This window comes from Jatropha curcas, chromosome 5, assembly GCF_041381405.1.
Source record: "Jatropha curcas cultivar XTBG-Jc1 chromosome 5, XTBG_Jcur_1.0, whole genome shotgun sequence".
Taxonomy (NCBI): Eukaryota; Viridiplantae; Streptophyta; class Magnoliopsida; order Malpighiales; family Euphorbiaceae; genus Jatropha; species Jatropha curcas.
Window position 1 is genome coordinate 9395577 of NC_143155.1, and position 72089 is coordinate 9467665.

Here is a 72089-nt window from a genome sequence, read left to right on the forward strand (position 1 = left end):
CTAGTCTGCTTGCCGTTAGATATAGTAAAGAATTAATCATACTTCTAAACAACTTTTTTTTTTGACATTATACTTCTAAACAACTTGATATCCACATCCTTACCTTTTTCATCTTTTTCTAATTTCGAAGATGGACTCATTGGTGTACTATATACCTTGGCATTTTCCATTTTGAATCGTTTCAACAATTCTCTAGCATATTTTTCTTGATTAATGAAAATTCCATTCTCACATTGTTTGATTTGAAGTCCAAGGAAGAAGTTTAATTCTCCCATCATACTCATTTCGAACTCACCCTGCATAATCTTAGAAAATTCCTTACAAAGAAGATCATTAGTAGATCCAAAGATTATGTCATCAACATAAATTTGTACAACTAGAATGTCATGTGCTTTATTTTTAATAAATAGTGATGTATCAACATTTCCTCTTGAAAAACCATTTTCTAATAGGAACTTACTTAATCTTTCATACCAAGCTCTAGGAGCTTGCTTCAAACCATAAAGAGCTTTAGTAAGTTTGTAAACATGATTAGGTTTATCAAAAATTTCAAAACCAGGAGGTTGTTCTACATACACTTCTTCATTTAGAAAACCATTTAGAAAAGCACTTTTCACATCCATTTGATACAACATGAAGTTTCTAAAACAAGCAAATGCACAAAGCATTCTAATGGCCTCAAGTCTAGCAACCGATGCAAAGGTTTCATCAAAATCGATGCCTTCCTCTTGGTTGTACCCTTGAGCCACTAATCTTGCTTTATTTCTCACAACGTTACCTTGTTCATCAAGCTTATTTCTAAACACCCATTTTGTTCCAATAACAGAATGGTTTTTAGGTCTAGAAACAAGTTTCCAAACTTGGTTTGTCTCAAATTGATTCAGCGCTTCTTGCATAGCAAGAATCCAACTTTCATCATTTTGAGCATCTTCTAAATTTTTAGGTTCTAATTGAGAAATGAAAGCAACATTACCAAAATATCTTCTGAGTTGAGCTCTAGTCATCATCCTTTCTGAGGGATTATCCATAATGTCTTCTTGAGGATGATACTTATGAAATCGCCATTCTTTTGGTAATTGAGAATTTTCATTTTCTGTTTCTGGCATTTGATTTTCAACTATATTCTAATCTTCATGTTCAACTTCTGGTTCAGCCTGATTATTGATGTTCTGATCACTTTCTGGTTGTTCTAGTTGTTCTGATTGTTCATTCTGCTTTTCATGATTAGAATCTACAACATCATCATTTTCTAATGTTCTAGATGCAGAGTCAGTTTCATCAAACACAACATGAATAGATTCTTCTACAACTAGAGTCTTTTTATTAAATACTCTATATGCTTTACTATTACTAGAATATCCCAGAAAAATACCTTCATAAGATTTAGCATCAAATTTAGCAAGATGATTTTTCTTGTTATCTAGAATAAAGCATTTGCACCCGAAGATATGAAAATAACCAATATTTGGTTTTCTACCTTTGTATAGCTCATGTGGAGTCTTTTTAAGTTTAGATCTTACCAAAGCCCTGCTTAGAATATAACAGGCAGTGTTAACTGCTTCTACCCAGAAATACTTTGGTAGTTTAGAATCACTTAGCATGGTTCTAGCCATTTCTTTAAGTGTTCTATTCTTGCGTTCCACCACTCCATTTTGTTGAGGTGTTCTAGGTGCTGAGAAGTTATGGAAGATTCCTGACTCATTGCAAAAAGTATCGAATTTCTGATTTTCAAATTCTCCTCCATGATCACTTCTAATTGTCGTGATGTTGTATCCTTTCTCATTTTGTATTCTCTTGCAAAGATGAACAAACATGTCATATGACTCATCCTTATTTCTAAGGAAGAGTGTCCAAGTGAATCTTGAGTAATAATCTACAATAACAAATGCATAGAATTTTCCTCCAAGACTAGAAGGAGTAATTGGACCAAATAGATCAAGGTGTAGTAATTCTAAAGGTCTTGAAGTAGAAACCATGCCCTTGGATTTAAAAGATGTTCTGGTTTGTTTGCCCATTTGACAAGCATCACAGATGTGATCTTTTTCAAATTTCAACTTTGGCAAACCTCGAACCAAATCTTTCTTAGACAGTTTAGAAATAAGGTGCATGCTTGCATGTCCAAGTCTTCTATGCCATAACCAACTAGAATTATCAATAGAAACTAAACATATATCCTGATTATGCATATCAGAGAGATCTACTATGTATATATTTCCAAACCTTTTTCCAACGAATAAGGTTTTATTATCATGCATGTTCTGAACTTCACAATGAGAAGGTTCAAAGATCACTCTTCTATTTTTATCACAAATCTGACTCACACTTAACAAGTTATAATGTAATCCTTCTACTAAGCATACATCTTCTATTGAAGGATTAGAACCTACCACACCAATACCAATGATTTTACCTTTTGCTTTGTCTCCAAAGCTTACCGTACCTCCCTTTTTCTTTTCTAATCTGGTGAGCTTCTTTCTGTCACCAGTCATATGCCTAGAGCAAGCGCTGTCCATATACCACATTTCTGTCTTCAGCTCACTCCTTAGGCACACCTGAAAAGATCAAGCAGATTTAGGTACCCAACTCAGATTGGGTCCTGGAGGGTTAGTGGTAACAGGTGCATTTAGCTTACTATGATTTTTCTTTCTGCTGAAACTTTGATATTCTAAAGTCACAACATTAGAAACAGCATTTTTCTTATTAGAAACATGATTCAATTTAGAAATGCTATCATAGCTAGAACTTGTCTTTTGTTTAGAAAATGATTCTGAAATTGATTTTAGAATTCTAATCTCAGTTTTCAAAGATTCATTTTCAGAATTCAGATTTTTACATTTTTCTTCAAGATGTGTCAGATTTTCAGAAAATCGATTATTACAACTTTTAAGATCTTTGATTTCTGTGATAAGATCTTTGCATGTAACTTCTTGATAAAAAGCATCTTTTAAATGATTACTTTCAGATTTTAACTTTCTGATATCTTTCTTTAGAACTTTATGCTTTCTAACAAGCTTTTCATACTCATTGCAAAGATTATTGTAAGTATTTAGAAGATCATTTTCTGATTCAGGTTCAGAAATACTTACAGTGCTTTCTTCACTCTTCTGGACCATTGCATTTGTTTCGTTGATTTTAGCTTTCTGTGTTGAAGTCAGAGTACTGATTTCTTTGGATTCAGAATCGATAGTAGCCATTAGACAGATATTAGCAATTTCTTCTTGATCACTATGGCTTTCAGGATTAGAATCATCTGAATCACTCCATGCAGCTACAAAAGCCTGCTTTAGCTTCTCTTTTGTTGACTTCTTTTTCAATTTAGGACAATTAGGCTTGATATGTCCAGGTTTGTTGCATTCATAACAAACCACTTCAGAAGGTTCTTTCTTTGGTAAGTTCCCATTCTTGGGTGGAAAGTTCTTTTTGTTAAACTTTTTCTGTGGCCTTCCACTCTTTCTATAGAACTTTTTAAATCTTTTAGCAACAAGTGCTAAATCATCACTATCAAGATCAGAAGAACTTTCTCCACTAGAATCTACTCTCAAAGCCAGTCCTTTCTTTTTCTTATCTTCTATAGTCAAAGAAGATTTCATTTCTTCTGAAACAAGAGCTCCTATAAGATAATCATAAGTAACGGGAGTCTCTTTGTAATTCATGACAGTTCCTATAGAATCCCATTTTCTAGGTAGAATTCTAAGGATTTTCTTAACAAGCTCATCTTCTGAAATTTTCTTACCGAGAGTTCTTAAAGGATTAACTATATTAGTAAATCTAGAATTTAACTCTGCAATAGTTTCTCCTTCTTTCATACTAAACATTTCATATTCTCTCCAAAGGATATTTATTCTAGATTCCTTAACTCTATCTGTACGCTCATAGGTGACTTTAAGTTTTTCCCATACTTCTGTCGCCGATTTACATCCAGACACTTTGTTGTATTCTGTTGCATCTAAAGCATAATGAAGAATATTAATAGCTTTTGCATTTATAGCAATGTCATTCCAATCAGCATCTGTATATTCTTCTTCTGTTTTTCTAACTATCTCATCTCCTACAACTTTCATGGGAATAGGAGGACCAGTGATAACATTCCTCCAGCAGTTTATATCAACTGATTTCATGAAGTTTTCCATTCTAGTTTTCCAATAAGAGTAATTAGAACCATTGAACAAAGGAGGTCAAGAAACAGATTGACCTTCTAAAGAAGTAAGAGGAAGTGAGGTTGCCATGGGATCTTATCTCTTAAGCTGTTAAGCTTCGGTAAGTTAAGAGCCAAGGCTCTGATACCAGATTGTGGGTCCCGTATATGTATGGCACAACCCAAGAGGGGAGATGAATTGGGTTTTCTAAAAATATAAGTGTAAAGATGAAAAGAAAAATGGGGGTAGAGAGTAAGTTTTGAGAGATAAAGGATGTGATCAATAGGCAAAAACTCTTAAAATGAAAACTCTTACTTCCTCCATGTTCTAAGAATGAAACACTCCTTTATGTAGAGAGTTTCGTGTCTCTTGTTTTTGGAAAGTGGATATTTCATTTTGAAATCAGAATATCTTCTTTCCTTATTTAGAAGATACGAAAATCTTAGTTACCAAAATTTTATCTTATCCTTTTGGTAAGAGAATAAAATACGATTTTACTTTCCTTTAAGCAAAAAGATTTTCGAAAGCACTTTTATTTGGAAAATATTTTTCGAATAAGATACTACTTACTAAAAACGAAAAGATACAATCTACCTTCGTTTTGGGTAAGAGTATAAGTTGAAATTCTTTAGATCTTCAAAAGATATTTCCGAAAGGGAAAGTGTATGATTTATTACCAAAAATCGTTTAGAAATAAAATCTCTTTAGTTTTAGGTAAATAAATCATTTTGATTTTTAAAGAATATTTTCGAAAACAAAATTTTTGACAAACGAATTTATTTTTGAAGAATCCAATTTCCGAAAAATATTTTTGATGAGAGAAAAAATAGTTTATGTGCTTATAGATGAATTTTCTCTCCATCCTACAATGTATCCTAAAAAAAAACACCTAAGCACTAAGGTCTTCGGATATCTTCACACACAATGTAGGACTTGCCTTGTACGTTTTCTTTCCATAAGAAATTCTGCATAAAATAATATTAGCACAAATATAATTCAAATTTATTTGTTTTGTTTTAATCATCAAAATTCCGAGATTAGAATTTGACCCTTGAGCCAACACAGTGGTGGTAGTTGTGGTGTTGTGGTGGTGATAGAGTGGTTGAGTGATGGTGGTGGTTGTTGTGCTCAAATGGTAGCTTTGAATGGTAAAGTTTTTATCGGGGTAACTTGATGTAATTGGTATTACATGTGCTTGATGTAATGGACAATACATGTGTTTTTTTACGTAATGAATATTACATCAAATTAAGTAATGAAGATTACACATATAATCTCAATTACATTACATTGTTCGAAAAAGTCTAACCAAACAATGTAATCAGTCATGTAATATAATTCTCATTCCATTACATGGTTGATTACATCATACCAAACATAGTCTTAGGATATATCTTTGCCTTAATATGCTACTCTCTATTGGAATGAGCATATGTTCAAGACTTTAGCATCTCTATCAATAAGTTGGAGTAGGAGTAGTGATGAGTTAATTATATTGTATGCATGGGATGCTATTATGACATTATTATTCCTTTCATTAATGAAAAAGTCACAGAGTTGTCTTTAAGGAGCCATTAGAGAGACTTGATTGTTTAAATTTTTTATATATAAACCATATGTATCTTCAATTCTTAAGTTTATCCTTATGTAATCTTTTTTTTTTTTTTTTGTTATGCTTTTGTGGTACTCGAAAATCCAGTTTAATATCTTCTAGTGATTTGTAAAAAGTTTTGTTACCTTCAAGCTTTATGTTAGTCTTTAGAGTTTGTTGGGATTTTGATAATATCAAATAAAAATTGAGTTTTTACAACTACCTCTGGACTTGAACCCTTGTTAATGCAAGTGCCAAGCTACATGTTTTCTCTTCTTTTTTGGGTGTGAGGGGATAGCAAGTTACTAATGATAGCTAGTAAAACTTTAGATTTATTTATTTTCTCATAATTGATAACATAAAGCAATTCTATTAATTAGTCTATTGCTTTATACTCTTGTAAAAATACTTCTCTCTTTATCATGATAAGAATGCATGTAGCACAATCAAATAAGCTATTCATTAGTCCAAGTTTAATGCAGTTAAATGGAATTCCTTGAAATTCAGACTTAAGCAGTCCACGATGAGCTTAAGAAGCAGCTCAACATTCAATGTTCGGACTTAAGCAGTCTTTAAAGTTCAGACTTAAGCAGTCCACGCATTCGAGCTTAAGCAGCTCACCTATTTGGACCTAAGTAGTCCACGCGTTCAAGCTTAAGCAGCTTACCTATTCGGACTTAAGCAGTCCACGCGCTCGAGCTTAAGCAGCTTACCCATTCCGACCTAAGCAATCTACGCGCTCGAGCTTAAGCAGCTCACTCATTCCGACTTAAGTAGTCAAAATAGCTCACCCATTTGGAATTAAGCAATTCAAGTAGCTCACCTCGGACTTAAAGCAGTCCACCTAAGAACTTAATCAAATTATTACATTTGTTGGACAATTCTACAATACATTCCAAGTACATAAATAACAAATAAATAGGTGATATATAATAAAATTCTTTTGGACATAAATGACCAAATAATTAAGGGGACTAATGATAATATATATATATATATATATATATATATATATATATATATATATATATATTAGAGAATAATATATTAATTAAGGTATATTATATTCCTATATAATCTCTAACTACTAGATAGTGGAGATTCTCCACTATCCTTATCTAAATCTACCTCTACCTCTACCTCTTCCTCTATAAATATTAGATTAAGATAAATGATAGACCCTTAATAAAATTCTATTGGAGAATATTAGAATGAATTACTAAATATGGGACTATAGGAGTGCATTCAATCATCAAAAAAAAAAAAAAAAAAAAAGGATTTGATTGAGCTTCAGGGAGTCAAAGAATTTAAGCCAAAATACCAAATGAAAGTGGATCGCTTTTTTTTTTTTTATTCCCGAGAAAGTGTATATATAGCTTCTAATTCTCTGAAGATTAACACTATTAAAATTTTTTTAATTAATTTTTTATATGTATATTTTTAGTATAGTATAAAATATTCTATTAGATAATAATTAAGCCAATTATAAGTATAGAATTTTAATTTTAATTTAATTACATCTATTACTAAAAATGATAAAAGTATATTAATAATTTTACATGAATCTTGGAAATATATATTAATCTAGTTTTACATGAATCTTTAATTTTATAAAATAATCTATAATTTATCTAATTAATAAAAAAATATTGTTCAATTATTATCCAATATAATTGATCTCATATTTTATTATCCAATATAAATTAATGAATACAAAGGAAATTTTCTTCAAAAAAATTGAATATTTATATAACAATTTGGTTCGGTTGGACAGTTTTAACTCTAAAATCATAAATTGAAGCAAAAGCTCGATTTTTAAAATTTTAAAATCAAACCAAATCATCAATATTTTAAAACTACAGTTTTGAATCGGTTTAGATTGGTTTCAATCGGTTGGGGTGGTCTAGGTGGTTTGATGAATATATACAATGGTAATTATTCTCATTAAGCCAATAAGTTACTGTAAATTGCTTCTTTTTTCATTATGAATCTATCTAAGGATCTTTGAATATGCAGTATATATTCAAAACGTCTACCACAACAAACTAAAATTGATCCTCAAAAGAGATTAAAGATATGTAAGGTATGGATTTTCATTTTAATGTCTAGGACTTTTTATCTATAGAAAAATTTATTGATTGTTGTGGAACTCGACATTGGAGGGAGAGAATAAGCAACTGAAAATGTTAATTACTTGAAAAAAATATTTATTATCAAATTTTGGTCCTCTCACAAAGCAGTATGAACTGTAAGTTTAAAAGATAATTCATTTGCAAAATATTCCAAATTAGTTGCCAGATTTATTTAATGATATAAAAGAGAATAACTAAATCTCTCATATCAACTGCAAATGCTCCTATTAGAATTAAAGTCCCTGGTGGATGAGCAAACATCATATTATGATTTATGGTGGAAAACAAATATATGATGTGATTTTTATCATGTTTCCATTCTTTCTTAATGAAGTATTGGGTTTCAATATAAAAAATACAAAGCGGAATAAGATAATAACAAAATAATAATTCCAACAGGGATCTGTTTAAACTATTAAAATAATAAAATTGTTTAGAAGAATACCTCTTTTGCTAATTCTTCGAAACTTTAATCCTCGCCGCCAGATTATTGCAAAGCGCAAGTCATCCAATTATTCGGTCTCTAATAGTATCCACACGAATAAATAAGCAAAAAATTCTAAAACTATTTTAGAGGGTTGAGAGAATAGAGAGTATGATAGCGCTAGCTATCTTACGTTCTATGTTTAGTTTTGTTGCTATGAACAACAATTCTCTTTAGACTGTTTCTTAAACCTTATATATGAAAACCCTCGGTCATAAATAAATAAATTTTAATTATTTATTTAAACCTTGTAAATAAATAAATTATAATTGAAATATATATTTGCCTATTTATTTATTTAAACAATTTAAATAAATAAATAATATACATATAGTAATAAGATTTTCAATTTAGTCAATTATATTTATTTATTTAACTATTTAAATAAATAAATCGTAACTAAAATTTTAGGTTTATTTAATATAAATTTACCTACCTTAAAAAAATTTAGACATAAATTAATTAAGTCAATATTCAATAACTTAGGTAAAATTGTAATTAAATATGAATTACAATTTTACTCTTAATGTCTCAAAACTTATTTGTAATCAAGTTATTTGTAATTAAGTCATAACTGATTCAATTTTTTATATCCATTTTTATGTGTGTGACTTATTAGGGTCCAAATATGTTGGCTATAAATGTAAATTAAATTAATTAATTAATATTTGAAGGTCAAGCACATTGTCTAGCAATATATCATGACTACCCAAATATTTGAAAAGTCAAAATGGTTTGACTTAATCTTTCAGTGCATAATTTATCAGTGTAACTAATATCCATTCATCATTAATATTCTGATTTAATAATTAGGCATGGAGTGTGTCTAATTTATTAAATTATGTTAGTTCTCTTAATCTTAGCCATTGATTATTTGAATGAAATTTCAAATATAATTTGTTAATTTCATTCTACCTTGCGCAAGAATTTCTTAATCAATATTTGTATAGAACAATTAAAACATTTTTCCTAATTTACATAGGGTGATGAATCCTATCTTAATTACCCAAGTATATTTCTACACAGTTCCTACTATGTCCAATTAATCATTACTTATTATTCATAAATAAATAACGTGAATGAAGAATTAAAACATAATCATCCTTATACAAGATAGCTTAGTAATTTCAAATTGAAAGATCACTTACACAACTATCACTTGAATATTCTATAGATATAGGTAACTCTCCATATGAAATTCTCATATAGGTCAATTCAGTGGACTTGTTCAAATAACAAGTACCTACATAGTAGTTCTATATATTACATATATCTCAACTTATGAGAACAACTGCTTCCTTAAGGAAATAACATAATATGTATCAGTCTCAACAGCTCTAATCATCGTTTAATAATGAGGAGAACAATGATTAGAAATATTTAGAGACATTGTTTAATGTAAAATAAAACTCATAATTATGACCACATTATAATTTACTTTGCAAAGCAATATTGTCTCTTGGACTTTATCTTTTACCGAGATTCAATAAATAGAATATAAAAGATAAATAAATTTCTTTTATTAGTAATTAAATATTTATTATATGAAATATTATATCCAAATATAGCCAATCAAATTGGCTATATGATATATAACTAACAATTTTTTTATAAGTTATTCTATTTAAAGGTAAATTAGTCTATTAATTAATGAATATTTATTGATAGAATATGTTCATAAATGAATTGAATATAATTTATCATTATCTGATTTATAAACATTATTGAGACTCCTAAAAAGATTTCTAAAAATTATAGTTTCTTCAAAGAAAGAATTTCAGATAAAAGATTTTAGAAATATAAAGTTTTATCTCGTACTGCCGATTCAACATTTCAAAGATGAAATTTTTGTCTATTTCAATAAATATAATCCAAGAAATTGAATTATTTTATATGGATAAACTTCATCCATTAATGATGCCAATAGTTGTAAGGTCACCTAGTGAAATAAAGAAACACTTTGGACTTTAATAAAATGATGATTTGGGCTTGAAGTACCATATCTTTGTACAATAATGAAAGTAATATGTCATGCATTACCATAGTAGCATACTGAGTATATATTTTCAAATCATTATAATTAATATGACATTTTCTTTAAACTTATTAGCAAGATACATTTCTTCTTGAATATGCAAATTGAGTGAAGTTGAACATATATTTAAATGAATATGAGTTCATATCATATTCATATGTCTAAATCATTTTTGATTGGCAATAAAAATACATATTGTTTATCTAATCTATATTTTTTTATTCATGGAAGAAGTCACAATTCAAAGCAGTAATCTGTCTAGTTGAAATTAATCTGTCTAGTTGAAATTAATACTTTAATATATTCAAAGTACATATAGTCTATTTGCACAAAAAAATCATTTAGATATATTGTTACATGTATTATATTCCCTGAAGGAATGACACACTAAAAGAGACAAATATATTTTTTGACAAAGTTCTTCTTGACTTATGATCTACAAAGAAACAATGATATCGATATTCAACATATCATTCAAGTGATAATATTATTGATTTGCTCATCAAAACACTTCCTACTAGCTTTAAATTGGAATGGATAAACTCATGGTTTCTAAGTAAGGGTGGTCGTTTCATGATTTTCAGAACCGGATCCGCTTGTTCAAAATCGGTGGGAACTGGAACCATGAGGAACTAGAACCGTGAGGAACTAGAACCGTGAGGAACCGGAACCAAAATCTGGGGTCCGCGGTCCGTTTCTGGTTTCAACTTTTGAGGATCTTGAATTAGCGGTCCGACCGATTTTTCCAACTGGTTAAACCGGCGGTTCCACCAATTTAAACTAGTGGTTCCACTCGGTTCCAATAGCTTTTTTATTTTTTTTCAAAGTAGTTTTTATGAAATTTTCAAATTAACCCTCCTAACAACTATAAAACATTATATAATGGCAAGTTTTAAAGGTATTTGTGGAAAGTTGATTTTTTAGATTTACTATAAATATCCCTTTTCATTTATAATCCCCTCACACAAAATTTAAAAAAAAAAAATAGTTCAAGCCCTTTAAAAAAAAAAGTTCAAACCTTTTTTTTTAAATAAATTATGTTCAAGCTTTTTTTTAATTTTTTCTTAAACTATGTTTTTTTAAATTATTTCATAGATTTTTAAATTTTAAATTTTAAACAAAAAAATGTTTCCTAATTTTTTATTTTATAATTATGCGATTCACCGAAAAATCGGTTGGAGAACCGGCCGGAACCGTTGGTTTTTTAACCATTAAGGAATCAGAACCGAAACCGTAATCTTTCGGTTCTAAACCGTAACTGGTACCATCATTTTTCGGTTCTAAATTTTTTGAAACCGGAACCGTCGGTTCCGAAACCATGTTCACCCCTATTTCTAAGTGACATTTTCAAGAGAGGAGTAAATATGCACTTTACCATTTTTTCCTTTAACTAAGATTTATTTTTTATTTTTCTTAAAGTTTTTTTTAAATTATTCCGTAGATTTTTAAATTTTAAATTTTCAACAAAAAAGTATTCCCTAATTTTTGATTTTACAATTATGCAATTCACCTGAAAATCGGTTGGAGAACCGACCGGAACCATCGGTTTTGGAATCATTAAGGAATCGGAACTAGAATCGTAACTATTTGATTCTATCTGTAAACAGAACTGTCAGTTTCCAGTTCCAAAAAATCGTCAGTTTCAGAACCGTATCATTTTTTCCTCTAAAATTTTTTCTCAATGGGGTTTCCTAGTGAAGGTTTTAATGAGACTATATATATATATATATATATATATATATATATATATATATATAATTGCGTATTTTAGAAAAGAATAATGTACTTTTTTTTTCCTTGTGATTTTTTCTTAGTAAGATTTTAATGAGACATATTCTTTATAATGGATATCCAAAGGGGGGAGTCGTGATGAATGTTATAATTATATGGATATCCATTTAATTTCTCAATAATCCCATCTAGATTCTTCATAAATCTATTTATTATCCAATTTAATATTGTGCCTTTTGGGATATATCTTGTATTTATAAATAGAGGTTTTTATCTCTATATACACTTTTCTCATGAATAATAATTACCCTCTTCATATTCTCTCTCCTCGTCTCTTTATACTTTCTCTACTGCTCATGATTTTATAATATATCCAACGAAATACATATATTCATTGACAACAAATTCTTTTATAAATAAAAGTTTACAGATTAAAATATTTGATATTTAACAGCAGAGACTAAAATTTTAACATTTTTTTGCAAAGAGAGAATATTATTATCAGAATTAAAATGGAGTAGGTACATCTAAGATAATAAATGGAGGGATAACACTCCACTCTACAAAACCAAACATAAAAACATAACTCCAACTAGAGTATGAGCTATCTGATTCACGACTGATATTCTAATAATAGTCAAACATTATTAATAAATTTCTTCTTTTTAAGGAATTAATGAATTTCATATATGAAGTAATTAAAGATTGCAATATAAATTATGCCACATATGAAAGGGCATTTTGAAATATTGGTAACATTTGCAAATAAAAAACGAAAAACATTTTACCAGCCTTGATTTTTTTTTTAAAAAAAAAGATATTTTCAGCTCTCCTTTTTTAAGGTTTGTCCTTTCCTTGTAGACTAAATAGCTTCGTTTGACCTATTGTACCAAACCTTAATAAGATGTAAAGAAAAGTTTCAGTCTAATCTAATGATGACATTGAGTAGTTGGGATCTCTCATTTTAGGTGGTTGACTTCAAATCATTATTTCCTTCTCTTTCTTAACAGGTTAGGCAGATAGTTTTGCTTATAATTCACATTCCTAACCCCATTTTCATAATTTTTACAACTTAAATAGGGCCAATATGGCATATTGGAAGGCTATTTTGATCATCTTTTGACATCACATTTCTTTACAAGTTACGAATAAAATTTGATGATTTAAAAGAGAGATCAAATTAATAATTGAATTGAATCCTCGATTTCTATGATCATCATTAATTTATTTGGTTTAGTTCATTAATTGAAGCATCAATATGAATTAAATAATTTAAATTTTATAAAAAAAATACATCAAATTGTTTATAAAATTAAATTGAATTGAGTTGATTCTATTTGATTTTCACTTTTAACTTAAAATCAAATAAATTTGATTTTTAAAATTTTCAGATTTTTCAATTTTGTATAATAAAAACCGAAGTTAATCACAAAATTTTGTTTTTTCTCCATTAAAGTCAAAACTGAATCTAATTTTTAAAAAAATCAAACTAGACCGACCAACTTGTTTTGATATTGATAGATTGGAAAAAGGTAAAATGAAAATTTTCCATAATAATATTCAATTGGAAGCTCAACTTGTCTATTAAATAAAAGACCTTGCTAGGGTGTATTCGGTAAAATTAATTGTTTTGATAACTGTTAATTATTTTAATAATGTTTAGCTGTTAGCTATTTGAGTAGCTTTTTATAAAATACTAAAAGTTAAACATTATATGAGTTAATATTTTATAAAACGTTATCTTAATATTTAAAAGATAGTTCAAATACTATATTACGGAATACTATAGAAAATAGTGTTTAGTATTAGCTATTAAAAAAATTATTGTCCAATAAAACCCTAGAACAATGACAATAGGGATCCACCACGTAAGTATTTTTCATGTTCATATTTGCTGAGTTGTAAAACTACTTTAGAATAACGCCAATTTACATATCACACCCACTTGGTTTTAAAAGAAATTGAAAAAAAAATTAAAAGAGATTAAATAAGTTAGATAGTTTGATTTTTGCTTGCATTAAAAGAAACTTTAAAGCAAGGCATTAGGCATGCATTGTATTATATAGAAAGGAGAGGAGTCTCAGTTTATGTACCTTTCCCCCCTTCTTGATGAGAAACATTGAGTTTGGAGGCAAGTTTCTTTCACCAAATTTAAGTTACTGTTGCAATTCTTTATAGCAACACGTGCTTCTACTGGGAATGGGATAGTAATAATTAACATAAAAGGATTCACAATTTGGGACCATTTTGTTCTTTGCCTGCATGTTCATACTTAGCCTGTGCATTACTTCGCCTGGCCTATATTTAAATCAACAACTGTTTTTCTTTTATTAGCCAACTATATACCAAATTTGAACGTACAAACCAAATACATGCAAACTAAATATGTATACTTCTACTTACAACATCACCACAACTTAAATAGTAATAGATTGAATATATAAATTCACTCCTGAACTTTGCAATTTAACTTTGTGACAGCCTAAGCTTTGCAGATGACCTATTGTGCACATGAACTTGTAAATTTTAGTAATATTACACACTTTTCGACACTAATATCAATAATTTTTAGGGTTTACTGCAAAATATTGACTTGATATGTAGTTAGCATAACTTTTAAAATAATAATTTTCATAAATTTCAACTTTTTAATGAGTGTTTAATTAATCTAATTTTGCAAGTTGAAGTGTTCAATAAAAATAAATTTAAAAATTAAATTATTTAATAGGTGTAATTTTATAAGTAAAAGCATTTTATGCAAAATAAAAATTATGGATGCCATAAAATTAAAGTAATAAAGTTCAAGGCAGAATTTATGTATTCGGACAAATGCTTGAACTAATATCCATAACATGATGATAAATTTATGTGGAATTTATTCCATTTATAAATGAATTTAATAAAAAAATAATCTATTTATTTATTTGATTTATACAAAGCAACTAAATGGACCACTAACATTTCAACTATACAACGAATAATTCTCTTTTTTGAATAGCATTTAATAAATTGGTGATAATTTTTATGCTGAAAATAGAGATGGAGATCAAATCATAATTTTAATTGATGAGATGGCCAAACTAAAAAATTTTTTTCAATTTTTTTAACACTAAAAATTGAAAATTTTGTATATTAGGGGACTAGCGCTCCTCTAGGCCCTATGTGCTTCTGCTCTGGCAGAAAAGGATTCAAAACTAAGATATCTTACCGGAGAAAATGAAGACAACATTAAAGTTAGCTACAGTGAGGAGTTGTATTAAAGATGGGCGGTCAGTGTGTTGAGGGCGACAATTCAAAGGTATAAATGTTATTGGAGACTGGAGACAATTAGGTTCCAAGCAACAGCCAAATACGTATCAACTAATAATTGGATCCTTAATTTTAAGACCATTTTCTACAATTGACAGCCTCCGTTATGGGTGATTACAAAATGGTAGGTACCAGTAATGGATAGTAACGTATTGTCTGGTGAAGATGGTAGATAAAGAAAATTAGATAAACCTACGATCAATTTAAAACTAATTGTTTTCTTTTGAAATAATATTAAGAAAATAACAATATTGAAATATTAATTAAAAATACTGTTTGAAATAATATAGAACAGAATGATGAATGGAATTCCAATTCTTCATTCTATTTTTCTTGATACACGGAAGGCTCAATGGACCAAATTAACGTTGTGGATTATGCAGCAGGGGGTAGCCCTTCTCTTTAAATAATATTCACTAAATTAGTGATAATCTTTATCGTGAAGAGGATTTGAACTCGAAACCTCTCGCTTCCTGTATCTTTCTTCATTCTATTGTTTATTAACACAAGTAAATAGAGGAATAGGGATAATAAGAGAATATACAAAGCAAGTCATTTCTTTGACTTACTTTGTCAGTATCAAGAGTAGTTCATTTAACTGCTCATATGAGCCTTAGTTCATTTAACTGCTCATATGAGCCTCAGAGGCTCGAGTTTGAGTTAATTTTTTTATAAAGCGCTGCCTTAATCTTGAAAGCTAGTTCATATGTTATGTTACCGAATATCATAAAAAATAGCATTTAGCGTTTTGATTGGTCAAAATACTAAAAGCTACTCAAAAAGTTGTTGCGAAATACAGTCTTAAACCGTAAAGACTTGAAGCATGTATAAATAGATGAAGACCAACTTACAAGATTAATAAGGCATTCTTTTGATATAAGACTTTGAATCATGTACAAATATATTTATGTTACGTTTCACCCTAATAAAGTGCATTAATTATAGATTGAATAAATAAATTTACTCATGAACTTTGTTACTTTAATCTTGTGGCATCCTCAAGTTTTACTTTAACCTATTAAACACTTTAACTTATAAAATTACAGATATTAAGAACTCCAACTTGCAGAATTATTTTATTGAATACTTCAATTGCAAAATTGGATCAATAAAACACTTATTATATAGTCGATAAATGTGAAAATTATAGTTCCAAAAGTTATGGTAACTACACATCAAATTAATATTATAAATATAAAAACCAAAATCGTAAAACCTATTACTATCAGTATGGAAAGGTGCACAATATTATCAAAATTTGCAAGTTTAAGTGCATAAGTAGGTCACTGATAAAGTTGAAGGTGTTACAAGATAAAATTACAAAATTAAGGGATGAATTTACCATTAATTACATTAATGTGAACTTTGAGACTTATATGTAATTTAACATTTGAAATTGTAATTTAAAAGGATTGTTTGAGCTCCAAATGTAGTTGTGCTTAATTTAGTTATCAAGTGGGTTATACTCTCTCTATCCCCAAATATAAGTTGTTTAAATTTTTGTACAAGTATTAAAGAAGCAATAGTTCTCCTAAATTCTAACAAAATCAAGGATAATGACACGGGTCAAAATGGTGTCACATCATTACTCTTATCTCACATCATTAATATTGTATCTAATGGAGTCAGAATTGGTCATGACACACGGGAACACAATTCACCTAATTCAAAGATTAAATGGGTTAAAGTTGAGTTTAAATGGATTCGTGTCATAAATGAGTGACCACTATATGACAGAGTTTAAATGGATTGTGTCACAGAGTGACTCGTCTAATTCGTTTATTTAAGGATAAAAATGTACTTTCATAGGGGTTCCAGGGATCATGCATGTCATAATTTATTACCAATATATGAACCACCTAATTAAATTTGATTGAATTTTTTGACTCATTTATGACCCATTTAATTAAATGGATTACATGTATCATGTTCGTGTCACTAGATTAATTTTCGTGTTGTCTTTGTATTGAAATATTTAACACGATTATTAAATGGATCATGTGATGTGTGTTCATATTAAACCCTACACGCCATCCCATTTTGAGACCCTTAAATATTAATAAAAGTAAAATGGAAAAAAAAAATCATTTGTTACTCTTTAAAATATTCAAAATGACTTATTATATTTTGAGATAAAACTAACATTTTAGAATGATTGATATTTTTGTGATAGACAAAATACTTACTAATGCTATGTCAAGTCTATTATTTTGCGACACATCATACTTCTACAAGTAGAGGCTTTCAATTTTTATATTACCTTGAATGCATTCATGTTATAAATTTTTTTAAAAATCGATTGTACTTATAACTCATTTAATTTGTGGATTGCAAAAGTTTATATTTAAAATTGATTTTACTCAAAGGTGTAGCCAAATTATTAAAGAGTGGGTTAACTAACGGCAGGAGCCTCCTACTTTCTACTTTTTCTTTTTCGTTTCAGCGACAATCCCCTACTTTCTACTCTTTCTTTTTGATTATCTTATTTTACTTTTAATCTTTTATTCTCTTTAATAAACTCAAATATGTTTTTCCTATAACAAATCTGTTTTTTTTTTTTTTTGTTATTATTGCTTTGTCTCCATATTTGGATTTTTTTTTTTGTCCCTTCTTTATGAGAGTTATTGCTAAATAAAATATGAGATATTTGTCTTTATTTGGTTGGAGAATTTAGATCTTGATTTGCAAGTGTAGATCTTCGTCCAATGGAGTATGGTAGTACGACGTGTTCTTTCATTGATGCTATTGACGCACTAGTGGCAGAAGTTATTATTTTATCATCCAAATCAATTAACAGACTAGTTTCTGTTATGAAGATTTATATCTTTTGTCAAGATAAACTCCAAGTGGAAAGAACTACTATTATTATTTTTCTAATTTTAGTTTCATTATTCAAAAAGATATAAATTTCTTTGTTCATTAAAAGATCAATGAAATCTATAATCTACTAGTAGTAAAATTTTATGTCTGGTCTATATGAGTATTTATAATTTTTCATAGTATTATTAATGAAAATTTATATCTTTTGTCAATATCAACTCCGAGTAGAAAGAGCTAATATTATAATTGTTTTTAGTTTTAGTTTCATTATTCAAAAGGATATGAATTTCTTTATTTCCTTAAAAGATCAGCAAAATTCATTAGCTACTAGTAGTAAAATTTTATGTTTGATCTGTATGATTATTGTAATTTTCATAGTATTATTAATGAGTTATATTTAAAAAAAAAAAACCCTGACTACAACAAAAGTGGTCATATGCCACGCCAAAGGATTAGAAATCAAGCGAAGGGCTGTCATAAACTTAATCCCCCCAAAGGAGTAGAAAAGTCAACTTAGTTAACATTAACATGATATGTAAAAGTTTTAAAAATATTCCAACTTAGAATTTCACCGCGTAAAATAAGAAAAAAGGAGAAAGTTGTCATACACGTCTAGCTAAAGTACAAAAAAGGTCTTATTAATTTATTCATTATTGAAAAAATTTTTCCTATGCTAATAATTACTCGCCTGATTGTGTTTCAAATTTTAACTATCATCAAAAAGCTTAATGTTTTTAAACTATAATGGAATATAAAGTTGAATGAGAAGGAATTTATATCGTATTGCCATATGATTTATATTATAGATGTACAAGGTACAAGGTATGTACAGAGAGGAAAAGAAATCATAATTGGATATAATAGGATCAGAATTAAATACATTATGATCAGATTTATATACACTAGGATCAAATTCAGATACTAAGATCACAATCAGATTTTATTCTAACATCCCCCTCAAACTCAAGGTAGATGACTGGAGATCAATCTGAGTTTGAAACTAGATGTTGCAACGCTAAAGCATGAAAGAATTTTGTGAAGATGTTTGCAAGCTGATCAGAAGATGAGATAGAAATCAACTGAAGAGTGCCACGAGTCATATGAGTGCGAGGAACATGACTATCAATCTCAATATATTTTGTCTGCTTATAAAAGACATCATTGTGTGTGACTTGAATAGCACTTTGAGTATCATAGTGAATAGGAGTAGGTATTATAAAGGAAACACCTATGTTCTCAAGTAGCCAATGTAACCAAATCAACTCAGTAGCAGTATTGATAATGGTTTGTTTCTTGCTTCCCCAAGATATGAGAGAATCACTTAAAAAGAAGCAAAAATCAGTAGTGAATCGTCGATCCGTAGGATCTCTACCCCAGTCAGCATGAGAGTAGGCAATCAATTGTAGTGACGAAGAAAATGAATAAAATAAACCATGGAAGATAATGTCTTTGACTTATCATAGAATTCGCAGTAAAATAGTGAAATGAGCAGTCTGAGGAGAGGTCATGAATTGACTAACACAATGCACTACATAAGCAATATCTAGTCGAGTAACTGTAAGATAGATAAGACTACCAACTAGCTAGCGATATAAAGTAGGATCACAAAGAGGTTCCCCACCAAGAGCGCTAAGTTCCCAATTTTCTTCCATTGCAGATTGAACAATGGTGTTATCTGAGAATTTTAAATTAAAATTAGAGGCATACTTAGTTTGAGAGAGATAGTAGCCATTAGAATTATAGTTCACTTCAAGTCCCAAAAAGTAGCTAAGATTTTCAAGATCCTTCATCTCAAACTTTTAACTTAGAGAGAGTATGAGATCATGAATGCTCGAAGTATCATCTCCAGTGATAACTATATCATCCACATAAAGTAACACAATGACCAATCTAGTGTTAATCTGACGATGAAAGAGGGCTGAATCATAGGTACTAGATTGAAAACCAAGCTGGCTCAAAATAGAGTTGAACTATGAAAACCAAGCTCGCGGTGCCTGTTTGAGACCATAGAGTTCTTTTTGAAGATGACACACTTGATAAGGAGAGTGTGGATATCCAAGTGGAGGTTTCATATACACCTCTTCGGTTAAGTCCCCATGAAGAAAAGTCCATCTAATAAAGAGATCATTTTCAGGTTGAGGCAACAATAATAAGAGCTCGTACAGAGGTAAGAGATCAATAGGAGCAAATATCTCATAGTCAACGTGATATTCTTCTGTGTATCCTTCGTTCAATGCTCCCATCTGCATAAGTCTTAATCTTGTACAGCCATTTGCAACCTACAACAGATTTACCTGGAGGCAGATCAACTAAGTCCTAGTGTTAGTTTTTAGTAAGTGCTTCTAATTCTGCGTTCATAGCTTTCTGCCAAAGAGGGTCAGTGGAGGCTTCTTTAAAGGTGGGAGCATGAAGTGTTGCAAGAGCAAAATAACAATGATAATCATTAAAACAAACATTAGATTTGACTACTCTACTAGAAGAAGTACAAATCTCATGAAGAATGTCAGTAGGGATAGGAGGTGCCGGAGGAGCATTGTTGGAAGAAGAAGGGTGATCGCCTGTAGGAGCAAATGGATCAACAAGATCAGGCAGAGAGTCTGAGGCAGGTGGTGTGATAAGAGGAACTATAGGACTGATAAGAGAATTATCTGTAAAATGATCAATAAATAAAGATTCAGTAGTAGGTTGAGCTTTTGTAGGAAAGTTAAGGTGTTGTCATTGAGTAAAGAGGATGTTTCCCAAAAGACAACATGACGTGAAACTCGTAACCTATTAGACATTGGATCATAACAACGATACCCTTTTGACCCATACCATACCTTAAGAAATAGCACATGCGAGACCGTGTTCCAATTTGTTTTGCTCATGCGGATGAAGTTGAACAAAACAACACAACCAAAAACACGTAAAAGATTATAATTTGGAGAAGCATTAAATAAGCATTCATAAGGTGTTTTATTACCCAGAACAGAAGAGGGGGTACAGTTGATTGTAAAAAACAGCAATTCGGATAGCTTTGCCCCAAAAAAATTCAAAAAGGGAAGTATAATGTAAATGGGCACCTACTGTTTCAATAATATGTCTATGTTTTCGCTTTGCTCGACCATTTTGTTCAGATGTTCCAGGACAAGAGGTTTGGGCAATAGTGCCACGCTTTGCCAACAAGCTAAGAAAAGGAATTGAAGTGAATTCTCCAGCATTATTAGATTTGAAAATCTTAATAGTGCGAGAAAATTGCGTATGAACCATTTGAGAGAAAGTTGAATAAATAAATAGTAACTCAGAATGATTTTTGAAAACATAAACCCTAGTAAACGGAGAGAAATCATTAACAAATATAATAAAAGAGCGAGATCCCTCCATAGTAATATTTGGAGAAGGACCCTACATATCAGAATGAATTAAATCAAAATAAGAAGACACTTAAAATCAAGATAAGCAATAGCTCTTGATTCAATATTATTAAAAGGGAGTTTAGTTTGTTTATTCAACTGATAAGGAAGACACTTAAAATCATTAAAAGACATAGATACTTGTTCTAATTGACCACTAGAGAAAAGAGGACAAAGTTTGGAGAGAGATGCAAGACCAAGACGAGAGTGCCAGAGTTCAAGTACTTTATTTAAAGAAACGAAGGTTGCAACTAATGATGTAGATGGTAGATGAAGTTGATCCATTAGAAATAAGCAACCCACCTTATGCCCTGTCCCAACAACGTTCCCCATCACATTATCCTGAATGAAACAACCAATCTTGTTAAGAAGTATATAATAACCAAGATCAATAATTTATCCAGCAAAGAGAAGATTATGTTTTAAAGATGGAAGTGAATAAGTGTCAAGAATAGAAATGGAATATGTAGAGAGAGTGCCATGTGGTTACAACATGAGTAGTATGCAAAAAGGTATCATTAGCAGTGTGAATAGGTAGAATATAAGTAGTAGGTGACTTGTGTGAGAAAGAGTCTAGATCAAATGTCATGTGGTTACAACATGCAGAGTCAAGTAACCAATGTTGGGTACCTATTGTAACAGAAAAGCAAAAGAACTATGAGATGAAGAGTTAGAAGTACCACTTCCATCACTATTTTGGGACTGATGGAGCTGAGTTATTACTACCAGTTCATCTGAAGTGAGTTGCACCTGGGTGAGAGAAGAAGACTCAGCAGAAGGAGCAATGTTCGTTACAGCAGCCATTGGGTGTGAAAAGAATTTTTATTTGTTGTGATAATGATTCTGTAGAATGCCGCATTTTGAGTGATGATAAGTAGGTGTCTTATAGTTATAGCACCACTTCTTACCAGGAACCCGAGAAGTAGAATGATGAGCAGCCAATACAGTCTGAGAAAAAGGCATTTAAGATGGCTATGGAAGACGTGAAGGCTCACAGGAGAAGAGCCGAAGCTTGCAAAAAAAGAAAAGTAATCTCCTAGAAAGGCTCTGATACCAAGTTGAATGAGAAGGAATTTGCATTATATTGCTATATGATTTACATTATACAACAACATTTATATAGGTGTACAAAGTGTAGAATATAAGTTGAGACAGAAGAGAGTTTGAAAGAGAGAGAATACTTTTCTCATTGACAGTGTATCAATATATACAACGAAAGCTAAAACTAATTACCTACAAAATCTCTAGCTCTTACAACTAAGTCTAATTCTACAATTCAAAATACAAACAATGGATACTATGAATTCAAAATACAAAGTGTACAGCTGGATGAAGAATGATCTAAAATATCTTTTCCAACATTCCCCCTCAAGATGGAGGTTGAGAAGAAACTCCAATCTTGTCTCGAAAAATTTGAAATTTTGAACCCATTAGAGACTTGGTTAAAGCATGAGCAAGTTGGTTGTGACTTGAAACATGAGAAACCCGAAGATAACCATTTTGGACAAGGTCTCTCACAAAATGAAAATCAATGGCAAGGTGTTTCATCCAAGAATGAAAAACAGGATTGGCACTTAATTGAGTTGCCCCAACATTATCACAGTAGATGACAGGATAGGTGGGCAAGGTGACGTGAAGTTCACGAAGTAAATTACAAACCCAAATTATTTCAGCTGATGTTGCCGCAACTGCCTTGTATTCCGCCTCGATAGAAGAACGAGCAGCTGTTCGTTGCTTTTTAGAGCACCATGAAATTGGATTCTTACCCAAAAATAGAACATAAGCTGTTGTAGAGGACAATCATCTCTATTGCCACCCCAATCGGCATTAGAAAAAGCATGTAATGATGATAGAGGTGATTGATTATGAAATTGAAGACCATGATCAATTGTACCTTTCAAAAAACGAAGCAACCGTTTGACCATGGACTAGTGTTCAGATGTTGGTGACTGCATATATTGAGATAATCTATTTACCGTAAAAGCCAACTCTGGTCTTGTGATTAACAAGTACTGTAGACTCCCTACCACCGTGCGATACTCTGTAGGATCTTCCAATGTGGTGCCTGAAGATTTAGTGACTGTGAAGGGTGAAGGTAAAGGTGTTTTGACTGGTTTGGAAGCAAGCATATTGGTGCATGTGAGAAGATCTTGAATGTATCGTTTTTGAGACAACAACACCCTTACTGATTTGGAACTACTTCAACACCAAGAAAATATGAAAGGAAACCCAAATCTTTGAGAGAAAACTTTTCAGAAAGAGTCTTAACAAACTGATCAACAAATATGGGATGAGAAACTGTGAGGATAATATCATCTACATAAACTAATAAATATAGGATGATATCACCCTGATGAAAAATGAAGAGAGAGGTGTCAGCAAGTGAATTGTGAAACCCATAATTAAGCAAGTATGTTCGTAGTTCATGATACCAGGCTCTTGGTGCCTGTTTTAAACTGTATATCACCTTCTTGAGTTTGCAAACATGATGAGGAAAATCTTTATCAAAGAAGCCAGTTAGTTGAGACATATATACATCCTCTATTAAAGTGCCCTGCAAAAAAGCATTGTTAATGTCTAATTGACGAAGAGTCCATTTGCTGCTTAATGCCAGACTAAGAATAATCCGAACTATAGTTGGCTTAATCACAGGACTGAAAGTATCATGGTAGTTGATGCCAGGATGTTGATTGAAGCCTTGTGCCACCAACCGTGCCTTGAACCTGGCAATAGAACCATTAGAATTTTGTTGGATTCTGAAAATCCACTTACAACTAATAATATTTTGACTAGAAGTAGCAGGAATGAGGTCCTATGTGCCATTACTGACAAGAGCATCAAATTCTGCACTAATGGCCTTACACTATTTGGGATCAGAGAGAGCTTGTTTCACCGAATTTGGTTCTAGATCAATGGTGGTTTTGGTCAACTGAGCTATGAGATTGTGTTTTTTATGGGTTTCTTAATGTTGTTTTTGGATCTTGTAGTCATGGTATGAAGGGGAGGAGGTGGTGGATTGGTTTGGACAGTGTTGGGTATTAAAAAGGTGTTGGTGGTGGTGGTTGTGTTGGAAGGGGGTGGATTCGGTGAAGAAATCATATGCACGTCTATTATGTTGTTATGATCCAAGGATGAAATGGGGATAACTATAGTGACGGAAGGAATTGTAATAACTGGTGGAGTCCAATTAGCAGAAGAGATGGATGGAGATTCTAATTGCTTCGAATGAGATATGGAAAAGGGGTACACAGACTAAACAAACTGAACATGTCTGGACACCATTATGTTGGACGTTGGAATATGGCAACACAGTTAAGCACTTTGAGTGAGAGAATATCCAAGGAAGACACGGGGTTTGGACCGAGGTTTTAGTTTGTGAGAGGCATATGGTCGAGTCCAAGGATAGCATAAACTCCCGAAAATCCTAAGTTTAGTGTAATTGGGTTTGCAGCCAAAGAGTTTTTCAAAAGGTGACACAAGGCTCAAGGTTTTTGTGGGCATCCTGTTTATGAAATAAATTGCAGTACTACAAGCATATGACCAGAATTGTAGGGGAATGGAGGCTTGATGTAAGAGGGTTAGACCAGTTTCTACAATGTGTCTATGCCTTCTTTCGGAGAAACCATTATGTTGACGCGTATGTGGTGTGGTTAGGTGAGAAATCCCATTGTTGGCCGAAAAAGATTTTAATGTAGTGAACTCTCCTCCATTATTAGAGTACAATGTTTTAATTTTGTGCTCAAAGTGATTTTAACAATTTACTTGAATCGAATAAAGACATCTTTAACTTCAGATTTTGCTTTTAATGGGCAAAAACAAATATATTTTATGTGATGGTCTATAAACACAACATAGTACTTAAAATTATCAATTGATAAAATAGGTGATGTCCAAACATTAGAAAAAATAATTTAAAGCGGTTTAGTTGTAGACAGAGACGATTGAGAAAAAGGAAGTTGATGAGCTTTATTGTAAGAACAAGCATTACAAGAAAAATTATTTCAAACATTGAACTCTAAATTATTGGTTTGAACAATATGTTGAAGAATAAAAAACGTAGGGTGACCTAAACGTTGATGCCAAGAAGAGGATGAGGCTTTGACAATTTAAAAAGCTAAAATAGGTGGGGTGGTCAGTTGATTTGAAAGAGACCATTCATAAACTCCATCCTTCATAGCTCCCTGGTGTAAAATTGTTTTTGTGCATAAATCCTTCACTTGAAAATGTTTAGGGAAAAGTTCAACAGAAACATTATTAGTGGAGCAAAATTGAGAAATGGAGATTTAGTTTTTCTTTATGGAAGGGACACAAAGAATATTATCTAATTGGAAAGTTGAGTTTGAGGTGGGTAAAGAAACAGAACCAGTGTGGCTTATAGGTAAACATGTGCCATCTCCAATCGTGACCTCATCTGATCCTTGATAAGGTGAGTGTAAAGCAAGATTGCTCAAGTCAGCAGTAGTATGGTGACTCGCTGCACTATCTAATAGCCAACTTTGATTATTGTTGGTTATAACTACTGCATTTGCTTGAGGCTTCCATGAATGTCCTTGTTTATTTTGTGATGCAGGAAGAGAGTTAACGTGGTTTGGAATCAATCGGAAAGAGAAACAACGTTTTGCAGTGTGACCTTGAATGCCACACAATTGACAGTAGCCAAGATAGGGTCTAGGGGTTCTATTGTTTCGATTGGAGTAGGATCGGTTGTTTGGATAGTTATTGATGTTGTTGGTGGATCGGTAATTGGGTTGATTGCAGTTGTTGGTGATTGTATTGGTGGCTACGTTGGCTGTTGCGGGGAAGTGAGATGATTCAGTATTCGCATTGGTGATTTCAAAGGTGAGAAGTTTTTCATGAAGTTCTTCAAAAGTGATGGATGATTCTCGAGCTTGAATGGCTCGAGCAAGTTCTCTATAAGCATCACCTAAACCTGCAAAAACAATGTTAGTAACATCTTCAATTGTGGGTCCCGTATATCTATGGCACAATCCAAGAGGGGGGGTGAATTGGGTTTTCTAAAAAAAAATAAAAATTTTAGCTTTAAAAACAAAATTCAGAATTCTAAGTGCAGCGAAAAAATTAATGAACTTGTGAAATAAGTTATAGATTAGAACTTCCTCATAATGTTCTATTCAGGAAAAATAGAAAGACTATGCAAAGTGCAGCTATTAGTTAGAACTGCTTCACAATGTCTTATCCAATATCAGAACTACTTTATGATGGAAAACTATTGTAATTAGAACTTCCTCATAAAGTTTAGCAAATCAGAAAAGACTGTGTGAGAGACAGTTATCGAAATCAAAACTGCTTCATAAAGCTTTAATCAAGTTTAGAAGATTGATTAGAAACCCAAATAGTGAAATATACTGAATATAAAAGAACTGTTTAGAACTTGGTAGCTTCACTTTAGCAGAATTCCAGAGTTCTAATGTTCAAAGAAGATAAGATTTATTTCAGTTTTAGAACATCAAGACCATTCACAACTATAGCATTTCTAGAGTATAAACAGAAGTGTGAGTAAAATAGTATCAAGCAAAACTTCACTAATTAAAAAGATCAACACAGTGATTTATAGTGGTTCTGCACTAACTCGCCTACATCCACTCCCTAAGACTCATCTTGAGATCCTCAACTATGTTATCTCTTTTCAAGGGTAAGAGACAAACCAACAGTACAAGGCAATAGATCAATACCTAGATCTACCCTTTTTCCCACTAGATTTTCCAAAGGTTCTAGTTAACCTCAACCCATTCTCTTTTTGGCAGAGTACAGAAACTCAATTCAAGACATTAGAATCTCTCTCATGGAGAAGGTTGCTTGATAACCTCTTTCACAATAGCTTCTCACCTAAGCTATTACACAAATGTTTATCAAATAAAAACGTGTATACTAAAGATTACAGAATCTAAATAGACAGACAGAAATGCAAATACAAACACAGGAAAAACAGTTTTTCAGATTAGAAAATCGTTTAGAAAACAGAACTGTGTTTCGAAAGAAGTTGTTAAAAAAAAAATTCTTTTCTCTTTTACAGATAAAAGCATAAAGTATAAAGATGAAAAAAAATAAGGGGGTAGAGAGTAAGTTTTGAGAGATAAAAGATATGATCAATAGGTAAGTGCTCTTAAAACGATAACTCTTTCTTCCACGTTTTTCAAGAATGAAAACGCCTTTTTATAGAGAGGTCTGTGATTCTCATTTTTAGAAAGTGAAAATTTCTTTTCCAAATCAGAATATTTGCTTTCCTTATTTAGAAGATACGGAAATCTTAGTTACCAAAAAGTCAATCATTTTATCCTTTTGGCAAGTAAATAAAAGACGATCTTTCTTTCCTTTAAAAATAAAGATTTTCAAAAGCAATTATTTGAAAAATGTTTTTCAAAAAGATTATACTTACTAAAACGAATTAAAATAAGATCTTTCTTCATTTTAGGTAAGAAGATAAATCAAGATTCTTAAATCTTCAAAAAGGTTTTGTTTCTGAAATTGAAATGTATTAGGTCTTTATTCGATTTATTTTTATTACGAAAATTGTTAGAAACAAGGTCTCTTTAATTTAGGTAATTCGAATATTTCGAATCTTTAAGAGAATTCGAAAAACAATTTTTAACGAAAAGATTTATTTTGAATAATCTATTTTTCGAAAAATAATTTTGATGAGAGAAATATTAGTTTTTGTCCTTATAATTGAATTTTCTCTCTATCCTACAGTAAATCCTAAAAGTCTAACCCCTAGGGTCTACGGATGTCTTCGTAAACTTTGGATTTGTAGGACTTGTCATGTTCGTTTATTACTTTCCATATGTACCCTGCATAAAAATATTATTAGCACAAATAATATACTTTAAATTTATTTGTTTTGTTTTAATCATCAAAATTCTGAGATTAGAATTTGACCCTTGAGCCAACATCAATATCCATTGGAGAACCCAATGTGGCAAGCTCATCTACTCGAGATTTAATGGTACGTAAGAAATCTTTTATTGTCATGGAGCCTTTGGTCAAGGATTATATTTGTGTCTTGAAGTGTTTGATCCGTCCTCTGGATGGTTTGGCATAGGTGGTGGCTAATATATCCTAAGCTTCTTTGGCGGTAGCCGAAATGGCGATGAAAGGTATAATGTTGGGAGAGTGGGAGCCAACTATGGCATTGAGAATTAGCTAATCTTGTCTAATCCAAGATTGGTGAGATGGGTTGGGAGTGATATCATCATTAGTTGTTGTTGTTGATGGAGGGCAAGGTTTGGATCCATTGATATAACCAAGAAGATCATATCCAATAAGAAGGGTTTGAAATTGAAGTTTCCATGAAGGATAATTGCTGCTTGTTAATTTGATTAGTGTTTATATGGCAGTGTTAATGATGATTAAATTGGTTGAGGGGTCGGTACAATTTTGCACGCCATTATTGTTGCTGCTGTTAGCCATTGTGAGCGGAAAGGGGAAAAGAGAAGAAAAAAAAAAAGGATTAGTAGCTATTGTGCTCTGATACCATGTAGAATATCAGTTGAGACAGAAGAGAGTTTGAAAGAGAGAATACTTTTCTCATTGATAGTGTATCAATATATACAGCGGAAGCTAAAACTATTTACCTACAAAATCTCTAGCTCTTACAACTAAGTCTAATTATACAATTCAAAATACAAACAATGGATACTATGAATTCAAAATACAAAGTGTACAGCAGGATGAAGAATGATTTAAAATATCTTTGCCAACACAAAGTATGTACAAAAATGAAAAGGAACCATAATGAGATATAATAGGATCAGAATTAGATATAAATTAGATACATAATTAGATATACTAAGATCATAATCAGATAAATTAGGATCAAAATTATATACACTAGGATCCGATTCAGATATTAATATCAAAATCAAATTTTATTCTAACACATAATACAGTATAAGTAAAAGTATAATTAAAAATATTTTTAGCGTAAGAAAAAAGTAAAAATATTTTTAATAATATTTTATTATAGTTCACAAGAGTAGTCTTAGTTTGCTCCCTGGATGCTAAAGTGGAATGCAATGTTAGTTTTTAACGATTTTTCACGAAATATCAATTAAGAAATACTTTTGCTAAAGTAGAAAAATTAATAAGTTATCCTAGTATTTGGACGAGGGAATTTTAGATTTTGGATATTTAGAAACTTTTAAAACTTGTTTTCAATTTTTAAATAGTTTTTATTTTTTTGGAAAGAATAATAATTTTTTATTTTGATAATTGATTAAATTTAATTTTAATTAAATCCATTAATATAATAATAATAGTAATAGTAATAATAATAATAATACAAAGAACAACAATAAAAAAATTTCTATGTTATTAAATCAACTTGAGATTATATTTTTCTACAAAAGATTTAAAAATATTATTAACAATTGTCCCCCATCACTTTCTCCCCCATCCAAACAAGTGAGTGAAAACATATATTACACCCACCTATCTTCACCTCATTTACACCCCCTCTCATTTTTTTGTTTGCCAAACAAGGTGTAAAATCCAACCTCAAAGGCAACAATAATATGCTCAACATAAAAGTAGCCGTGCAATCTAGGCTCTTAGAAGGTGACGTGTCATGATTTATTTGGCTCTCATCACCAACTGTATAATTGACCTCTGCCGTGATTTGGATAAATACTATCGGCAAACCCGCGGTTTTGCAGTTACATCTCTCTCTCTCTCTCTCTCGCTCGCTAAACCAAATCTCTGAAAAAGAACTCTCTCCCTCCTTCCTCTACTGCAATTTGCTTCTTAACTTGTTCTTTGAAATGAAGGTAAAATGAAAGAAAGAAGATGCCAAACTGAAACGTCCAACGTATTGATTAAAATTTCTCCTCTCAGTCATTCAGGTTTGGTTGATGGTCACTTACTATCTTCTATCCTTCTTTGGTTATGGGAGCATGAGCTTTTTGCATAGTTTTTGGGGCCCTCACCGGTTCATTTTCCGATAAATAACTTATCTGAGAAACATTTTTCGGATTTCCTGACGTTTACTATGCTTATGAAAATCAGTTAACAAAGGAAACTAAAACAATGTTTTCTCAAAATTTCATGACCTTAGCTTTGTCTAACAATATGCTAATTTCATTTTCTTTATCTGATCATTATTAGTTCTCCTTAAAAGAAAATAAAATATGTTCTTGCAATGGTGCTGTAAACGACTGGCCGTATCATGCATTCTGCTTGTTTTATTTACTTTAATATCCTATCTTTTCATATTTTTCTGATTGTGAATTATTTTAATGAAGCTAAAATTATACCCTGGAAATGGGGAAGAAAGGAGGTGGTTGGTTCTCATCAGTGAAGAAAGTGTTCAAGTCATCTTCTAATAATAAGGAATTACCAGAAAAAAAGGTAATTGAAATTCCAAAACTTTGTTTTATATTTGTTTATTAAATGGTTAAAAAAGTTGTTAGAGCACTAATGCTTTAGTCATTAGCAATATTCAAGAGTCCTGAACCACCGCTTGTTTGACTTTTTACACCTATTAAAGTTACACGCAATTATCATATAACTTCTTTCTGGTTGTGTATCTATCCATCAAAATTTTGTTGTGCATCAAATTCAATTTTTAATTTCCTCAAAAGGGTCTTATAGAAATCCGAATAATTTGTGAAGAATAATGAATTGTAATTGATTTCTTTAACGTATTTGTAGGCAAGTAGTTGATATGTTCTTTCATGGAGGGTCTAAAATTTTAGACGTATTGATCTGTCCAATAGGAAACAAGCATTACATCCATTCTTTTCCTTTTTTTATGTCTTCATCTTAAAAAGCATACTCCCACGGCCATAACCCCATGGACTAAATAAATGAAACTAAAAATTCTTTATAAATTATTCGGACCTCACCTTTTTTTTTTTTCCTCAGTATATAGTCAAAAATTTCTTCGTTTCAATAAAGATCGTTAATTTCATTAATTTAATATATAAATAGGGTCATGGACCCGATCCAAGTAAGTTTTTCCATATTTTATCAATTATAATAAATGCGGAATTTAAGATGAATTTACAAATTAAGCTAATGTGGAAAGAAAACATTATATTCTTACTAATTGGATTGACACGTTAGTACATTAATATTCTATCAAATCTCTTAAAATTATTATAAAAAATACAATAATATATGAATTTAATGAATTTGAATAGTAGTTCAATAATATTCAATTTGTTTTGAAAATTTCAAGTCTCCATTTAAAGGAATAGCTAATGAGTAGTAATTGAGATTTTTTAATTTTTAGTGAGGGAAAATATACTGAGTAGAGATGTTGATTTGATTTTTATGATTTATAGTTTAATTGATCTCACTGGAAATTAAGCAATTCAATTAGGAGATGTATATGCGAAGAGGGCAATTTAATTTCTCCAATGCAATCCCTGTGACTCTTTCTTGTGCAGAGGCATCCACACGTGAATCTCTTTCTTCTTTTTCCTCTTAGCTACTTCTGGTTCTTGTGATTATGAAGATCTACGTGTTGAGCTGATACGGCAACATTATTAAAGATGACCTGCCCTTTTACTCTATATATTTATTAGGACCATGAATTAAAAGAAGAGGCACTAAATTGGTCCCCCAATCAACATGACCCTCACAAAAATACACACCTTGACATATTATTATCATGCCACCGATGCTATCACATCATATTGACCAACACATGTGCTTTGCTTTTGTTAGATCCCTATCATCCCAAAATTTTCTGCCTTCTCGTTTAAAAAATAAGGCAAAACCCCAAAATTCCAAGAAAGATCACGTATTAATTATTGATATTCATTCTAGTCATTAATTAATAATTGACAATCTAATTCGTCGTTAACGTATTAATAGTATAGTGCAGCTCAATTTGTGTCGTAAGCTCCATGCCGAGAGTATGATTCGCCTAAATGAAAATTAAGTCGGTTAAAGTTAAATATTTATAGGTTCGTATCATAAATAAATGATATGTAAATAACATGAATTTAAACGAGTCGGATCAGGTTATATAACCAATAGAGTTTACAATTAATAGTTTGTGTTGTAAACTGCATAATGCATTACAGAGTTTATTTAACAGTTATCCAAGTAGAATGTAGCATTTATTTTAAGTTTATATGTAGTGTTCAATGATTTATATATTTCAGAAAGACAATGTACAAAAATGGCAACATGAGGCCCCAGAAGTTGTATCATTTGAACATTTTCCAGCAGAGAGTTCTCCAGATTTAACTAATGAAGAAAGCAGAGCATCAACTGCAGTGAGTGAAGATAGAAATCATGCGATTGCAGTTGCAGTGGCAACGGCGGCAGCAGCAGAAGCAGCGGTTGCAGCCGCACAAGCAGCAGCTAAAGTTGTTAGATTGGCTGGCTATGGACGTCACTCCAAGGAAGAGAGAGCTGCTACCCTCATACAGTCATATTATAGGGGCTATCTTGTAACTTCTCTCTCCCTCTCTCTCATATAAGTAACACACACATGCACCTATTATAACTTACCTTTTTCTCAATTTCAGTAACAGTGCCCCCACTATAATGGTATTTGCCTCCAGGGGCGGATTTAGAAAATTAAATTAATAGGAGCAACGTATAAAAGTAATAATTTAGTGGAGATAAAATGTAAAAATTCAGTGGAATAAATACAAATTAACATAATTATATCTACTAAAATGTAAAAAATTATAAACTGAACTGTAAAAAGCCAGTGGGGAAAGTGCCCCCATTACCCTTTGTAGATCCGCCCCTGTTTGCCTTGCCATGGAGGCCATTCGAACTATAAAGATTCGTTGCACATGTATCGTGCCCTTAATTAGTAGTCTCTCTTCATTTTTTTATTAATTTTTTTTATTTAATGTGAGTCTCAATAGACCAATAAAATATTGTATGCTATATATCAAGGATAGCCCTCCCTAAAGTAGTGAAAAGTCTTGTAGTTAAAAGGTCTCCAATAGAACTTAACACCTCTGATCCCACATAAATGAAAAGACCGCAGTATGACTTTATATTTCTTTCTTGATTATAAAAGGATTTCTAAAACTTATATGAGCACAATACATAAAAGGATTTTAAAAATATTATGAACGTTTTATGTTTTTTTTCACCTTCAATTATTGGTTACACATACCCTGGTTATAAATAAAAATTTACTTTTCTAGTTTGGAGTGTGAGGTAAGTCCATACACTGGTTATATGCTGTCACCCTTCTAATTTTTACACTTAGATCTTAAAATTGGGTTTTAGATTTCTAATATGGTATCAGGTGACCTTCCTTCTTTGTTATAAAATTCACCTGTAGTTGCTTATAATTGGAAAAACTACTTAAAAAGTTCCATTTTCATTAGAAATTTCTGTCATATATTTTGCAGGCCCGGCGTGCCTTGCGTGCATTGAAGGGACTAGTGAGGCTACAAGCACTAGTGAGAGGACATAATGTACGCAAGCAAGCACAGATGACTATGAGGTGCATGCAAGCACTAGTACGCGTCCAGGCAAGAGTTAGAGCACGCAGACTGCAGTTGACTCACGAGAAGCTCCAGAAGAAGGTTGATGAATATCACGAAGAGGAATATCAAGAAGACGAAGAAGAAGAAGAAGAAGAAGTAGAAGAAGAACATAGACCAAGAAGATCATCCGTGGATGAAAGAATAAATATGAAGAGCCCATTGAAGAGCTATACAGTTGAAAGCTGGGATCACAGACGTCAAAGTTCAGACAGAAATAAGGAAAATGCTTCTAGGAAGCATGATGGTGTCTTGAAGAGGGAGAGAGCCCTTGCTTATGCTTATGCCTATCAGGTCAGTACGTAAGCTATATATTATATACAAATGATAAAATTTAATTTAGTTGTGTTGAAATATATGGGAGGGATTCGGTTGGTTCAGTTTTAAACTAAATCAATAGAAATATTTTAAGATGAAAAGCAAATTGAACCTATAAATTTGGAAAAAAAATTTGCCTAGACATGGAACATGCCCTATTTATGGACCAATCAAATGAAATCAAGGATTCTCTAAAAAGTATTTTGATTTTATTTTATTTTTTTCAAAGTGTATGGTCAGAAATATCTCGTTTCAACTAGAATACTGAATTTCATTAGTTTGGTCCATAGGTAGAGATATGAATCGAGTGTAAATAAGTTTTTCTCATATATTCAGATCAAATCAAAATAATTTAATTTTATTGGTTCAATTTAAACTATAGCTATTTTTAGGCAAGTTGGGTTTATTTTTTTTGGAATTAATAAAAACTAGAAAATTATAAACATGTCTCCACATAGAATTTCAAAATTAACTCTTTCTATTTTGATTCGGGTATTCTATAATGTAGTTCAATTCAATTTAGCCAATTTTGGGCGTTGAATGGGTAGGAAAAGACACAAAAGCCCCTTAGAATTGCAGCCTCAATACCCTTGCTCCCCATTATCACAACACTCAATTTAAACTTTAGCCATTTTTAGGCAAATTGGGTTTATTTTTTCTGGGATTAATAAAAACTACCTCTTATGAATAAACCTCTGGATTTTTCTTTTTTTGTTTCTAATAAAATCAAAACCCAACAAAACCGATTTGGTTCAGTCAATTTTTAAGAATGAAATGAATATTTCCATTTGTGCCACCAAATATGAAACATAGAATACCAAATGAATTTTATAAAATTTTGTGATGAAACATAGAATACCAAATGAATTTTATAAAATTTTGTGAAATTCATTTATATAAAGAAGATTATTTGGATCACTATTGTTAATCAACAGCGACTTCAACAAAACCAACAGCTTTTGCAATCAGAACCTAGTGGTGAAGAGATGGGATTTTATGCTAACGAACGAGAGAAGAAACAATGGGGCTGGAATTGGCTAGAACGTTGGATGTCATCACAACCATACCATGCACGTCACTTGGGGCCAAACGAAATGTCGTATATGACACTAACTACCACAACCACCACAGACGACATGTCAGAGAAAACAGTAGAGATGGATGTAGTTACTCCACCAGGAGGCAACAATAGTACTACTACTAATCCATACTCAACCAAGCATCAAAGGCAATCAAGTTTAAACAGCTACATTCCTAGTTATATGGCTCCAACCCAATCTGCCAAGGCCAAGGTACGTAGTTATCAGGCCACAGTTAAGCTCCAGCAGCAACAACATGGGCTATTTGTGCCCCAGTGGAACTCATCCACAAAGAAAGGATCAGTTGGTGGTGGGTCTGGTTGTGACTCTTCAAGTTCAGGTGGAGGAGGAGCTTCTTACATGGCTCCAAGGAGTCCAAACCCAAAGAACAATGGTGGGTTGCGCCTGCAATCTAGACGTATTGGTGGATTTAGCCCAGATTCTAACAATGGTGCTAGTGAGGATTGGAGATTATCTCCCCTTGATGCTCATGGTTGGAGGCATGATTTTAGTTGATGGAGTTTTATGAATATCTATGATCATGTTTATATGCATGCATAATTGCATAATTTATATTTTCTGGATCGATGTTTGCCATTTGTGATGTCATAAATCGCACCTACATTCATTTGTTGGGTGAAACTATCTACATGAGGAGTTAATATGCTCTTATCTGTTGATGTGTTAAATTGGCACTAGCCCTACTACCATTAAGTAATTATTTGAGTTATGTGTTTGTTTTTCTTTTTTTTTTTTGGATAAAAAAGGAAGAAATATACAAATATTACGTGGTAGTAATTAGCTACTTATACACTGAGGACTTTCACAAAAAATTGTGCCTGTCAAAGGGAGAATCCCTCTAAAATGAGCCATTCAATTTGTACAGTTTAATTCCTTCCTTGTAAATATAGCACATCTAATTAAAAACTCAACCTATAAAAATATCCTGAATTTTGTGTGTTGTTGCAGTATCATTCTAAAATGATCTATGTTCCCTTGACATTCCAATTTTATAACTTAAATATATTGTCACCCTAATTTAAAATTCAACTAGGGTTTATAATATAATAATATAAAAACGAAATCCACCAAACCAATTTGAGTTAACTTAACCTAAGCTCCTAAACTTTATGGAACGCATCATTTTGATCTTGAAAAACAAAATCCCTAATTTTGTTTGCAGCTCCATCGAACTACTTTCCTATCCCTCAACAAGTTTCCTCTTCCTCATTCTCCTTCTCTCTTTGATACTGTCGTCTATCCTAAACTCACTGTAGCACATCAGCAGATGAGCTTATGAGCTTTGAGTTGCAGTAGGCCACCAGTAATTCTTCTTTGAAATTTAATTGGCTTTTTCCTTTCTCTATTTGAGCTTTTATATTTGCTGTGGCGTGCCCACTCAAGTGGGACCCATAAATTCTTTGTTGGTAGTGTCGGTACCTACTCAAGTAGGACTCACAAGCTTACCCACAAATTCTTTGGTTGGTGGTGTCGGTGCCTACTCGAGTAAGACTCACATGCTTAAATTTAAAAAAAAAAAAAAAATAGTAGAAAACGCGTTTTAAACGCGTCTACCTCTCCTATCAATAGGAGAGGATTTTCTTCATTTCAAACATACCAACAAAACGCAAGAGAAGAATTAGAGAGTTCAGTTTTAAGAAGTATTTTTAAAACTAAGGGTTTAGAAAATAATGAAGATTATTAGGGTATTTTTGGGAAACACTTGTGAGTGCCACTATTTTGTATTACTCTCTTTGTAAGCCTACTAATTTTTAATAGTGGAAGAAAAATATTCGGAGTTGGTCCCGTGGACGTAGCCCTAAACAGTTGAGGGTGAACCACGTAAATTTCTATGTGTCCCATTTCTATTTTTCCGCTGCTTAATTATTCTCGTATTTTTATTGCCGGTATCCTAACAAGTGGTATCAAAGTCTAGTTCAGCCGGTCAGATAGCGGTACCGGATCCGTGGATATATTTTGAAAATAAATATACCACAAAGACGAGAAAATTACGACGAGTACATTGGTGCAGTCCGCTCGGAAAGACGTTGCAAAATCGACTTAGTGATAAACAGTAAAATAGTAACTCGGAATAGTTACTATTGACGTTACTGTTGCTGAGCCTATTCACTTATTGTACTATTCACGCATATAGGTACTATTCACGTATAGTACTATTTATGTGTACAGTTACTATTCTCGTTTACTATTACTATTCACATATACGGTTACTATTCACTCAAAAGTCATGGAAGCTAGAACGAGCAAAATGATCAGTCTAAATGGCGCAAATTACCATATATGGAGAAATAAAATGAGAGATCTCCTTATGGTAACCAAGATGCATCTGCCCGTGTTTGGTTCAAGCAAACCGGAAGACAAGACTGATGAAGAATGGGCTTTCGAGCATGAACAAGTTTGTGGTTATATTCGACAATTTGTCGATGATAATGTATACAACCACATTTGTAATGAGACTCACGCCAGAACATTATGGGACAAGCTTGAACAGCTATATGCCTCAAAATCCGGCAACAACCAATTATTTTATTTGACGAAGCTAATGAATTTCAAATACCAAGAAGGTACTTCTGTAGCAGATCACTTGAGTGAAATGCAGGCGACTATTCACCAGTTGTCAAATGTGGGCATAAAATTTGATGATAAAATCCTCGGCCTTATGGTGCTTGCCTCCTTACCAGAGTCTTGGGAGACTTTGAAGATATCAATAACAAACTCTACACCACATAGTGGAGTTAGCTGGGAATTTGTTAAAAATGTTGTTTTGAATGAAGAAATGAGACGTAAAGCACAGAATCCTTCTTCATCTCAGTCAGACATTTTTTTAGCAGATGCTAACAAAAATAACCAGCCCAGAGGGAGAAGCCAATCTAGAAGTTCAACTACAAGAGATAAGAGCAGGGGTAAATCAAACAAATTTGCCAATATTGTATGCCATCATTGTGGGAAGAAGGGGCACATTAAAAGGTATTGCCGGAAGTTCAAAAGTGATCAGGAGAAGATCAAAGGCAAAGCAAAGAAAGAAGAAAGCACTGATGATGAAGCCAATGTTATTGCTGAGTTCCAACTTTTCATTGAAGACACTATTAATCTTGCAACCCAGGAGACCGGTTGGATAATTGATAGTGGGGCTACACTTCATGCAACATCTCGGAGAGAAAATTTTTCATCTTACACACCAGACAATCTGGGTGTGGTCAAGACAGCAAACGGCAAATTGTTGAAAGTCGTCGGTAAGGGAGATATTTGCTTGGAGACAGAAAATGGTTCGAGATTAATTCTAAAAGATGTCGTGCATGTACCAGACATGCATTCTAATTTAATCTCGATTGGCAGACTTGATTCTGAAAATTTCTGTAGCACCTTCAGAAATGGTCAGTGGAAACTCACAAAAGGTTCCATGGTGGTAGCTAATGGAAGGAAAGACCCAAAGCTGTACGTGATGCATGCGAAGCTCTCCCGAGATGCTTTTAACTTAGCAGAGGATGACAGTACAGTTGAATTGTGGCATAAACGGTTAGGCCACATGAGTGAGAAAGGAATGACAACTCTGGTAAAAAACAAAGTGCTATCTGGATTGGATAAAGTCCATTTAGAGAAATGTTCTGATTGTATGGTAGGAAAGCAGAATAGAGTAGCCTTCAAGATTTCTCAGCCTTCCAGAATGAAGAATGTGTTAGATCTGGTACATTCAGATCTATGTGGACCATTGACGATGTCATATGGTGGAAATCGATACTTCGTAACATTTATCGATGACCATTCTAGGAAGACTTGGGTATATACTTTGAAGTCTAAAGATCAAGTTTTAGATGTTTTTAAACAATTTCTAAACTTGGTTGAGAGACAGATAGGCAAAAAGCTAAGATGCATCAGAACAGATAATGGTGGAGAATACACGGGGCCATTTGATGCTTTCTGCAAAGAGCAAGGTATTCGACATCAAGCAACACCTCCCAAGATGCCACAACTGAATGGTTTGGCTGAGAGGATGAACAGAACTTTGATGGAGAGAGTCAGATGTTTACTCTCACATGCAAATTTGTCTAAAAGATTTTGGGGTGAAGCTCTTCTTACAGCAGTTCATCTTATAAATCGTTCACCTTGTGTTCCTCTTCAGTATGATACTCTAGAAAGAGTATGGTCAGGAAAGGATGTTTCCTATGATCACTTGCGGGTGTTTGGTTGCAAAGCATTTGTGCATATTCCTAAGGATGAGAGGTCTAAGCTTGATGTCAAGACTCAACAATGTGTATTCATTGGCTATGGTCAAGATCAATTTGGCTATAGATTTTTTGATCCAATCCAGAAAAAGATGATAAGAAGTAGAGATGCTGTATTTGTTGAAAATCAGACTATTGAAGATGTTGAAAAGACTCAGAAGCAAGCTGCCGATAGATCTGAAGATGATTCAATAGATGTGCAAATAGTTCCTCCAGCAACAGAACAAAGACAAGTTGGAGATGAAGAAAATGTTCCACAAGAACAAGAGCCAGAGTTAGAAAATCCAGAAGTTCCTCATCAGAATGAACTAGAAGAAGATTTTGATGGTGTTCATGTTCAGCCACCAGCACCGGAAGGTTCTCAAACATTAAGAAGGTCTAGTAGAGTCAGACAACCATCTATTAGATATTCAGCAAATGAATATGTATTGATGACTGATGGAGGAGAACCTGAATGCTTTAAAGAAGCAATGGAAAGTGAACACAAAAGGAACTGGATTGAAGCCATGCAAGATGAAATGAAATCCTTGCATGAGAATAAAACATTTGAGCTGGTAAAGTTGCCCAAAGGCAAGAAAGCTTTGAAGAACAAGTGGGTGTTCAAGATCAAGCAAGAAGAACACAACTCCCAACCACAATTCAAAGCTAGACTGGTTGTGAAAGGATTCAATCAAAGAAAGGGTATTGATTTTGATGAGATCTTTTCACCAGTTGTAAAAATGACATCCATTCGGACAGTGCTCGGAATGGCCGCCAGTTTTGATCTGGAAATCGAGCAAATGGATGTAAAGACTGCCTTCCTACATGGAGATTTGGAAGAAGAAATATACATGGAGCAGCCAGAGGGTTTCATAAAAAAGGGGAAAGAAGATTGTGTTTGTAAACTGAAGAAGAGCCTGTACGGCTTGAAGCAGGCACCAAGATAGTAGTACAAGAAGTTTGAGTCTGTTATGGGGGAGCAAGGTTACAAAAAGACCACTTCAGATCATTGTGTCTTCATAAAGAAATTCTCTGATGATGACTACATTATTCTCTTGCTCTATGTAGATGATATGTTGATTGTTGGTCAGAATTCTGTCAGAATTAATAGCTTGAAGAAACAGTTAAGTAAGTCTTTTGCTATGAAAGACTTGGGACCAGCAAAGCAGATTCTTGGCATGAAGATTACAAGGAATCGAAGAACCAAGAAATTATGGTTGTCACAGGAGAAGTACATTGAGAAAGTACTTCAAAGGTTTAAAATGGAGAATTCTAAAGCGGTTAGTTGTCCTCTTGCTAATCACTTTAAATTAAGCTCAAAACAGTGCCCTTCTACCAATGGGGAGAAGGAAGAGATGGAAAAGATTCCATATGCTTCAGCAGTTGGAAGCTTAATGTATGCCATGGTTTGTACACGGCCAGATATTGCTCACTCAGTCGGAGTAGTGTGAGTCGATTTCTTTCAAATCCTGGAAAGGAACATTGGGCTGCAGTGAAATGGATTTTCAGATATCTTCGAGGTACGACCAAAGTATGTTTATGCTTTGGAGATGAGAAGCCAGTATTAGTCGGTTATACCGATGCAGATATGGCTGGGGATGTTGACTCGAGAAAGTCCACATCAGGGTATCTAATCACATTTGCAGGGGGAGCTGTGTCATGGCAGTCAAGACTATCAACAACTGAAGCAGAATTCATAGCACTACCAGAAGCATGCAAAGAGTTGTTATGGATGAAGAAGTTCTTGAATGAACTCGGAATTCATCAAGAACGATATTTGATATTCTGCGATAGTCAAAGTGCGATTCATCTTGGGAAGAATTCCTCCTTTCATTCAAGATCAAAGCACATTGATGTTAGATATCATTGGATCAGGGATGTACTGGAGATGAAGCAGTTACAGCTTGAGAAGATCCATACAGATGAAAATGGATCAGATATGTTAACGAAGATTCTTCCAAAAGATAAGTTTGAATATTGTCGACTAGCTGCAGGGATGATAGAGAGTATGGCTAACGTCACCACTTGAGTGTGCAGGGGGAGATTTGCTGTGGCGTGCCCACTCAAGTGGGACCCACAAATTCTTTGTTGGTAGTGTCGGTACCTACTCAAGTAGGACTCACAAGCTTACCCACAAATTCTTTGGTTGGTGGTGTCGGTGCCTACTCGAGTAAGACTCACATGCTTAAATAAAAAAAAAAGTAGAAAATGCATTTTAAACACGTCTTCCTCTCTTATTTATAGGAGAGGATTTTCTTCATTTCAAACATACCAACAAAACGCGAGAGAAGAATTAGAGAGTTCAGTTTTAAGAAGGGTTTTTTAAAACTAAGGGTTTAGAAAATAGTGAAGATTATTAGGGTGTTTTTGGGAAACACTTGTGAGTGCCACTATTTTGTATTACTCTCTTTGTAAGCCTACTATTTTTTAATAGTGGAAGAAAAATATTCGGAGTTAGTCCCGTGGATGTAGCCCTAAACAGCTGAGGGTGAACCACGTAAATTTCTGTGTGTCCCATTTCTATTTTTCCGCTGCTTAATTATTCTCGTATTTTTATTGCCGGTATCCTAACAATATTGTCGTCTCTCTCAATTCAGAGGTGTGTTTTTGGCCATTTGTGTCTTTTTTCTTTCTCTATATCCATGATTTATTACTAATAGTTTTTTTTCCATAGTCATACAAGATTGCTTCCTCTGCATGTCGTTCTTTCTTGTTTGATAATATATTTAGTTTTCTTTCTTCTTTTCTTTAAAGTATAATTATCTGATTATTCATGGTATTAAGGGTTGGAAAGTGGTCTTTGTCAATTGATCACCTTTTTATGGTATAGATCCTGCAAATCGTGCTAACGAAGAGTATTGTTTATGGATATAATGATGGGTATTTTATGTTTGTTTATTTTGTGGTTTTTATCAATAGAATTATCAATTGAGTAGGTTTTTTTTTCCTTTTTTTTTTTTGTATTTTCCATCCTAAATAAATAAATGGAGTTACTTTTTCAAAAACACCCCAGAGTATAATTGAATTTTTTGAAATAAAATATTTAAAATATCGAAAAAAGGCAATCTATTTTATCACTTTTATGAATAAAGTATTCTGATTATTAAGAATCCAACGGAACCGCCTAGAACGTTGCTAGGCCCATAGCCAAAAAATCCACTTGTTTACGATTACGAGATTCATTCAAATATGAAATCCAATCTTGAAAATACAGTATTCCAGTTTTTTTTACTACCCAAGGCTTCGATACATTTTGAAATCAAGAAATTTCTACAGGAGCTGGTGCTATCCGAGTCTAAATGAATCATTATATATTTAGACACCAGATGAATCAATGATTTAGCAGAATTTTCCTATTCAATTCTAGATCAACTCATGAGATAGAGTAGAGCCAAGATACTTTTATTTCTTACATTTTTGCAAACATGATACGATAAGTTACTACGTAATAACTCGCATTAATGAATATGAAAATTATATTCTATATGATTAATACTATTTATTCAATGAATTCGATTGATTGATACAGGTTGGTAATCAATGGAGCTGCAAAGGAAATGAATGATTTTGTTTTTGAAGATTAAAACAGTGTGTTTTATAAATTTTAAGAGCCTAGTTAAAATTATTTCAGGAACTTGGGTTAAGTTAACTCAAACTAGTTTAGTGGTTCCGCTTTTATATTATTATATTGTAAACCCTAAGTGAATTTTGAATCTAGGGTGACAATATATCTAAGTTTTAAAGGACAGATGCACGAGGGACAAAGGTCATTTTAGAGTGATATTGCAACAACACGTAAAGTCGGGGTATTTTTATAGGCTAATCGTCTAATTAAATCCTTTGATCTTTGTTAAACAATTCTCTAATTTACTTAAGAATTCCCGAATATATAAGAAATGTATTCGTGCATTTTGATTGAGGCCTTTTTTTTTTCCCCGATATACCAGCTTTTATGAAATTCGATTTGCATGTATGTCTAGCATGTCAAAATTTTGATTTCATAAAGGGTAAAGTATAGTTCTTCAAGTTTGTCATAATTGACTACTTAGTTTTTTTATTTATTTTAAAAATACATTAAAATATCTTTAAATTATAAACCACTAGACAAAAACAATCTTTCTGTTTAAAATGTGGTATTTCTTTTATTAATATTCAGAATAAAGTTCAATTTACCTTTCAACTTGAGAGCAATATACAATTTGGGGTTTGTTCGGCAAGATTAGTTGTTTTAGTAACTGTTAGTTGTTTGAGTAGATGTTAGTTGTTTTGATAGTTGTTAGCGGTTAGATATTAGCTGTTAGTTGTTAGCTATTCATGCAGCTATTTAGAGTAAAAATGTTTGATGAAAATAGCTGTTTGATTAGCTATTGAATTTAAAATGACAAAAAAGGACATTTGAATGTTGAGTTAGAATTTTAAGTTATGACTATAGAAGTGAACTAATATAATAAAAAAGAGATGATTATGTTATGTGTTATTAATTTTTTATCACTGCAGTATCATAACTGTTGTGGAATTATTAAATAGAAAAATAAATCAAACAATAATGTGGCAGCAACAGGAGACACGAAAGATTTACGTAGTTCGGAGAAGTCTACATCCATGGGCAAAGGAGAACAAAATCCACTAATAATAGTGAAAATACAAACACAAATGGGAGATTACACTCAAAGTCCTGAACCCAAATATATACTCGAAATCTCATAACATTTTCTCTTTTACAAATTGTAGTGGTAATAAATATGATCAAAATTACCGTACCTAAACTAAGAGTAGAAAAGAATATATAGCAGTCTCTCGCACTGTGTTTATCTCATCCAAGCTCTCCAGTTCACTGCTACAATTTGTCTCGCCAAGCCTTCTATTTATAGGCAAGGACTTGCTTGGAGGCTACTCAAGATTACGGTTTCGTGGGCTACAATTTTTACTTTTTATCGCATCATAAGCTAGCATACATTGAATTGCAGCTGTTATGAGCTGTCATTCACTGTATGGAGACTTCACCTGGGGAATTACATAGGTGAGAAGACAGGCAATGGCTCAACACAATATAAGATCACCTATGTCCCTATTTGGCAGTCAGGCTGTCACCTGTACATGTCCATCTCCTCAATAGGCTGTCGCCTATTAGCCAATGTTTACAAACCATAGGCTATCGCCTGTGTTCCTCCTTTGCTTGGACATAGGCTATCGCCTAATGTTATTAAAATAGGCCAAATTCAAGCCATTATTTAACAAATCTCCACCTTAATGTGGACCCCTCCCCCAAATATTGGCATATAATGAATATGACTAAGGGCAGAAATGCACGTGAATGTGTGAGTCGCCACCTTGTTTAATTATTTTAGGGTAAACTAGGAAAAAATCCTAAGTTGACTCCAATTTTAATTAACCTAATTACTAGATTAATTATTCCAATGTTTAAGGCACAATCTATGAACCCGAGGTGGATCCCGAGACTATGTCATGCTGATGAACTAACCAAAGTGTAAATGCTTTGCAAGGTAAATGATGTAATTGGACCAATGAAATGTTTAAGTGATTTCAACTTGTCGTTCGAGGTTAAATCCCAAACGTGCCTACGTACTTCCGTTTGGATGGAAGATCAAAGTCGACGTAGTTCGATAGGCCTTTTTAAAAGGGCTTTGAATGGGTATGCTTAATGCATGAGTGTGTGTATGCTTCGTGCATTTTGTTTAGGCATTTTGCCAAAGAATTGATTGATTTGATTAGGCGTTTGTTGCCAAAAGTGTTGATTTAAGGCTTTTAGCCAAAAAGATTGATTTAGGCAATTTGTTGCCAAAAGTTGATTATTTGAAGGCTTTTAGCCAAAATGGGTTGATTTAGGCAATTTGTTTGCCAAAAGTGTTGATTGGGCGATTGTCGCCAAAATGATTGATTTAAGGCTTTTAGCCAAAAGATTGATTAATTCAAGACATTTTGCCAAAAATTGATGTGTAATTTAGGCAATTTGTCGCCAAAATGTGATTGATTAAACTGTAGGCAATTTGTTGCAAAAAAAAAAAAATGTGATTGATTAAGGCTTTTAGCCACAATTATTGATTAATTGGACTTTTAGCCGAACTTGTTCGAAATAAAGGCAATTACACCGTAGTTATTAATTAACTAGGCTTTTTAGCCAGTATGTTCGGATTTAGGCTTTAACACCAAGATTATGAATTAACTGGGCATTTAAGCTTAATCATATTTAATTGAGGCAGTTTATTTGCCAAATTGATGACGTGAATGCATTTATGCAACAGTTTAATTCAGAATTGGAGTAGAAGAGAAATATGCACAAAATGCTGAAATTAAGTAGACAGGGTTTCGTTATTACCTGAGTTAATCGTCGGCCACTTCTTAGCTTCAGCTTGAAAACTCCGGATTAAGCTCCTCGTTTGGGGAATATTAATTAGAATTAATTTAATTAAGTGACCAAATATCACAACAGCAGAGTAATAAAAGCCTACACTAAATGCAGAAAAGCAGTAAAAGAACCACAAGGAGCGTAGGGGAGAAGAGAGCGTCCGTCAACACAGACTGAGTGAGTAAAAAGTCACACCGAGGCTGTATTTATAGGGAAAACCCGGGCTAGAGGGCGGCAGCGGCGACCGCCGTCGTCGCCCTTGCCGGCGGCCTCCGCCGCCGTGAAGGGCGGGCGCCCCCGCTGTGGCCGGCAGCCGCCGCCGCCGTGGCTTGTCCACTTTCTAGTTTTTCGTTTCGAAGGCTTTTTCGGGAGTTCCGTACCTCCAAAAAATATTCCAGGACCAGTTTTGCGATCCTCGTAATTTTCCGGACGTTTCAAGTTCTATATTGGCATACTTTCGGTGAACTTTTTCGAATGGCCTCCGGTCCGGCCGGACTGTTTGCAGTCCGGGAAAATAGGCTCTTTGAGCCTCAAAATTTGAGTATTCACAGTTGCCCCCCACCGGCAACCATAAAAATGATTTATGGGAGTCGGTGGTTGTCTGAAAAATAAATTTTGAAGGCGAAAATTGGACGCGTCCAGAAGACCCGCCTTTTGGCTATTTTCCTTATAAATAGCTTAAAATTTCACTTTACATTCATTCTAAACTCTCCAAATCAAAGAGCTCTCTCAAATTCTCTCAACTTCCTCATCATGACTTCTCTGGGTCACAGCAGCGACGAGGATTTTCTGGAGTCTTTGGGAATTTCCCTAGAGACCGATCTTACAGCAGACGTAGAAACCCACACTTCCGTGACTGGTATCTACGCCTGGGTAAGTTTACTTTTTTTTCGTTATTATTATTATTTTTATTTTACTGTTTTATTAGTATGCATGCTAGGGTAGAACTAAAATATTATCCTTAGTAAGGAACCGAGGAATAACTCTTAGATTGCTTTACCTTTTAGGACCCCCATATTAAATTGGATGTGGGTGAGACCTCTGTGGCCGAAATTCCAATCGAGATATTCGACCACAACAACCCAGTCGGAGTGATTATTAGTCCTTCCCATCTGGGCTTCCTGAGGCATTTTGACGTGGGTCAGAGCAGCCACAAAGAATTACTGGGTGCTTTGGCCGAGAGATGGTGGGACACCACCAATACTTTCCATTTCCCTTGGGGTGAGATGACAATGACCCCCACTGATTTCTCGGTGATCTCCAGGATTCCTTTTGGCACTCGGCCGATTGAGCTGTATAATGACTGGAGGACTGAGGTTTCTCCTGATCGGATGGTTGAGCTGATAGGGATTGACCTGCCCCGGATTGTCGGGCCAGGCTCTTCTACTCCCGCTTTGAGCGTTTCCAGACGCTGGCTATCCCTCCAGGCCCCCGACATTTATGCTAGATACAGGCAGGAAGAGCTGACGGCTACTCAGGTGGCCAGATTCACTTTGTTGCTGCTGTTCGCTTCGACCTTCTGGTCCAACAGGAAAGAGAAGTTTAATCCTTCCATCTTGAAGAGTCTGGAAAACCTGGCCCATCTTGAGGAGTACGACTGGGCCGGCGCTATTCTGAGCCGCATGTATGATGACATGTGTGATCTGAGTCGGGGCCACTGTAAACTCAGCGGGACCTACTACTTTTGGGAGGTAATATAAAGAACATTCTGTGTTTTTCTGTTTATCATTCTTGAATTTTTCCTCACTGATTCTCGCTTCTGTTTTGCAGACTTGGGCATTTGAGTACTTTCCTTACACTCGCCCGGAGCTGATTCATGCTGATCTTGGATTAGGGCTGGTACCTTTGGCTTGGAGGTGGTACCGAACAAACCTTCATACCATTCGGCACAAAAAATCGCTGAGGTATCAAAGGGCCTTTTTTGATACTTGCACCCTGGAGCAGGTAAGTGCTTAGTAATTCTTGAATATGTTAAATAAAAAGGATTTATTAACACATTTGCATCTTTCATAGGTTGAGGTGGGGCCGATGACTGCCCGTCTATAGAGTTGGATTCAGGCCGACCCCCACTTCCAGCGATCGGATGCCTTGTCTCGGCGGAGGGTGGTCTTGTCGCACCCCGTCCTGAGACGATATTTTTTGGGCGAGAGAGTAGACCTTCAGATAAGAGGCTGCCGTTCTGTCCCTTACTCCCCTCCCGAGGACATGCGAGCGGGCAGGCAGATGACGCTTACCGATGCCCATACTGAGGGTGTTCCACATGTGGAGTTCATCCTGGGGGGAGATTGTGACGAGTTCTGCAGAATCTTTTTGATGCAGCCCATTGGATCTCGGCTTGATAGTTTTCAGAGATCGGCACCTTCCCGGCCACTTGACACCAATTCTTCTCGGGCTTCGGGCCCCTTGACTAGGACTCCGAGGAGGAGGCCTACGACCGATCCCTCTTCTTCCACTCCGGTTGAGGGCCCATCTCAGGCTGGGCCTAGTCGCTCGTCAGGTCCTTCCAGGGCTCCTCGGGCCATTTCAGAGGCTACCGGGCCGCTTCATCCAGGCCTGGCCAACCTACGTCTTCCATACAGCATTTCCTACCATACTCCTGACGGCACTCTAGCTTTTCGAGAGGTCTCCCTGGAGAATGTGGATCGCTTGGATCTTCCTTCCGAGGACATTAATGAGGTAATGACTGATAAACCTCTCACAAAAAGGATTCATAAGAGATTTGATATTGACTTATTTTTTTTGTATATTTTCCAGGTTCCTAACGGCCTGGTCAGTCAGATGATGGAGCTGATGCTCGGGATGCAGCAAGAACTTTCTTCGTCCTGGACTCTGAGGGCCTTTGATGATCAGAGGAGGAGGAGGCCTCATCGCTGATGCCATGGTTGCTAGATTTTTCCTGTTTTTTTTTTCTTTGCTTGTATTTCTGTACTGAACTTTGACTGTACCTGCACTTGGTTAGTACTGAAAATTTTATATGTATGCATGATTATCCATTTTGAAAGAAAACAGTTTTTTTTTTTTTGACGGCGGTAGCTGCCGCCGCCTCCGGCGGTCGCGGCGGCGACCCCTATTTTTTTTCTTTTTCTTTTCACACTCCCTCATTCTTTCTCGAAACTCATGCCAGAAAAATAGTTTTCAGCCAGTTTCTTCCCTTTTTCTCTCTTTTCCTTCTTCTTTTTTTTTCAAAAAAATGAATCCTTTTTATAACCACAGGATGCACAGCTGGACTAAGAGCCTCTCCAAAGTCGAAAAGATCAACTTAGGGAGGTACGGTCTTTCTCCTATCGTTACCCTTAGGGTGGTAATTGGCTGGGATTTTCTACGGGCCTGCATCAGACTTTGGGACCCGGAGGCCCACGTTTTCCGGTTCGGGGCCATGATGGAAGAGATGTGCCCTCTTTTTGAGGAATTCTACGCTATTATAGGGTGCGATCCCAATGCCCCTCTAGTCAAGCATGAGGTCAAAATTGGGTATGTTCGGTCATTTGAAAGCCTGTTTCAGTTCAGCCGGCCACAAGCTAGGGCCATGATTGTTGGTGACCAGAAAGCAATTCTGCTGCCCTTGATTGACGAATTTTCAAAGGTTCACTCAGACGACCCAGACCGGATGAGGCTGATAATGCGGGCCTTGGTTTTCTGCTTATTAGCTGGTTTCTTGTTCAACAAGGATCCAGGCTTTGGGATTTGCGACTCTGCCCCATGATTCGGGAGATGGAGGATATGGGTTGCATCGGCGGCATTGTGCTGGCAGAGACTATCAGGAGCCTTGACAGAGCTGCTTTAGGCTTTGATGACTGGACGGTCTCTCCGATTATTCTCCAGGTATTTCCCCTTTTCCTCTTCCTTTTTTCTTCTTTGTTGGTTCGTTCCTTTGTAATAGAAAGGATCCATTGCTCAGGTTTGGTTAAAGGATCACCTCCAAGTGGTTGCTGCTCCTACTTTCTTGCCTTACAACCCTTCTCAGTATCATATGCGGAGGATCCTGATCACACATCCGTCCACTGATGCATGGACCTCATGGCTGATTGAGTCGGGTCCAAATGATGTACTGTGGTACATTTTCTGGTATGACATCACCCGCTTCATCCAGATTAGCTTCTGTCACACCCAAGTTTATCTGCTAGGCCTTACACATTGCACGTGGTACTGCGCTTCACGCGTTTTGAGGCAGATGGGGATAGACCAGACTGTTCCGATTGTGGATGGCATTTCAGCTGATTCAGCCATCACTCCAGGTGTTACTCGAGCCGTCCTTAGGGCTTGGGTTAGAGACCATCACATGGTTAGGCCTTTACCTAATCCTGCTGGTGTTCAGACTTCTCCTGAGTATCAGACCTGGTTCATTGCCGTTGTCTGGCCGGTTGAAAGGCCAAGGAGGAATGCACTGCTGAGTGTACTTGAAGGTTGGGCTCAGGCTGACGCTGATAATGAGATTGGGACTGATGAGGAGATTGTGTTGGCTCCTCGGACAGGCGAGGTTGGAGGGAGTTCAACGGCTAGGGATGACTCGGAGGATGTTGCCCCACGGAGGCGACGGGACACGTAGACTCTTATAGGCTTTTGGACTTTTGTTGTTTTTCCCTTATTTTGACTTTTTATTCAGGACTTTGACTTTGGATTTTGGATGTATGTTCTTTGGCTTTGGATGTATGTTTTGTTTTTTTTTTTTTGGACTTGGACTTAGACTTCATTATTTACTTATTTTTCTTGGACTCTTTTGCTTTCTGCTTGACTTCGGACTGTTTGACTTTATTGCTTTAATTGGGAATGTCATTTGACTTTTAAGCTTTCCAAGCATTTTCCAACTTTATTTATTCAAGCTCTAATTTTTGCCTAAGCCGCCCTTTCGGGTTTTCAACTTAGCGAGCTACCCATTTTTGCCTAAGCCGCCCTTTTCGGGTTTTCAACTTAGCGGGCTCCGACTTTTGCCTAAGCCGCCCTTTCGGGTTTTCGACTTAGCGGGTTTTTCTCTTTTTTTTTCACTTCTTTTTTTCACTTTTTTTTTTCCTCTTTTTCTTTTTTTTTTTTTTGGCAAAGAAGAATGAAATATGAAATGATTTTTTTTATTAATGCTTAGACCGCGCCTAAAGAGGGCTGCCTACATATCTCCGATACATAATTTCTTTTTTCCGAGGAGAATCAGGTATAATGTAGCTCTTTTTACATTATGCAATGCTTATTATACAAAATATCTTTTTAACTGATCTAAATTACATGGATTCGTGAATTCCAAACCATCCAAATCAGTCAAAATGACGGCCCCGCCAGACAATATTTTCTTCAACACATAGGATCCAGCCCAATGAGGACGAAACTTCCCATGCGGGTCTACGATTGGCTGTCTAATTTCCTTCAGGACCAAACAACCTTCTAGTTTTTGGTCTTTGACCTTCTCATTAAAATGCCGTGCTATTCTTCTCTGGTAAACTTGAGTTTGGTGGATCGCTTGCAATCGTTTTTCATCAATACCCAGGAGTTGGAGGTGGTAATTCTTAGCCCAATCTGCTTCGCTGATCTGGCTTTCCCGGATAATCCTCGCCGACTGAACTTCCAGCTCAATAGGCAACACTGCTTCCATACCATACACTAAAGAATACGGGGTTACCCCAGTAGGTATTCTGATTGAAGTCCTATATCCCTATAAGGCATTTGGTAATTGTTCGTGCCAAGCTTTATGCTTTTGAACTGTCTTTTGTAAAATGACTTTTATAGCCTTATTTGCAGCCTTTACAGTCCCATTTGTTTGTGGCTGATAGGGTGAAGACTTGTGATGCTGAATCTTCTTTTGCTTCAGCAGGTCAGAAAATTCACTTTGAAAGTGGGACTCGTTATCAGTAATGACCTCGAATGGCGTTCCGTACTGACAAATGATGTTAGTACGAACGAACTGTGCTGCCTTCTTGGCATTCAAGACCGAATAGGAGGCTGCCTCAATCCACTTAGTGAAATAATCTACAGCAACCAGGATGAATTGATGACCATTGGAAGCCTTTGGGTGGATTTTTCCGATCACGTCTATGCCCCAAGTTGCGAAAGGCCATGGTGAAGCAATAGGATTCAAATTGACCGAAGGCTGTCTTTGTAGCTTAGCAAAAATTTGACACTCATGGCACTTCTGCGCGTGCCTCACGCAATCTGCATTCATGGTTGACCAGTAATAACCCAGGTTCACGATTTTCTGAGCCAAGGCTATCCCATGCATGTGTGGACCGGACTCCCCGTTGTGTAAGGAATCCATGATGGTTTGAGCTTCTGCCTCATCAACGCACCTTAGGTGCAGGCCATTCCAACTTCTTTTATACAGAACTCCCCTAGTAAGAAAATATCCGGATGCTAACTGTCTTAATGTCCGTTGATCAGTCTTAGTGGATCCCTCCGGGTAGGCTTCGTTTTGAAGATAATTCTGTATATCCCAATACCAGGGCTTGTCATCCACCAAATTCATGATATGTGTTGGCTGTTTCTGTAGCCGAACTGTCAGAGGTCGAATGACTTGGTCTCCCCCTATATTAACCATGGAGGCCAAAGTAGCCAGAGCATCAGCAAACTGATTTTTGGCCTGCGGCAAGTAGTGGAAGGATAAATCCTCAAATTGCTAAGCCAAGCGTTGTAAGTAAGGAACCAAATGCTCTTCCTTAATTTTCCATTTTCTCAAAGCTTGGGAGACTATTAAATTGGAATCCCCGAAAACCTTGAGGACCTGTATTTCCTTTTCTAGGGCTGCTTCTAACCCCTTTATGCAAGCTTCATACTCGGCTTCCTTGTTGGTGCAGTCGAAATCTAATTTGACTGCGATTGGGACGTATTCTCCACAAGGAGTTTTGAATACGACTCCAACCCCATTTCCATGGTAGTTTGAAGCTCCATCGAAGTACATTTCCCAGACTTCACTCTCCAAGATCAACAAGTCTTCATCAGGAAATTCTACCTTCGGCATTTGGTCTTCGACCGGTAATTCTGCTAATTGATCAGCTAACGCTCCGCCTTTCACTGCCTTCCGTTGTACAAATTTTAAATCATAGGCTGCGAGCACCGACACCCACTTAGCCATCTTACTGTCAAGAACCGGCCTCTCCATAAGGAATTTCAAGGGGTTCGATTCAGAAATAACGTATGTGGTGTAGGACGAGAGGTAGTGCTGCAGCTTTGTACAAGCCCAAACTAGAGTCAGAGACAACTTCTCTATCTTATTGTATTTTAGCTCGTAGTCTAGCATCCTCTTGCTGAGGTAATACACGGCATTTTCTACCCTTGTATCTTCTGCTTGTTGAGCTAGCATTGCACCCATCGCTTCTTCTGTCACTGATAGGTACAATAGCAAAGGCTTTCCTAGCCTTGGTGGCTGTAAAACTGGCGGGGATAGTAAATATTGTTTGACCTGATCAAAGGCTTTCTGACAATCTTCGTTCCATTCGACGGATACCCCTTTCCTGAGTAATTTGAAGATCAGACCACAAGTATCGGCCAATTGATTAATGAACCGGCTGATGTACTGTAGCCTTCCCAGGAAACCCCAAACTTCCTTTTCCGTCTTCGGTGCTGGCATTTCCAAAATGGCTTTGGCTTTTGAAGGGTCAATCTCTATGCCTTTCCGGCTGACCATATGCCCCAGAAATACTCCGGATGTAGCTCCAAACAGACATTTTGCCGAGTTGAGCTTTAAATTATACTTTCGAAGTCTAAGGAAGAACTTCTCAAGTGCTGTTGTATGTTCTTCAGCTGTTTTTGATTTAACAACCATATCGTCCACATACACTTCTACTTCTTTGTGAATCATGTCATGGAAGATGGTCGTTGCCATTCTTTGATAGGTTGCCCCGGCATTTTTGAGCCCAAAAGGCATAACCCTATAGCAGTAGGTTCCCCACTCCGTGATGAATGCCGTTTTCTCTTTGCTTGGCAAATGCATCATTATTTGATTGTATCCGACAGCAAGATCAGTCAAGGAGACCATCTCGTGTCCAGCTATTCGGTCCACCAACAAGTCAATATGCGGCAAGGGGAAGTCGTCCTTCGGACATGCTTTATTCAAATCCCGGTAATCCACACACATTCTAACTTTGCCATCTTTCTTCGGCACTGGCACAATATTCGCTAACCATGTCGGGTAGGCAATGGGTTCTATGAACTTATTCTCTAGTTGCTTGGCTACTTCCTCCTTGATTTTCAAGGACCATTCTGTTTTCAGCCTTCTTAGCTTCTGTTTTACCGGCTTAGCCTCAGGGTATACTGGAATCTTGTGCACCACTATTGCCGGGTCAATTCCCGTGATGTCACTTGCCTTCCACATGAAGCAATCGGCAAACTTCTTCAAGCATTCAATGACCTGTTCCCTATTCACACAGTCAGATGCAATGTATGTATGTTCATTTTCTTCTTTGCCAATTATTATTTTTTCTTTTTCATTTTTTATTTCGTTTATTTGATTTTCATTATTTTTTCTTGAAAATGCTTGGAAAGATAGACACGCGGGGTAGTTAATAATTTGCAAGCTCTTATTGATTAGGACGGAATCGTCCTCAAAAATTGCATCAAATTTGAAGTCTGGATTTTCTAAATCCAACACAGACGACTCAGAACTGGAACTGGACTCTGACTCGGTTTCAGACTCGGGGTCAGACTCAGACTCAGTACAGAACTTGATTACAGACTTTAACTCTAGGTTTGACTAGGGAGGGGGTTTATCAGCAGCGTGCTCCTCCTCGGCGTACCAGTTGTGTGAATACTCAAATTTTGAGGCTCAAAAAGTCAGTTTTCCCGGACTGCAAATAGTCCGGCCGGACCGGAGGCCATTTTGGAAATTTACCGGAAGTATGCCAATATGGTACTTAAAACGTCCGGGACGTCGCGAGGATCGCAGAACTGGTCCCAGAATATTTTTTGGAGGTCCAGAACTCCCAAAAATGCCTCCAGAATGAAAAATTAGCAAACCCAACAGCCACGGCGGCGGAGGCCGCCGGACACGGCGGCTCTTGCCGCCGGCCACGGTGGCTTTGGCCGCCGCCCCAGCGGCAGCGGTCGCCCTCCAGTCCGGTTTTTGCTTATAAATATCGGCCTCGGCACTCCATTTTCACTCACTCAGTCTGTGTTGACGGACGCTCCTTCTCCCCTACGCTACTTGCGATTCTTTACTGCTTTTTTGCATTTAGCATAGGCTTTTATTATTTTATTGTTGTGATACTTGGTCACTTAAATTGAATTAAATTAATCAATATTCCCTAAACGAGGAGCTTAATTTGGAGTTTTCAAGCTGAAGCTAAGAAGCGGCCGTCGATTAAATCAGGTACATAAACGAAACTCTGCCTATTTAATTTTAGCACTTCATGCATGCTTCTCTTCTACTCCTAATTCTACAACTGCATAAATGCATTCACGTCATTAATTTGGCAAATAAACTGCCTCAATTAAACATTGTTTAAGCTTAAATGCCCGGTTAATTAATAATCGTGGTATTAAAAGCCTAAATCCGACAATATTGGCTTAAAGTATCTAGTCTATCAATGACTATGGTATAATCGCCTTTATTTCGAACAATCTGGCTTAAGTCCAATTAATCAATAATTGTGGCTAAAAGGCCTTAATTAAACACGTTTTCTTTGGCAATAAATTGCCTACATTGCAATTCAATTGATCTCTTTTGGCAAACAAATTGCCTATAAATAGATTATTCTTTTTTTTAGCGACAAATCGCTTAAGTCGAAATTTTGGCTAAAATCCTTCAAATAATTACTTTTGACAAATAATTTGCCTTAAATCAATCAATTTTGGCGACAATCGCCCAATCATCAATTTTTGGCAATAAATTGCCTAAATCAATATTTAGGCTTTAAAGCCTTCAAATAATCAAATTTTGGCGACAATCGCCTAAATCACATCAATTTTTGGCAATAAATTGCCTAAATCAATCTTTTTGGCTAAATGCCTTAAATCAACATTTTTGGCAACAAGTGCCTAAATCAAATCAATCAAACTTCGGCAAAATGCCTAACCAAAATACATGAAGCATACACACACTCATGCATTAAGCATACCCATTCAAAGCCCTTTCAAAAAGGCCTATCGAACTACGTTGACTTTGATCTTCCATTCAAACGGAAGTACGTAGGCACGTTTGGGATTTAACCCCGAGCGGCAAGTCGAAATCACATAAACATTTCAATTGGTCCAATTACTTCATTCACCCTGCAAAGCATTTCATTCATCGGTTAGTTCATTAGCATGACATGGTCTCGGGATCCATCTCGGGTTCGTAGATCGTGCCTTAAACATTGGGGTAATTAATCTAGTAATTAGGTTAATTAAAATTGGAGTCAACTTAGGGTTTTTTCCTAGTTTACCCTAAAATAATTAAACAAGGTGGCGGCTCATATATTCACGTGCATTTCTGCCCTTAGTCATATGCATTTGTATGCTTGATATTTGGGGTAGGGGTTCACAAGTTGGTGAGAGGCCCATTGTACGGCTTGATCAGGCTCAGCAGGTCTTGGTTCTCATCATTTCCTGTAATGACCGCAACCTCGTCAAAGAGACTGGGCTGCATGAAGTCTTCCACTTCTAGTTCGGTTATTGCTTCTGGCTTGTTGTCCCAGGCATCAGCAAATATTTCCAGGACACAGATGTCATTCATTTCTAGGAATAGTTCGAAAGGATCGATCAATTCCTGGTCAGCAATGATAGCATTTATCTCGTGATTTGGTGAAGGATTAGTGCTAATGTTTGGCTTATTCCTTGGAATAATTGAACCGTTGTCCACCAGGTCTTGGATGCGGTTCTTAAGCATCCAGCACGCTTCAGTCTTGTGCCCGTTACCCTGATAATACTCACAGTATTCGTCAACTCTGTAGTTCCTTGGTAATGGGTTGGGTGGCTGCCTTGCTTCCAAAGGCTTGATGTAGTTTGCCTTGACAGCCTCTCGGAATTGTGAATACCCAAATTTTGAGGCTCAAAGAGTCAGTTTTTCCGGATTGCAAACAGTCCGGCCAGACCGGAAGCCATTCGGAAAGTTCACCGGAAGTGTATCAATATGGTACTTGAAACGTCCGGGACATCGCGAGGATCGCGGAACTGGTCCCGAAATATTTTTTGGAGGTCCAGAACTCCCGAAAAAGCTTCCGGAACGAAAAATTAGCAAACCTGCCGGCCTCGGTGGCTCAGGCCGCCGTCCACGGCGGCTCCGGCGGCTCAGGCCGCGGGTCACGGCGGCTCAGACCGCCAGCCCAATTGGATCGGGCCGCCGTCAACGGCGGCTCCAGCCGCCGGAATCCGGCGGCCTAGGCCGCCGAGCCCAGCGGCTCAGGCCGCCGAAACAGTCCGTTTTTGCCTATAAATAGTGGCCCCAGCACTCATTTCAAGGCACTCAGTCTGTGTTGACAGACGCTCCTTCTCCCCTACACTCCTTGCGATTCTTTACTGCTTTTCTGCATTTTAGTTTAGCTTTATTGTTTTCTTACTTTGTTAAGTGGTCACTAAATTTGAATTAATTAATATTCCCTTAACGAGGAGCTTAACCTGGAGTTAAGAAGTGGCCGTCGATTAAATCAGGTACATAAACTAAACTCTGCCTATTTAATTTTAGCACTTCATGCATGCTTCTTTTCTACTCCTAATAATTCTACAACTGCATAAATGCATTCACGTCATTATTAGGCAAATAAACTGCCTCAATTAAATAAATTTAGGCTAAATGCCCGGTTAATCAATAATCGTGGTGTTAAGCTTAAATCCGACAATATTGGCTAAAAAGCCTAATTAATCAATAACTATGGTGAAATTGCCTTTATTCTGAACAAATCCGGCTTAAGTCCAATTAATCAATAATTGTGGCTAAATAGCCTTCATTAAACACGTTTTGTTTCTTGGCAATCAATTGCCTACATTGCAATTCAGTTAATCAATTTTTGGCAAACAAATTGCCTATAAATTAGACTAACCATTTTAGTGACAAATCACTTAAATCAATTCTTTGGCAAAAATGCCTTAAATTAATCAACTTGTTTGGCTAAAAGCCTTCGAATAATAAATTTAGGCGACAATCGCCTAAATAATCATCTTTTGGCAAACAAATTGCCTAAATCAACCTTTTTGGCTAAAAGCATTCAAATTAATCAATCTTTTGGCTAAAAGCCTTAAAATCAAGCATTTTGGCGACAAACGCCCAATCAATCCATTTTCGGCAACAAATTGCCTAAATCATTCTTTTTGGCTAAAAGTCTTAAATCAACACTTTTGGCAACAAATGCCTAAAAAAATCAATCAATTTTCAGGCAAAATGCCTAAACAAATGCACAAAGCATACACACACTCATGCATAAAGCATACCCATCCAAAGCCCTTTAAAAAAGGCCTATCGAACTACGTTGACTTTGATCTTCCATTCAAACGGAAGTACGTAGGCACGTTTAGGATTTAACCCCGAGCGGCAAGTCGAAATCACATAAACATTTTCATTGGTCCAATTACTTCATCTTCCTTGTAAAGCATTCATTCATTGGTTAGTTCATCAGCATGACATAGTCTCGGGATCCACCTCGGGTTCGTAGATCATGCCTTAAACATTGGGATAATTAATCTAGTAACTAGGTTAATTAAAATTGGAGTCATTAAGGGTTTTTTCCTAGTTTACCCTAAAATAATTAAACAAGGTGGTGACTCATACATTCACGTGCATTTCTGCCCTTAGTCACATGCATTCATATGCCTATGATATTTGGGGTAGGGGTTCACAGTTTGGCGACTTCACTGGGGACTATGTAATCATTTTGCATGAAGAAGACTACAATTGTTGTGTAAACTAACCTGCCCTTCTTTAGGGCATTATTTTACTATGCGTTGTTTTGCAGGGTACCCTAACGTTGAATCAAGTATTCTTTCTTTAAGAATATGAGATGAGGAAATTTGGACTTAATTGTACAATTTAATTAAATCATTTTAATTTGTTGATTTATTTGCACGATTGAGAATCTTTTTCTCCATTGCATAAAAAATGAATTTCAAATGAATTTCTTCTCTCTCTGTTCAAACTTCTGAGTCTGGATAGCAAGTAGCGCTGATCGGCAGGTCTCTTTGATTATGTCGACGGACAGCCAAAGCGTCCTCCCTGTTACCGCAAACCATCCCTAATCCTTTTGGGGATGGCCCATGGGCATGTGTACTGTTGGACCCACGCGAAACTCTTTGTTTCACATGTGGTTAGGTATATCCATGCTCAAGGTTCAAGGGTCCCTTTATAAGCCTATTCTCTATTTGCGTCATAGCCTATAGAACCTATCCCTTAGGACTGTATGCACCCAATGATGTGAATCATATCATGAACAGATTATGACGTGATGTTGTGCGCATTCATGACATATCATCACATTAAGAGGAACACGAAACACCCTTTTTTAGTCATGCACAGTTGGACAAAGAGTCGATCTACCTCAGCTACCCACTATACCCTAATCCATCTACCTTTATCCTATCAGGTACCCCCTGTTCAAGTGCTAGCATCAGTGCCAGCCACGCCCACAGTGCTATCACCGACCTCACTAGCTTCACCAGCTACACCAGTTTCACCTACAACTCCTACAACCCTACCTACGTCAATGGCATCACTTACCGACATCCAAACCCTCATCGAACAACTGGAGGCCAAGATGGAGGCCAGAATGAATGAGGCATTGGCTGCCCAAAGGACAGCCCTGATAGCTGAACTGGGTAATGGAAATGGAAATGGGGCTTCCGCCGGGGGAAGTGGACCTGCTACCTCCAATCAGGGTCCTGCTGCTGAACCAACGAACCCTACCCTTAACCTGGATGACATGCCCTCCATAACTGCTTCTGAGCTGGAAGCTTAGAAAATGAGAGAGAAACTAGAACTCCTAGAAAGATCTATCACTACTCTCAAGACACACAAGGAGGTGGTGGACATGGACTCCTTGTCCTTGTTCCCCGAAGCAAGACTGCCCACAAAATTCAAAATGCCCAACATGGACAAATTTGATGGAACCACTTGTCCTAAAACTCATTTGAAAATGTATGTGGGTGCCCTTAACCCGTTTGGATTGAGCAGCGAGCTCCTTGCTCAGTTGTTCCAACAATCCCTGACTGGTGCCGCTCTGAGGTGGTTTGTTAGCCTGGATCGGTCTAAGATGAAGACCTGGGAGGACATCTGCAATGCATTTAATTCCCAATATCACTATAATATGGAGGTGGATGTTACTCGAAGGGAACTAGAAACCACCAAGCAAAAGAACAATGAACCCTTTTCCTCGTTCCTTACGAGGTGGAGGGCCAAGGCCGCCCAAATGATTAACCGGCCTTCTGAGAAAGAACAGGTGGACATAATAATAAAAAACCTGCAGCCCGTCTACCAACAACAACTACGAACCCAGTATCTACCAACGTTTCAGTCGCTCATTGCCACTGCTACGAAAGTAGAAGATCTGATTCAAATGGGGCAACTGAAAGAAGACTCAAAAACCTCCAAATATAAGAAACCTAGCCAAGCTGGCAAAGTCCACGAAGTGGCAAGCATCACCCCCACCAACCCTTTACGTGTGGGGAATATGAGAAATGGCAATCAGTCCAGAAGAACCTATACTGATCTCGGGATGCCAATCCTTGTGGTATTCCGAGAGGCTATCAAAGCAAACTACATCAAGCCTTTGGAAGCAAGGCCTCCCCCCAACCCGTTACCAAGGAACTACAGGGTTGATGAATACTGTGAGTACCATCAGGGATATGGGCATAAGACTGAAGCATGCTGGATGCTCAAGAATCGCATCCAGGACCTGGTGGATAACGGTTCAATTATTCCCAGAAGTAAGCCAAACATTAGCACTAACCCCTTACCAAATCATGGGGTAAATGCTATTGTTTCTGATCAGGAATTGATCGATCCTTTCGAGCTATTCCTAGAAATGAATAACATCTATGTCCTGGATCTGAATGACCTAACTGAAGAGGTCGATGCTATAACCAGGAGCGGGAGACAATATGAACCGTTAGTCTTGGACAAAGTCCAAAATAAACCCTATCAAAGGGTAGAGGAGCTAAAGGAAGACCCGATACTTGCACAGCTAAAAAAGACACAAGCTAAGGTATCAATCTGGGAACTTCTAGCATCATCCTTTCCTCATCGCCAAGCTCTTTGCAAGGCTTTGAGTCAACTGCAAACATCGGTGGAGGTTAGCCCCGAAGTGCTGGTATCTACCCTCACCCAATCTTCAAAGATGCAAAGCATCGGGTTTTCTGATGACGACTTACCCAAGGAGGGAGGCAGTCACAACAATGCCCTTTACGTCATAGTTCAAACCAGAGAAAAGACTGTGCCCATGGTTCTCATTGATAATGGGTCAGCACTGAACGTTTGCCCACTGAGGGTAGCCAGCTGTCTAGGGTTTGAAGAAACAGATTTCACTCCATCAGACCAGATAGTCAAAGCCTACGACAGCACTAGGAGGGAAGTATTGGGGGTTGCAACATTAAAATTGGCAATTGGGCCAGCCATAATGGAGGTGCCATTCCAGGTAATTGATGTGCCTACTAGCTTCAACCTACTTCTAGGTCGACCCTGGATACATCATGCTAAGGCAGTACCCTCTTCCTTGCACCAAAAGGTCAAGTTTCCTTATGAGGACAAGGTTATCACTATCCAAGGGGATGACTACAGTCAGCTCAAAAAGCCAAAGGGCCAGCGTCTCTTTGAGGTCAACCCTGAAACTGCCAACCTACCCCTCTCGGGATTTCAATATGACACTGTGCAGTTTATAGAAGGAAAGACTGCAAGCTCTCAAATTCTCTTTGATTTCGGGACGGTGCAAATAAACTGCATGGTGCCTTTAATGCTGAGGATGTCCTATCTGCTTGGAATGATTATGGCAAGGTCCGGAAAGACCTACCCCGCACTGCAAGCCTGGGAGTGTCCGGTGAATGAAAGGACCTATGGACTGGGTTACGAGCCCACTGACAAAGACCGTGTTGAGAGAACCAAAAGGGGAAGGAAGGAGAGTATACAGATGCGGCCTTACCTTTTGACTCTGAATGGTTACTTCTGCAAACCGGGAGAAACGATTCCTTATCGTGGCTTCCAAGAACCATTTCGCTGCCCGACTGCTAAGAAGATGCTGCCTGGGTAAGAGATATTCTCAGATGTCTGGGGCAACAAGCCCGAAATAATAACTGAACTGGAAGTGGAAGACTTCATGCAGCCCAGTCTCTTTGACGAGGTTGCAGTCATTACATGAAATGATGGGAATCAAGACCTGCTCAACCTGATCAAGCCAAACGAAGGACCTCTCACCAACTGGTACGCCGAGGAGGATCACGCTGCTGATAAATCCCCTCCCGAGTCAAACCTAGTACCAAAGTCTGTAATCGAGTCATGTACTGAGTCTGAGTCTGACCCCGAGTCAGAAACCGAGTCAGAGTCCAGCTCCAGTTCCGAGTCGTCTATGTCAGATTTAGAAAATCTAGATTTCAAATTTGATGTAATTTTTGAAGACGATTCCGTCATAATCAATAAAGGCTTGCAAATTCTTGACTACCCCGTATGTCTATCTTTCCAAGCATTTCCAAGCAAAAATAACAAAGATCAAATAAATGAAATAAAAAACGAAAAAGAAAAAATAATAATTGGCAAAGAAGAAAATGAACATACATACATTGCATTTGACTGTGTGAACAGGGAACAGGTTAGTGGATGTTTGAAGAAGTTTGCCGATTGTTTCATGTGGAAGGCAAGTGATATCACGGGAATTGACCCGACAATAGCGGTGCACAAGATTCCGTTATACCCAGAGGCTAAGCCAGTAAAACAGAAGCTAAGGAGGCTAAAAATAGAATGGTCCTTGAAAATCAAGGAGGAAGTAGCTAAGTAATTGGAGAATAAGTTTATAGAACCCATTGCCTACCCGACGTGGTTAGCGAACATAGTGCCGGTTCCTAAGAAGGATGGAAAGGTGCGAATGTGTGTGGATTACCGAGATTTGAACAAAGCATGTCCGAAGGACGACTTCCCCCTGCCACATATTGACTTGTTAGTGGACCGAATGGCTGGACACGAGATGGTCTCCTTGACCGATCTTACTGTCGGATACAATTAAATAATGATGCATTTGCCAGACAAAGAGAAAACGGCATTAATCACGGAGTGGGGAACCTACTGCTATAGGGTCATGCCTTTTGGGCTCAAAAATGCCGAGGCAACCTATCAAAGAATGGCAACGACCATCTTCCATGACATGATTCACAAAGAAGTAGATGTGTATGTGGACGATATGGTTGTCAAATCGAAAACAGCTGAAGAACATACGACAACACTTGAGAAGTTCTTCCTTAGACTTCGAAAGTACAATTTAAAGCTCAACCCGGCAAAATGTCTGTTTGGAGCTACATCCGGAGTATTTCTGGGGCACATGGTCAATCGAAAGGGCATAGAGATTGACCCTTCAAAAGCCAAAGCCATTCTAGAAATGCCAGCACCAAAGACGAAAAAGGAAGTTCGGGGTTTCCTGGGAAGACTACAGTACATCAGCCGGTTCATCAACCAATTGGCCGATACTTGTGGTCCGATTTTCAAACTACTCAGGAAAGGAGTAGCCGTCAAATGGAATGAGGATTATCAGAAGGCTTTCGACCAAGTCAAGCAATATCTGTTATCCCCGCCAGTTTTACAACCACCAAGGCTAGGAAAGCCTTTGCTATTGTATCTATCAGTGATAGAAGAAGCGATGGGTGCAATGCTAGCTCAACAAGCAGAAGATACAAGGGTAGAAAATGCCGTGTATTACCTCAACAAAAGGATGCTAGAATATGAGTTAAAATATAATAAGATAGAGAAGTTGTGCTTGGCTCTAGTCTGGGCCTGTACAGAGCTGCAGCACTACCTCTCGTCTTACACTATATATGTTATTTCTGAATTGAACCCCTTGAAATTCCTTATGGAGAGGCCGGTTCTTGACTGTAAGATGGCTAAGTGGGTGTCAGTGCTCGCAGCCTATGATCTAAAATTTGTACAACGGAAGGCAGTGAAAGGCGGAGCCTTGGCTGATCAATTAGCAGAATTACCGGTCGAAGACCAGATGCCGGAGGTAGAATTTCCTGATGAAGACTTGTTGAGCTTGGAAAGTGGAGTCTGGGAAATGTACTTCGATGGAGCTTCAAACTACCATGGAAATGGGGTCGGAGTTGTATTCAAAACTCCTTGTGGAGAATACATCCCGATAGCAGTCAAATTAGATTTCGACTGCACCAACAACGAAGCCGAGTATGAAGCTTGCATAAAGGGGTTAGAAGCAGCCCTGGAAAAAGAAATAAAGATCCTCAAAGTTTTCAGAGATTCCAATCTAATAGTCTCCCAAGCTTTGAGAAAATGGAAAATTAAGGAAGAGCGTTTGGTTCCTTACCTACAACGCTTGGACGAATTAGCTCAGCAATTTGAGGATTTATCCTTCCACTACTTGCCGCGAGCCAAAAATCAGTTTGCTGACGCTCTGGCTACTTTAGCCTCCATGGTTAATATAGGGGGAGACTAAGTCATTCAACCTTTGACAGTTCGGCTTTAGAAACAGCCAGCACATGTCATGAATCTAGTCGATGACAAGCCTTGGTTTTGGGATATACAGAATTATCTTCAGAATGAAGCCTACCCGGAGGGGTCCAACAAGACTGATCAACGGAGATTGAGACAGTTAGCATCTGGATATTTCCTTACTGGGAGAGTTCTGTATAAAAGAAGTTGGAATGGCCTACACCTAAGGTGCATTGATGAGGGAGAAGCTCAAGCCATCATGGATTCCTTACATAATGGGGAGTCCGGTCCACACATGCACGGGATAGCTCTGGCTCGAAAAATTATGAACCTAGGTTATTACTGGTCGACTATGAATGTAGATTGCGTGAGGCACGCGCGGAAGTGCCATGAGTGTCAAATTTTTGCTAAGCTGCAAAAACGGCCTCCGGTCAATTTGAATCCTATTGCTTCACCGTGGCCTTTCGCAACTTGGGGCATAGACGTGATCAGAAAGATCCACTCGAAGGCCTCCAATGGCCATCAATTCATCTTGGTTGCTGTTGATTGTTTCACTAAGTGGATTGAGGCAACTTCTTATTCGGTCTTGAATACCAAGAAGGCAGCACAGTTCGTTCGTACTAACATCCTTTGTCGGTACAGAATGCCATTCGAGATCATAACTGATAATGGGTCTCATTTTCAGAGTCAATTCTCTGATTTGTTGAAAGAGAAGAAGATTCAGCATCATAAGTCCTCTCCTTATCGTCCACAAACAAATGGGGCTGTAGAGGCTGCAAACAAGGCTATAAAAGTCATTTTGCAGAAGACGATGAGAAAGCATAAAGCTTGGCATGAACAGTTGCCAAATGCTCTATTGGGATATAGGACTTCAATTAGAACGCCTACTGGGGCAACCCCATATTCCCTAGTGTATGGTATGGAAGCAGTATTGCCTATCGAGCTGGAAGTTCAGTCGGCAAGAATCATCCGGGAAAGCCAGATCAGCGAAGCAGATTGGGCTGAGAATTATCATTTGCAACTCTTGGGTATGGATGAGCAGCGATTGCAAGCAATCCACCAAACTCAAGTTTACCAGAGAAGGATGGCACGGCACTTTAATAAGAAGGTCAAAGACCGAAAACTAGAAGAAGGTTGTTTGGTCTTGAAAGAGATTAGACAACCAGTCACAGACCCACGTGGGAAGTTCTGTCCTCATTGGGCTGGACCCTATGTGTTGAAGAAAATACTGTCTGGCGGAGCCGTCATTTTGACTGATTTAGATGGTTTGGAGTTCACGAATCCCTGTAATTTAGATCAGTTGAAAAGATATTTTGTATGATTAGCATTGCATGATGTAAAAAGAGCTACATTAGACCTGATTCTCCTTGGAAAAAAGAAATTATATATCGGAGATATGTAGGCAGCCCTCATTGGGCGCAGTCTAAACATTAATAAAAAATCGTTTCATAATTCATTTCTTCTTTGCCAAAAAAACAAAAGGAGAGGAAAGAAAAGAAAAAAAGTGAAAAAAAGAAGAAAAACCCGCTAAGTCGAAAACCCGAAAGGGCGGCTTAGGCAAAAGTCGGGGCCCGTTAAGTTGAAAACCCAAAAAAAGGGCGGCTTAGGCAAAAATGGGTAGCTCGCTAAGTTGAAAACCCGAGAGGGCAGCTTAGGTAAAAATTAGAGCTTGAAATAAATAAAGTTGGAAAATGCTTGGAAAGCTAAAAGATATTCTCAATTTAAGCTAAAAAGTCAAATCTCATTCTAATAGCAGCCCAAAGTCAGGCAGAAAGCAATAAATCCAAACAAAATAAACAAATGACGAAATCTAAGTCCAAGTCCAAAGCAAAGAAAAAACATACATCCAAAGTCCAAGTCCAGAGCAAAGAAAAAACAAAAGCCTATAGAAGTCTAGGTATCCCGTTGCCTCCGTGGGGCAACGTCTTCCGAGTCATCCCTAGTTGGTAAACTCTGCCCAACCTCGCCTGTCCGAGGAGCCAGCACAATCTCCTCACCAGTCCCAACCTCATCATCAGCGTCAGTCTGAACCCAACCTTCGAGTGCACTCAGCAGTGCGGTCCTCCTTGGTCTCTCAACCGGCCAGACAGTGGCAATGAACCAGGCTCGATACTCAGGAGAAGTCTGAACACCGACAGGATTAGGTAAAGGCCTAACCATATGATGATCTCTAACCCAAGCCCTAAGGACGGCTCGGGTAACACCCGGGGTAATGGCTGAATCAGCTGAAATGTCATCCATAATCGGAACAATCTGATCATCCCCATCTGCCTCAAAACGCGCGAAGCACAGTACCAAGTACAGTGTGTAAGGCCTAAAAGGTAAACCCGAGTATGGCGGAAGCTAACCTGGATAAAGCGGGTGATGTTGTACCAAGAGATGAACCACAATATCTCATTTGGACCCAACTCAATCAGCCATGAAGTCCATGCATCAGTAGATGGGTGTGTGATCAAGATCCTCCGCATGCGATACTGAGTAAGGCTATAAGGCAGGAGAGTAGGAATAGCAACCACTTGAAGGTGGTCCTTCAACCAAACCTGAGTAATGGATCCTTTCTATTACAAAGGAATGAACTAAAAGAAGAAAAGAATAAGGAAAAGGAAAGGGGAAATACCTGGAGAATAATGGGAGAGACTGTCCAGTCATCGAACCCTAAAGCAGCCCTGTCAAGGCTCCTAATAGTCTCGGCCAGCACAATGCCGCCAATGCAGCCCATATCCTCCATTTGTCGAACCATGGGGCAAAGGCGCAAATCCCCAAAGCCTGGGTCCTGGTTAAACAAGAAGCCAGCCAATAAACAAAAAACCAAGGCCCGCATTCTCAGCCTCATCCGGTCTGGGTCATCTGAGCGAGCCTCTGAAAATTCATCAATCAGGGGCAGCAGAATTGCTTTCTGGTCATCAACAATCATAGCCCTAGCCTGTGGTCGACTAAACTGAAACAGGTTTTTAAACGACCTGACATACCCAATTTTTACCTCATGCTTAACCAAAGGGGCATTGGGGTCACACCCTATAATAGCACAAAACTCCTCAAAAAGAGGGCGCATCTCCTCCATCATGGCCCCAAACCGGAAAACGTGGGCCTCCGGGTCCTAAAGTCTAATACAGGCCCGTAAAAATCCCAATCAATTACTACACCCCTAAGAGTAATGACAGGAGAAAGACCATACCTCCCCAAATTGATCTTTTCAACTTTGGAGAGACTCCTAATCCAGCTGTGCATGCTATGGTTGTAGAAGGGATTCATGTTTTTTTATTTATTTATTTTGTTTATTTATTTAAAAGGAAAAAAGGAAGAAAAAGAGAGAAGAAACTGACCGGGAACTGCTGTTTGGCTCGATTTTCGAAAAAAGAGTGAATGAAAAAAAAGAAGCCAAAAAACAGCTTTTATAGAGAAAAAGCGCGCCCGGAAAAAAAAAGAGAGTTTTTATTTTCAACATTAAAAAAGAAAAAATATTTTTTCCATAAAATGGGCTGAAACAAAATCCTACTTTCTTTCAAATTTGGTAAACATGCATACATATAAAATTTCAGTACTAACCAAGTCCAGGTACAGGCAAAGTTTAGTATAGAAAGACAGAAAAAAGAGAAAAACAGGAAAAATCTAGCAACTATCAGCGGCGGGGCCTCCTCTTCCTCTGATCATCAAAAGCTAGCTGATTCCAGGCCGTAGTTAGTTCTTGCTGCATCCCGAGAACCAGCTCCATCATCTGATTGACCAGCCCGACAGGAACCTGGAAATCATACAAAGGAGAATACGAGTCAATATCAAATCTCTTATGAATCTTTTTTGTGAGAGATTTTTCAGTCTTTACCTCAGTAATGTCCTCGGAAGGAAGAGTCGGGCGATCCACACTCTCCAGGGAGACCTCTCGAAAAGTTGGAGGGCTGTTGGGAAGATAGTAGGGAATGCTGTATGGAAGGTGTAGATTGGCCAGGTCTGGGTGAAGTGTCCCGGTAGCCTCCGAAATAGCTCGGGGAGCCCTGTAAGGACCAGTCGAGCGGCTAGGCCAGGCCCGAGACGGACCCTCAACCGGAGTGGACGAAGTGGGATCGGTCGTAGGCCTCCTCCTTGGAGTCCTAGTCGAGGGACCCGAAGCCCGAGAAGAACGGGTGCCAAGCGGCTGGGAAGGAGCCGGTCCCTGAAAATCATCTAACCGAGATCCAATGGGCTGCATCAAAGAGATCCTGCAGAACTCATCATAATCTCCTCCCATGATGAACTCCACATGTGGAATACCCTCAGTATGAGCAGCGGTGAGTGTCATATACTTACCCGCTCGCATGTCCTCGGGAGGGGAATAAGGGACAAAGCGACAGCCTTTTATCTGAATATCCACTCTCTCGCCCAAATAATATCGCCACAGGACGGGGTGCGATAGGACTACCCTCCGCCGAGACAAGGCATCTGACCGCTGGAAATCGGGATCAGCCTGAATCCAGCTCTGTAGACGGGCAGTCAATGGCCCGATTTCGGCCTATAAAAGATGCAAATATGTTAATAAATCCTTTTTATTTAACATATCTAAGAATCACTAAGCACATACCTGCTCCAGAGTGCAAGTGTCAAAAAAGGCTCTCAGCTCCTTCAGCGATTTCTTACGCCGAACGGTATGAAGGTTTGTTCGGTACCATCTCCAAGCTAAAGGTACCAGCCCTAATTCAAGATCAGCACGAATCAGCTCCAGGCGAGTGTAAGGAAAGTACTCGAATGCCTAGGTCTGCAAAACAGAAACAGGAATCAGTGAGAAAAATCAAGACAAACAGAAAAACACAGAAAGGAAGAATGTTCTTTACATTACCTCCTAGAAGTAGTGGGTCCCGTTGAGTTTACAGTGTCCTCGACTCAGATCACACATGTCATCGTACATGCGGCTCAGAATAGCACCAGCCCAGTCGTACTCCTCCAAGTGGGACAGATTTTCCAAACTCTTTAAAATAGAAGGATTAAACTTCTCTTTCCTGTTGGACCAGAAGGTCGAAGCAAACAACAACAACAAAGTGAATCTGGCCACCTGAGTAGCCGTCAGTTCTCCTCGCCTGTATCTAGCATAGATGTCAGGGGCCTGGAGGGATAACCAGCGTCTGGAAACGCTCAAAGCAGGAGTAACGGAGCCTGGCTCGACAACCCGAGGCAGGTCTATCCCGATCAGCTCCACTATCCGGTCAGAGGAGATCTCTGTCCTCCAGTCATCATATAGCTCGATCAGCCGAATGCCAAAAGGGATCCCAGAGATCACAGAAAAGTCCGCAGGGGTCACTTTCAACTCGCCCCAAGAAAAGTGGAAAGTGTTGGTGGTGTCCCACCATCTCTCGGCCAAGGCACACAGTAACTCTCTGTGGCTGCTCCGACCAATGTCAAGATGCCTCAGGTAGCCCAGATAAGACGGACCGATAATCGCTCCAACTGGGTTTTGGTGATCGAATATCTCGATCAGAATTTCAGCCACAGAGCTCTCTCCTACATCCAATTTAATACGGGAGTCCTAAAAGGTAAAGCAATCTAAGAGTTATTCCTTGGTTCCTTACTAAGGATAATATCTTAGTTCTACCCTAGCATGCATACTAATAAAACGGTAAGCACAGAAAAAATTCACATTTTGGCCACAGAGGCCCAAAAATTCACAGTTGGCCACAGAGGCCCAAAAATCCACAGTTTGGCCACAGAGGCCCAAAGATCTACATTTTTGGCCTCTAAGGCCCAAAGAAATAATTAAAACAAATAAAGGTGAAAGGGAACTTACCCGGGCATGGATGCCGGTTACGGAGGCATGAGTGTCAGCATTCGCCGTAACGTTAACATCCTCGAGGGAAACCCCCAGAGACGCCAGAAAATCCTCGTTGCTGCTGTGGCTCGGGGAAACCATTGAGGAAGTTGAGAGGATTTGAGAGAAGTCTTTGAGTTTGAAAGTTAAGAATGAATGAAAAGTGAGATTTTCAAGCTATTTATAAGCAAATAGCTAAAAGGCGGGTCTTCTGGACGCGTCCGATTTTCACCTTCAAAATTTGTGTTTCAGACAACCACCGACTCCCATAAATCTTTTTTTATGGTTGCCGGTGGGGGGCAATTGTCAATACCTAAATTTTGAGGCTCAAAGAGCCAATTTTCCCTGACTGCAAACAGTCCAGCTGGACCGGAGGCCATTCGGAAAGTTCACCGGAAGTGTATCAATATGGTACTTGAAACGTCCAGGACGTCGCGAGGATCGCGGAACTGGTCCCGGAATATTTTTTGGAGGTCCGAAACTCCCGAAAAAGCCTCCGGAACGAAAAATTAGCAAACTTGCCGGCGTCGGTGGCTCAGGCCGCCGAACCCAGCGGCCCAAGCCGCCGAACCCAGCGGCCCAAGCCGCCGAACCCAGCGGCCCAGGCCGCCGAAACAGTCCATTTTTGCCTATAAATAGTGGCCCCAGCACTCATTTCAAGGCACTCAGTCTGTGTTGACGGACGCTCCTTCTCCCCTACGCTCCTTGCGATTCTTTGCTGCTTTTCTGCATTTTAGTTTAGCTTTATTGTTTTCTTGCTTTGTTAAGTGGTCACTAAATTTGAATTAATTAATATTCCCTTAACGAGGAGCTTAACCTGGAGTTAAGAAGTGGCCGCGATTAAATCAGGTACATAAACTAAACTCTGCCTATTTAATTTTAGCACTTTATGCATGCTTCTCTTCTACTCCTAATAATTTTACAACTGCATAAATGCATTCACGTCATTATTAGGCAAATAAACTGCCTCAATTAAATAAATTTAGGCTAAATGCCCGGTTAATCAATAATCGTGGTGTTAAGCTTAAATCCGACAATATTGGCTAAAAAGCCTAGTTAATCAATAACTATGGTGAAATTGCCTTTATTCCGAACAAATCCGGCTTAAGTCCAATTAATCAATAATTGTAGCTAAATAGCCTTCATTAAACACGTTTTTTTTCTTGGCAATCAATTGCCTACATTGCAATTCAGTTAATCAATTTTTGGCAAACAAATTGCCTATAAATTAGACTAACCATTTTAGCGACAAATCGCTTAAATCAATTTTTTGGCAAAAATGCCTTAAATTAATCAACTTGTTTGGCTAAAAGCCTTCGAATAATAAATTTAGGCGACAATCGCCTAAATAATCATCTTTTGGCAAACAGATTGCCTAAATCAACCTTTTTGGCTAAAAACCTTCAAATTAATCAATCTTTTGGCTAAAAGCCTTAAAATCAAGCATTTTGGCGACAAACGCCCAATCAATCCATTTTCGGCAACAAATTGCCTAAATCATTCTTTTTGGCTAAAAGCCTTAAATCAACACTTTTGGCAACAAATGCCTAAAAAAAATCAATCAATTTTCAGGCAAAATGCCTAAACAAATGCACAAAGCATACACACACTCATGCATAAAGCATACCCATCCAAAGCCCTTTAAAAAAGGCCTATCGAACTACGTTGACTTTGATCTTCCATTCAAACGGAAGTATGTAGGCACGTTT

At 36.6% G+C, this 72089-nt stretch overlaps 1 protein-coding gene across 3 annotated transcripts; it reads left to right on the plus strand.

Annotated features, from left to right (window-relative positions):
• The first annotated feature begins 30101 nt into the window (after positions 1 to 30101).
• Positions 30102 to 36239, plus strand: IQD21 (IQ-domain 21). 3 transcript variants are annotated; one of them, XM_089721929.1, is made up of 5 exons: positions 30102 to 30488; positions 30888 to 30993; positions 32736 to 33050; positions 33978 to 34406; positions 35366 to 36239. In XM_089721929.1, exons 2-5 carry the CDS (start codon positions 30907 to 30909, stop codon positions 36023 to 36025), a joined length of 1491 nt encoding a protein of 496 aa, XP_089578055.1. In that variant the 5' UTR covers positions 30102 to 30488; positions 30888 to 30906; the 3' UTR covers positions 36026 to 36239. The 3 variants fall into 3 exon arrangements, with proteins under 3 accessions (XP_089578055.1, XP_089578056.1, XP_020540516.1); XM_089721930.1 differs by having other exon boundaries at positions 35387 to 36239; XM_020684857.3 differs by having other exon boundaries at positions 30105 to 30488; positions 32760 to 33050.
• The last annotated feature ends 35850 nt before the right edge of the window (positions 36240 to 72089 follow it).

Bases quoted from the DNA above. Each gene is read 5' to 3' on its own strand.
- IQD21 (XM_089721929.1), top strand. From the start codon at position 30,907: ATGGGGAAGAAAGGAGGTGGTTGGTTCTCATCAGTGAAGAAAGTGTTC. The intron at 30,994-32,735 runs GTAATTGAAATT...GTTTATATGTAG, and splicing joins AGGAATTACCAGAAAAAAAG to TGTTCAATGATTTATATATT. The intron at 34,407-35,365 runs GTCAGTACGTAA...GTTAATCAACAG, and splicing joins CTTATGCTTATGCCTATCAG to CGACTTCAACAAAACCAACA.